We start from the raw sequence: 72089 nt of genomic DNA, 5'->3' as shown, positions 1-72089 counted from the left end.
CATATGTAAGTTGTCAAAGCCCAGTTGTTTTTGAAACCAGTATACAAAGTTTTTGTTACTTGTTTAAGAGAGTCAGTTGTTTGCTGTGTGAGTTAATAAAAGGCAGTTCACGTGCCTTCATTGTTCCCAGATCAATGAAATGAGGGAACCATAAAATTTACATGTAAAGCTCGTGTGAGCAATTAAACCTAGCAAAGGTATTATCAAGGAATCTTTGGGAGTGCCTTTTTTTTCCCCCCAAGATGGACCCAAAAAGGTAGAAAAAGATACGGTTCTTTTGTGCCATCTTATCTGTGAAAGATATTTGTAGTACTATATGAATAAGCTTATTCCTGCACAACCAGTAGCATGTGAAAGTACTTATTTTTGATTATCAAGAATTGGAAATAAAACGATCTGGAGTTTGTGCTAGGAATCGGAGATATTTTGGTACTGCTTTGTGTTTCATGGTACCTAGATTTTGCATGCAATTTAAAGATTCTGATTTCTGGTTCTAGGGCTTCCCTTAGTTAAAGGTTTAAAAAAAAAAAAACTATTAAGCCGGGTGTGGTGGCGCAGGCTTGTAATCCCAGCATTTGGGAGGCTGAGACCTGGAGGATCGCGGTTCGCAGAAAGCCTCAGCTACTTAGTGAGGCCCTCTGCAACTCAGTGAGACCCGGTTTCAAAATAAAGAATAAAAAGTAGGGCAGGGGGTGGAGCTCGGAGGTCAAATGCCCCTGGGTTCCATCCTCTGACCCGCAAAAAAAAAAGAAAACTATTAATTCATCTGTTTTAATCATTAAAACCTGTTTTATTTTTTACTTTGTGCAAGAGTTCTTTGTTACTTTAGTGTAAACCCAGTCTTGTCAAATATATTACTATGTTTTGAAAATTAGAATCAAGGATTTGAAAGAAGTCAGCCACACTTGTTCTGCCTGTGGCTCTTTAACATTTTTCTGGCTTAGTTCAAATTAAGGTTAAGTTGAGGTTCTTTCATTTCTGAGTATAGAATTACAAGTCATCAATACTCAGCCATCCTAACTTCCTAACTGTTTGAACAAATACCTCTATTTCCTGTGCCTCAGCCATGCTAAAAGTCACCTTCAGTCTTTTTTTTTTTTTTTTTTTTTTTGTACTGGGGATGAAACCCAGGGGCATTCTACCTCGGAGCTCCACCCCCAGCCCTATTTTTTGTTCTTTATTTTGACACAGGGTCTCACTAAGTTGTGGGGAGCGCCATTAAGTAGCTGAGGCTGACCTCAAACTTGTGATCCTTCTGTCTCAGCCACTCAAGTACTGGGATTACAAGCCTCCCAAGTACTGGGATTGCTGAGCCACCCCATACCTGGCTCAGCCTTTCATCTTCTCATGAAAATTTATGTGTGTGTGTGTGTGCATGTAAATGTGCAAATTATGCATTTTGAGAATATATCTTTGTGCACTCCCTTATTCAAGCTAGGTACTCAGAATTGGCTTATAGTTAAGATTTCAAAACAAATACTTGTCACTCAATGAAAAGTAGAAAAAAAATTAGCAAACTTCCGCACAGTTATCCTGCCTTGGATCTTCCCAGTTGTTTATATTTTATACAAGGGGTACCCAGGCCAGGGTATCAACTAATACTGATGTTCTTTGGCCTTTTTTCAGTATATTGTTTATTTGGGATTGAACTCTGCATTCTGCCTCCAAGCTATACCCCCAGCTCTTTGTTGTTACATCTTACTTTGAAACAGGGTCTTGCTAAATTGCTGAGGCTGGACTTGAATCCTCCTGTCTCAGCCTCCCAAGTACTAGAATTCTAGTCATGCAACACCATGCCCAGCATGTTCTCAGTATTTTTAAAAACCTAGTGCAAGATGTGTCAAATCTGTTTGTCTCTCTGTCTCTTTGACTAGAATTATATGTTTGGTTGCTTTGGTTCACCTCACTGGGATTTTGGGCCGTGATTATATAACATATTAACATTCTTGAATATGAGTCTGGAATGACAAAACTAACAGCAGTGGAGATATGTATACACACACACACACACACACACACACACACACACACACACACTGTTTATCAAAGCCAATGGTCAGGCATGATGGTTCACTCCTGTAGTCCCAACACTCAAAAACCTGAGGTGGGAGTTCAAGATCAGCTTGGGAAAAATAGTCTCTTCAAAAGTGAGTCTTTAAATGTGAGTTATATTTCCCCAAAAAATTATAAATAGGAGTATGCATAAGGCTCTGGAGAGAAAAATAAAAAGCTAGGAGAAGGAAAAAGTTAAAGAGGAGATGTTTCAGGTGAAAGTGAAGGATGAGTATTAGTGAAGATAATAAATAGTGTCTCAGGCTGGGGAGTTAGGAGAGAACCTGGTAGCAACAGAATGAACTGGTAGCATGAGGACTCAGAAATGTGGAAGGAGGTAAGGCAGCTCTTAAAGGTATTTCAGCAGCTGGGTGTGGTGTCATATGCCTGTAATTACTCCCAATACTTGGAAGTCTGAGACAGAAGGATAGCAGTTATGAGGCCAACCTCAGCAAAACCCTGTTTCAAATTTTAAAAAATTAATAAAGGGGCGGGGGTATAGCTCAGAGACAGAATGCCAGTGGATTCAATCCCAGTACCAAAGAGGGAAAAACCCCCACAGACTGGGAAAGTTGTCCTGCTAAGGAAACTATTGCTGAAGTTTCTATGGTGACATTTTCTTCCTAATTATGCTGTGTGTATTAAAACAGCACAACATGATACAGCTCTGGATTTTCACAACCAACCACCTAATGTAACTAGCCCCTAGCTTAAGAGAATTTTCCTGTTACACCAAATATTTCCCATGGGCCCCGTTTAAGGCATTACACACAGCAAACATCCTGAGGTGCCTCTGTTTTTAAAATCAAGATTAAATGGAGGTCAGTGGAAGGGAAAAGATTTGGCACATAGTTCTGAACTTTCTCAGGTCTCAGAAAGTCACACACGCAGAATTACCATATCAAGTGTTTGTGGTTTCCAGAAGAGCCTCAACAGGCTCTTAAAGTAGAACAGTTAAGAGATGCTGCTGCAGCAGCTAAAGCAGTAGGAATATGAAGAGATAGAACTCAGGGATATTTGTAAAAAAAAAAAAAATGAGATGTGTTGTTAATCAGAAGTGAAAGGTAAAGAAGAGCAGAGATCCAAGTGGTTTTGGGTGGGTGGTGCTTTTGTTCGCTAAGATGAAAGATGGGGAGTATACCTCGTATGGAATGAAGAGATCACTGAAGTTGTCTTGAACTTACTGGTTTGTTTTGAATGATGATTCATTTGTGAGACAGTGAAGATGTCCAGAGCCAATCAGAGAAAAGGATGGGTGTAGTGTTTACAGAAGAAGTCTAAACTGGAAGTTAATTTAGGAGTTCACCAGTGTTTAGACAGAAGTAGATTAAGCTCTAAGGAAAGAATAAAGAAAAGCGCAGAGATGGGAATATCCTCATTTAGTGAGTGAACAAGATACAGAGGAGAATGAGGCAGGAATAGCCCAAAGCATGGAAGACCCAACTCATGGTGATAACTGCTATAGAAGTGACCCGGGAGAGTTCTGCAGAGATCAAGGGAGGGCCCAAGAATGTCATTAATGCATTTCTATAAGAGCAGTTTCTGGAGTCGTAAAGAGCCCATTTTCAGGTGGTTAAATAGTGTCTGGAGAGTATAGATCAGCTCTCAGATACTGCCAGTTCAGAAAAATTCTATTATTGCTACATCCCAGTGATAAAAATAAGAACAATATAGTATCTTCACAAAACTAAATTGACTAAAGGCCATTATTCTGAAATTATGCTCTTTTACAATAAAATCTTTTAATGAAATAATAATGATGGGGTTACATACATTTGTATGTCTTAACTGAAAAAAATAAAAGACAATCCTTCATTGGTTATTTTTTTTGCCCACTTAATTTTACTGGTGTGTAAGATTCTACTTATATGTAGAATGTACATGCATAGAATGTAGAGGTATGTATTCTTTATATTCACAGATAAGTCACTTACCAGTAGATTAATTACAGATTACTTTTCTGTGAATATAGAGAGGTGGGCATCAAGTAGTACTCCATAAAGTATACAATAATTTGTAATTTTAAAATTTAAGTTTAAAAAGAGGGTTGTGGATTAAAGAAAAATAAGTATTGTTCTTTTCAGAAAAGATAGCCAGTTGAAGAAGAGATCGAGGGTAAAGAAGAGCAGAAGAGAATTATGTTACTGGGAGAGCTAAAATGAGTCTCCAGTATTTGGGATCTTCCTCTAATTTGGGAGAAAAGGAGAGAGGACAGATTTAGCGTCTGGCTGGGAAAGATGAAATCAAATTCACCCATGAGAGCCATTTTTTTTTTAAAAAATAAACAAATTCATGCTTGGAGAATCATGCTTGGAAAATCTGAGGGAGTGAATGTGGTTCCTGGTGGAGTTGAGGCCTATCAATGATAAATGTATGCCAGGCATAGTGACACATGCTTGTAATCCCAATACTTGGGAGGCTGAGATAGAAGGATGCAGGTTTAAGGCCAACCTCAGCAACTTTGGCTGTCTGCAACTTAGAGATACCCTGTTTCAAAATAAAATATAAAATAGGATATAAAATAGGTGTAAGAGAGAGAGAATGCTACTTGGGAGGCTCAGACAGGAGAATTGCAGGTTTGCGGCCAGCCTCAGTTACTTAATGCGACCTTCTGCAACTTAGCAAGACCCTGTTTCAAAACAAAAAATAAATAGGGCTGGAGGTGTAACTCAGAGATAGATTGTCCCTGGGTTCAATCCCCAGGATGCAAAAAAGAAAAGAAATGAAGAGAGAGAGAGAGAGAGAGAGAGAGAGAGAGAGAGGGAGAGGGAGAGGGAGAGGGAGAGGGAGAGGGAGAGGGAGAGGGAGAGGGAGAGGGAGAGGGAGAGGGAGGAAAGGGATAAGAATGAGAGAATTCCCCTGGTTCAGTCCCTAGCATCACAAAAAATAAATTAGGGCTGGTTGTATATTTCAGAGGTAGAATGCCCCAGGCTTCAATACCCACTACCACAAATAACAACAACAACAACAAGAAGAAATGTTTGAAGGTGCTGTTGAGGAGACAGGGAAAAAGAAGCAAGCAAAAACTTGGCGAGGACTTGTAGGGTTTTGTTTAGAACCCAAATGAAGTAAAAAACTGTGAACTTGATGAAATTACCCAAATTCCTTCTGGAAATCAACATATGTAACAATTTTGAAAAGAAAGTAGGGTTAAAGTAATTGAAGTGACATTATTGATTTAAATAGGTAAAATGAGTCTGGGGATGGCAAAGAGACTTGAAATCACTATAATGCTCTATTTCTCTTGATGAGTGATACATTTGTCTTCCTAAGGAAGAATGTCTGGCAGATTTAGGATTACACACAGTATACCCAGTTGAGCAAAGTAAATGCTTGCAGAATATATTTCACTCTTGAAAAAATCTAGTCCAGATATTCCAATGTGTATGTGTGAGGGGGGAGGGTACTTTGGGATTGAACCCAGAGGCATTCTACCTCCAAGCTACACCCCCATCCCAATTTTATCTTTTTATTTTGAAACTGGGTCTCACCAAGTTGTGGAGGGCCTCATGAGATTACTGAGACTGACTGCAAACCTGCAATCCTTCTGTATCAGCCTCCTATGTACTAGGATTACAGGTGTATGGCACCAAGCCTGGCTCCAATTGATTTTTTTAAGTTACTGTTCCCAATCAGTATCTTGTACCTATGACATTATTTCTCTTCCAGCTGCTATGTATTTCTATTAATTGCACAGTTGCAATCAACAGCTCTTTATCCTTGGAAGACTTGGGGAAGGGGAAGTAAGCCATATGCAATACATAGAATGAAAGACCGAAAGAAATAAAAATCACCTAGCTTTCCAAAACACTGAGTTCTGACTAACTGTACATTTTATACAAGGGAAACATTGTGCCTGTTTATACCTGTGTTCTCTCCTGTGTAGGAGCCAGGCTTTCAAGGACAGGTTCCCCATGTGAGTCTAACAGCTAAGGAAACCTCCATATCACATGACAGACACTGCTTCCCTAGAACCAAGATGTGCACTTTGAAGTCTTTGGTAAATTCCCCAAGGGTAAAACTAGGGCAGGAGGGAGATGGGAAGAGGGAAATTCCCTAATGTACATGATGTACATTAACAAACATATCAAAGTCAATCACTAAGCCAAACATGAGATGGAGGGAGGGGGAGGGAATGGGTGAGAATTGGGGAAGGGCTAACTGAATTATGTGTGCATGTATGCCTCTACCATCTTGTACTCCATTAAGATATATGACTATAATGTACCATTAAAAAATTAAAAATAGGACTCTGGGCCCCGGGCCGGACTGCGCGTAGCACGCCAGACCCCTGGAGAAACCGGGCCCAGTACCCTGGGTCCCGGGCGGGGGTCGCTTGGGGCACGCCAGTCGGGGCCTGGGTCCTGGGACTCTAGGCCCCAGGTGGAGTAGTGCAGGGCACGCTGGACCCATGGGGAAACTGACTGGGTCACAGTGCTACTGAGTGCCTGATCCCACTACCTCCTCAAACCACATATACTGTCTTCTCTTATTTAAAAAAAAAAAAAAGGAAAAGAAAAAGAAAAAATATCGGAGAGGAGTTAAGAAAGCTGTGGCGGATGCCAGGACACTGGAGATGCAGACAAAACTTATCCAAATGCACTGGAACTTATGGAAAAATTCCCTGTGAAGGAGGACTGCTGTTTTTCTATATTGTTATTAATCTTGGACATCACCTGTAAGGAGAGAGTTTAGCGGAGACCAAGGAGAAAGGCAGTGTTGAAAGCGGTCTCCGTGATGGCGGTGGAGACTTGTATTCAGGAGAAGCAGACATCGGATCCTACCAACCTTATTTTTTTGGAGAAAATACATCAAATGTCGAATGCTACTATCACACATGCATAGGAACACTGGACAACATTCAGAGTGGAAAAAGAGCCTGGGAAGATTTTGAAATGGTGGAGGCAGTGGCAATGGCAGTGGCCAGTACTCAGGGGAGGCAGAGATCTTATGCATTACACCTGGAACCTTTGAAATAATAACCCCAGAGGCAGAATGTTACCACCACACACCCTCGAGAACATAGGACAATTGGTTGGGCGAAGACGGTGCTCAGATTGGAGCCTGCCGAGGGGTGAGGCCGGCAACGGACACAGCAAAGCTGGGATTGGAGAATGACGTGAGGGAAGGCCACTACTGAGGCCTTCAAGGCCAGGATCGGAGCCTACCAAGGGGTTATGCCGGTGCCGGGGCCAGCAAGGCCGACATCGGAGTTTGCCATGAGGCAAGGCCAATGCTGAGGCCTCCAAGGCCAGGATAAGAGCCTGCCGAGGGGTTAGGCTGGTGCCGGGGCCAGTGGCCGGCATTGGAGCCTACCATGAGGCAAGGCTGCTACTGGGGCCTCCAAGGCTGGGATCAGAGCATGCCAAGGGGTTAAGCCAATGCCGGGGCCAGTGGCCAGCAGCGGAGCCTGCCCTGAGACAAGGCCGGTGCAGGGGCCTCCGAGGCTGGGATAAGAGCCTGCCGAGGAGTTAGGCCAGTGCTGGGGCCAATGGCCGGCATCAAAGCCTTCCGTGAGGCAAGGCCACTACTGAGGCCTCTGAGGCCAGGATTGGAGCCTGCCAAGGGGTTAGACTGGTGCTGGGGCCAGCAAGGCCAACATCGGAGCCTGCCGTGAGGCAAGGCTGGTGCTGGGGCCTCCGAGGCCAGGATAAGAGCCTGCTGAGGGGTTAGACCGGTACCGGGGCCAATGGCCGGCATTGGAGCCTGCCGTGAGGCAAGGCCGCTACTGGGGCCTCCGAGGCTGGGATCGGAGCATGCCAAGGGGTTAGGCAGATGCCGGGGCCAGCGGCCAGCATCGGAGCCTGTCGCGAAGCAAGGCTGGTGCTGGGGCCTCCATAGCTGGGATAAGAGCCTGCTGAGAGGTTAGGCCAGTGCCAGGGCCAGAGGCCAGCATCGGAGCCTTCCGTGAGGCAAGGCCACTACTGGGGCCTCCGAGGCTGGGATCAGAGCCAGCTGAGGAGTTAGGCTGGTGTTGGGGCCAGCGTGACCAGAATCCGGGCCTCCCATGAGGCAAGGCCGCTGCTTGAGCCAGCGAGGTCTGGATCAGTCCACTGGGTAGCCAGGCCACTACTGGGGCTGTCAAGAGTGGGATCGGTACTTGCAACGCAGCATGCACAGAGAAATATCGCAGAAAATATAAATCAGATGCTTCCCCTAATCAGCAATAACTAGGAGGAAAGGGGCAACAGGAAGAGGTTGAGCTATAGAAAGGGCACTATAGTGAAGCAACTAAGGTGACCAATCAGAGGGTATGGAATAGGGGAGGATGGAGCCTCTTTAAAATGCAGGAGGTACATAAACAAATGTATCAAAGTTAATCACCAAACAAGCATGGGATCGAGGGAGGGGGAGGGAATGGGATGGGGGCTGGATGAGGGCTAATTGGATGATGTGTGCTTGTATATCCTCTCAAGTCTTGTACTCCAATGTGATTGATATATGACTACAATGCACCAATTTAAAAAGTAAATAAATAAAATTAAAATAAATAAAATAAAATAAAAATAAAATTTCCAATAAGCTATTTAGTATTGACTAGCTCTAAAAGTTTTCAACAGATGCTTAATAAACTTGATACAACATGAATAATAGCATAATGGACACTAGGGGACCCAGAATTTAAATCTTTCACAGAAAAACAAAATTTAGCTGTAATCTTATAGACTAAAAAAAAAAAAAAAAAAAAAAAAAGCTAGGGCAGGACCAAGGAAATGTTGAAAGTGACTGCATAAATATGCCTTGACCTTGAAGATCTTAGGCAGAAACAGAAGATTTCTCTGACACCTGAAACCTCAAGCTACCTCCTGGCCCTGGCTGTTTTGGACTGCCAGAAGAGTTAGGGCTATGTTTAGAATATGCCCTAGTTTTCATGTGCCACAGTATTGAAAGGAATGAATCTGGGCACGTTGGTAGATTTTGTTTGTTTGTTTGCTCAAGGTACTGGGCATTGAACCTGGAGCATTCTACCTCCAAGCTATATCCCCAGCCTGTTTTATTTTTTATTTGGAAACAGGTTCTCTCTAAGTTGATGAGGTTGGGTCTTGAACCTATGATCATCCTATCTTAGGCTTTCAAGTACTGGAATTACCAGTGTATGCCACCACGACTGATAATAAATCTCTTTTTGAAAGCTAAATGAAGAAGAAATTTTAGTTTTCATTTGTCCCAACTGTTTGTTAATTAGGGTGCAGTAAAGGAGAGATAGGGTAGTAAAGAGCTATGCTATATAAAAGGAGGTTTTTACTGTTTTACCCAGTCTAAAGATGCCATGTATAATCACTGCACCACCAAGCCAGACCCTATGCAGGATTATATTGCTATTAAATGCAGTTAGCTGGCTCTCATTTTCCTCCTGATCCTCTACTTTCTAAATAGTAAGTTTCAGCAATATTTGTATCATGTTATTTCTTGTTTAAAAATCATCCATAGTTCCCTCTTTCTCATCACTTCGAGGCAAGATTTACCAAAATACCCCTGGCCCAATTCCCCATCTCAGCCTTGCTGCTACACCTTTCTTCACTGTTCTTGGCTAATATCCAGCAATTCCCTAAACAGGTGTAGCCTGTACTCTACAGGACACAGATAAATCATGTTGGTCTTCACTCAAGTATCTTTATTTTTCAAAAGCTGGTAGACAGAGAAAAATATATTTATTCACTACTTATTGGGCACCATATATAAACAATTGCTATTCCTCAGAAACTAAGGCTCAGAGAGACTATTTGCCAAGATCATATCTCATAATAAACTGCTTGTGGCTTATCATCCTGCCTCCTCTATAAAGTATTTCTTCCCTTTTGAACTCAGCACCTATACTATGTCACTGTCATTTAGCACATTATTGTAAACGATGTTGATTCTTAACCATATCCTTGTCTTCCTCATCAACCTGGTAAGCATATAAGAACCATATAGTATCTTTGGTGCATTGAATATTTGTTAACTGATTTCTGTGCACATTGATGTACTGAGTAATTAGGCTATTTCTAGAGACAGGACAGAATGTTAATGCCAGGAAATTATGATCATTTGAGTAATGGAAAAAAAGCCGTGACTGACTATATTGAGTCTTGTATTACTATTGTCTCTCAATTCATCCTCTCTAGGAAATGGACTTAGGGAATTGGTAACATTGCATGAGTCCTCCAGACTCTCCTGAACATGAACTTATTTGTTTCTATTGAAATGTGGCCTATATTTTACTCAGGACAGATCCACAATTTTTCATCTAAAAGCATTGAGACCATATGTGTTTTGGAAATCAAAATTTTTCAGATTTTAGAGAGTAAATATAATGTTAATGTTATATATTACTTAACTCTGCTGTCTCAGGCAGCACTGACAGTCAAACATGTTAATATCTTCGCATACCCTCAAGTGAAATGATGATGGCAAATAGTCTCAAAGCATATTTTAGCACCAAATAATTTTCTGCAATCTTATGAGAAAATTTGGTTTGGGACATTTCAGGTATTGGGATTGTAAGTAAGAGATTGTGAACCTATTATGGAGATGTATTGACTAATTTATTCTCTCAATGACGTGAAAATATACTTTTCCTCCTTTTTGAGACTAAGAAACTGAGCTACGTTGCCTGTCTAACTCCAGAGCCTGTGTTTTTAACTACCATGAGAACTCCCAAGAGGACTCTGCTAGTCACACTGGTCCAAGTCTCACTGATGGGTTATATGACTTTGGACAACTTCCTTAGCACATTGGACCTCAGACTCGTCCTCTGCCACTATGAGGCATCTAGATGTCAGCTGGAGTCTTCCCCCTAAGAGGCCTAAATTGCGTGGACCTGAAGTCCAATTCTTGCTTTGCCTGAAGCACAACCCAAGACTTATGTGAATATCTAAAGGCTTATAGTTTCACTACCACAGTTAGCTTCTGCTAAATCTATTCATTTTATGAATTGTTACAAATCATCTCAGTACCTTGATTTTGTAAACAATAACATGGACTCATGCCTGAATCTAAGCTCTTCCTCACAACCAAATATCATTAGATTGCTTACTGGCTCCCCCTTTCCTTCAAAGTCCTTCAGTCACTCCCTGTAATATTTTGCCCTAGCTCTTCCTGCCTCATTTGCCTCCTTTCTCATTTCTTCCTCACTCTTCCCTCAGTTCTCTGCCTCTTCTTTCTTTTTTTCTTCCCCTCACTCTTCAGAACAAAAACATATTCCTATTTTTATTCCTCCCAACGTTTAGTCATTTTGTGTGTGCAACCTTGCCTCTTGATAATATTTATGCCCTCAAAGTATCATCTCTTCCAAGTGACTTATCAAAGTGTTTTCTTCTTCAAAGGCTGATCATTTTCTAAAATTCTCCTTTCCATTTGTCGTTCTGTGATGTCTAACTTAAATGCCTTCTCTTTCTTTGTTATACCTAATCATCCTGTTAGACTCCCCCCTAGTTACAGACACCCCCCATCAGTGGTTCTTGTGTGTCTTGCTTCACCATAAAAGCTTGTCTGACATGTAGATTTGATGATCACCCTAAGGATGGAACTTCACTTAAATACCTTCTGTGTCTAGTACCATTTTTTTAGTAGGTGTTCACTCACTATTGGAACAAATCTGACAAAATAATGAAGGCTCGAGAGCCACTAATATATTTGCTCAATTATCACACAGTTAATAGAAATGGAAGTCTGAAGACTCATAACACTTGCTTTTATATTACCCTGAGTACAAGAAATCACCAGAACTAAAATTGCAAAAGCAACTGTCATCCTTTAGTAGAGAAAGTGTATCAGATGGGAGCTAGGAAAAATTCATTATATAAATCTTCATGCCAAGTCTTGACTAAAGATACAAATAACTCAGGATTTAAATATGCATTTATGCTCAACCAATAAATCGAAATCTAAGATGTTTCTTTACAACATAGGTTCAGCAATACTCAAGCTCTGGATAAAAATTTTGGAGCAGAAGAGTTATGTCACACAAGATGTTATCTACTAGCTTTTACGACAGTGTGTCATATGGCAGGAACTCAAGTACTCGCTGATTGGATAAATGCAATAAGAAATATTAAAAACCTATAACAGGCTGGGCGTGGTGGCGCACGCTTGTAATCCCCGCGCTTGGGAGGCGGAGACAGGAGGATCGCGCAGGTTCGAAGCCAGCCGCGCTGGCGTAAGAGACCCTGTTTCAAAAATATACAATAGGTCTGGGAGTGTAGCCCGGAGGTAGAAGGGCTTCCAGGAACCCCAGTACCACCAAAAAAAAAAAAAAAAAAAACCAACCCTATAACACCAGTAGCAGGAGTATTGAACACTGCCTAAAACCATGTACTGACCTTTCTCTGTGGCTAGGTGCCTGTTAAATGAAAAAGAGACCTGAGTCCTAACTACCCAGCTTTCCCAAAGTGTGTGGCTTTGGACAAGCAATTTGGCTGGTCTGGGATTGGTTTTATCATCTGTGAAATGACGGCCTTTGATGAAATTATCTCTAGGGTAGGTTTGAATTGCTTATTTTTTTTGTTTTGGGGTTTTTAAAATAAAAGTAATGAGAAGCATCTGAAAATAAATATTCAAAAAGAAGGTATATAAGGAATAAAAGCCATCACCATTATTGTGCCTTACTCCCAGGTCTTTCTCTTCAGAAAAATCCACTTAAGACTCATTCTGTCTTATTCATCTAGACAGTATATTTATGGTCCTATTAATGTATCTATTCTAACCACTATTATTTATCTTTGTACTATTCAAAACAAGAAATTTAGTTTGCTACCCTCTTCTATATATTATTATAAATTTGTGCATTTTAGTTATTTATATCCATTTTCTTTATATCCATTTTATTTATATCCATTTACTTTAATAGACTTAGAGCACTGATTCTTAACCCATCAATTATACATAGTATTCCAGAGTCCTTTTGCTTTTCTCTATTTCTTCATTCCCTTGTAGTTACCAGTTTCTGTCAGTTAAATCCTTGCTTCTATATTATCCAAAGTTATAATGTTCAATTTTTTGTAACTCTGAACTTCTTAAATGCTTTTTCCATAGGTTGATGCTGAAAATTTGAAAGCCAACACACAATAATTGTGTCAATATTATTTAGTGCAAAACTACGTTCCGTGCTCAACTGAGCAGAGGAAAATGTAGTTCTGTGTCACCGAAGCTGGGCACTTAGATGAGGAATATTTCAAGCCTCAAAGTCGCATAACTTCTCTTACTGCACTCCACAAGTTGCTGGACACCATTGCACATTTTAACCAGCTTCCTATTATGAACAGCATTAATTTTCAAATGTCCTCAAACTTGAAATTTAGTATTTCTCAAACTTGGTCACACATTGGAGTCACCAAAAGAGTATTTAAAAAATCTGTCAATTGGAGGATTCTATATCTAGACTTTCTGACTTACTTGGGCTAAGTGTGACCTGACTACCTGCCATCAATTCCAATGAGTAGCTAAAGCTAAGACCCTTGACCATTAATGCCAGTCATGTCTAGTAGAGTCAAAGATAATGAAATATACTGAATCTTTCAACAACAAGAGCAGAAGAATGAAGTCCAATACCAGCCAAAGGTTTGGAGAACATTTTATTTCTTTTTCAGTTGTAGCTGTCTCTGTCATAATCTACCCACTGCTAAGATTATACTTAAGATGCACTTCTTCTTACTCAACTTTTGAGGTGTTTTACTCTGAAGTTGTTATTTTGATGGAAGTCTGGTTTTCTTGTAAAACCTATTCTTTCCTGGGGTGAATCCTGCAAAGCATGGAGAACTGGAAGCATAAGAAAACTATTACATGAAATTTCATCAAATCCTTGATATTCATACTTGTTTCAATGACTGATTTTTTTCCCTCTGTGTTTAAGATTTGGCATGTATTGTGTGTCCAGCAGTTTTGATCTAATTATGTCTAGTTTCCAGAGTTGACTGGAAGGTGGTTCCCCTTCAGCCCTCCTATCAGAACACCTAGAAGAGCTGGAGCCAGGTTGGTGGGCCTCGGGGCCTAGTAGGTGTAGCATGCCGTGAAGAGCGACTGGGTGGAAGCACCTCCAGAAGAGCCTGTGTGAACGTACTGTCCTTTGGCTGCCTGGCAGTTCGCCTACAAATCAAGCATGAGAGAGGACACCGAGTTAGAGGAGAGGCAGCCCTGGGCTTGACCCTTTCTACTGCTCATGGAAGGCAGCTATGCTGTCATTTGGATTTCTTTCTCCTTAGAGTCCTGCTGCTCAATATTGCTAGTGATACTACCCCTTTCCTTCTAGCATATGCTTTTTTTATTTGGGTGGTTGAGATTGAACCCAAGGGCATTCTGTATCCAAGCTACACCCCCAGCTATTTATTTATTTATTTATTTATTTATTCATTCATTCATTCATTCATTCATTCATTTATGGCACTATGGATTGAACACAGGGGTATTCTAACTCTGAATTATTCCTCCAGTCCTGTTTTATTTTTTATTTGAAACAAGGTCTCACTAAGTTGCTGAGGCACCTCAAAACTGCAATTGTCTTCTCACAGCCTCCCAAGTACTGGGATTACAGCCCTGCCCTGATGCACACCTGGCTATTACACATTACCTTTTTGTCTTAGTTTTCTAATCATTTCTTTGGCAAGCTGAGGTTTGTGTCTATGACTGGGAAAGCCTCTACTCAGTTCCAATCAAAGTGCAACAACAGTACTAGAAATTAAAATTGGGAGACTTCTCACTAGTAATATAGTAATCCATATTAAAATAAGAAAATGCTTATTAAAAATTTTCAGTGTTCTACCTACATTTGCCCACAAGAATATATCATTTTACTTAGTTGTTAGCATACCAATCAAATTCATAATGACACAACTTTTGTAACAGTAGTTGAGAGCCACTCTGCAGTTCCACTACTGCTAGTCACTGTTGCTATCATCTGTTCTCTCCAGAATTCTCCAAGATTTCAATATTTTAGCATCAGTGGTTCTCATAATTTTTCATAAGCCATCAGCTTCACTTGAGAACTTGTAAGAAATGTACCCTCTATGGCTGTACCCCAGACCTACCAGTATGTGGGCCCAGCAGCCTGCACTTTAATGACCACTGTCCTAGGTGATAAACTTCTCTTCTTCTGTGTGGATGGCTCTTCACTGGTACTTCTCACAGTCCCACCATCCTCTGAGACTACCTCCCCATCCCATCAGCCTCATGCCAGCACACCCACTCCCCGCCTTCTACCACCAAGGTAAAGCACTACCTCGAAGATCTTACGCTGCTCTTCTGCCAGCTTCCTTGGGGACTCTTCTTCCTCTTGGGCCTCTTCACCACACTTTTGAATAACTCACTTCCTTGCCTACCTCCTCTATGGTTGACAAGCTAAATTAACCTATCACTAAACTCTAGTTCTTTTCTCTTTAAAACGCTGGCACTCCACTCTTCCCAATTAAACTATTACTCTTTCACCTTGCTATTTCCCATTCAAGTTTAGCTGAATCTCCCTGTAGGCCTCAGAGAGTTCTTAGGGAAATTCAGGAACTAAGCTAACATACCACACACTTGCTCTCCTTTCTGCTCACCTTGCGGGATGCTTGCCTCTGTCTGGCTGTAACATCTGGCCTGTTTCTTAGTAGACCTGTTGGGCAGCTTTTCTAACCTTCCCCACTCTTGGGATCAAAGCCTCCATTTCTTTATCATTCTTAACAACTGTGACCAGTGATCACCTGCTGCATCTCTTCACCTCCACCAAGCAGATTCCAAACCTGTTCTCTTTCTCCTTTTCTGCCTCTTCTCTTCAGTTTATCTCTTTGAAGACCAATGAGGCCACTTATACTGAATATTTAATCTCTTGTCATCCTGTATGCTCTAAGTATATCTATTCCCAATGAGTCTACATTCTCCAGTCTTTACTTTCTCCTCTGGCTCCTTTTGTTTTATACTGAAATGTGCCAACCTCTCTTATCTTTTACCATATTCTAAGCTCCCTGGAAGCAGTTGGCCATGTCTGATTTATTCGTGCCAGTCCTTGGCTCATAGAGGGTATTAAGAAAATAATAGTTGCTAGTTGACTAACCCCTACCCCTTTTTTGTGGGGGATGGTCCTGATTCCTCACTTGATCACCTTTCTCAGTCTTTTCCTTACAAATTTCTTGAATGGGAACCTTTGCCCTTCTCTCTCTCCATCCTGCTTAGGATCAGGATTTGATCCTAAGCAGGAGAGATCACTGATTTGATTCCGATTCCATCACTGATTTGATCCTAAGCTTAGGATCACTGATTTGATCCTAAACATCAACCTCAGAGCTTTTTTCTCAGCCTTTGCTTTGAATCTCTCTATAGCATGTTATTCTTGACCCTTTGAAACTCTTTTCTATTTGTTCCCAGAACGCTTGCTTTATCCTATTATTTAATTGCTGGCTTTCACCTAGGCAAGGTAGCACATGCCTGTGATCCCAGTACTTGGAAGGCTGAGACAAAAGGATCGTAGATTCAAGGCAAGCCTCAGCAACTCAGCAAGACCTCATTTCAAAATAAAAAATAAAATAGGGCTAGGGGTGTGACTCAGAAGGAGAATTCCCCTAGGTTCAATCCACAGCACCCCCTCCCCAAAATGCTGATTTTCTTGGTGGCTTCTCTTGTTCATCTTCCCAAGGTGACTTAATTTCAGTACTTGGTCCTTTTATCTTCTTCCCTTGAACATACTTCTTTGAAATGGTTCTTCAATCTACTGTCATCAATTCTACTACCAGTGTGGATGATTTAAACCTCTGTCTTGCCCCAATCTTCCTACTGAGCTCTCATGCCACAAATACCTAGTAGACATTATCTATAGAGCTGCATGGCCTAAGAACATCAGGGCCCAGGTACCAACTTGGAACAGAAAAGAAGCAGAAGCATCTTACCACGGCCCGCTTCATAAAAGCCTCCTGGGTCGCCTTCTTGTTTGCGGCCTTGCCACCCCAGGCAGCCAGCGCACTGGCCTGCAGGGCACGTCCATACGAGAAACTTAGTTTCCAGGGCTTCGGCAGAGGGCAAAGGTTGATCGCATTGAGGTTGAGAGTAGCGTCCTCTTCACTCATGCCGCCAGACAAAAAGCAGATGCCTGCAAGGAAAGAAGCCAACTGTGCATTAGTCCCAGCCTGTGTGTCCTGCTTGAGAAAGCAGCAACCATCCTAAAAGGAATGCAATGTCTCAGTCTTCTCTCCACTTGATTTGCATGGGACTGGGTCAGGGAAATCAGTTTGTCTTTGCTGAGGCTAGTTGGGCTAAAGAGAAAAGGGCTTTGATAAATAAGGAGGAAATAAAATATTGAGGAAATCAATGGACATAAGCCTTTGGACAGACTCGGGATACTTGGCATCACAGGGTAGAAGGGGAAGTGCTGGCAGCTTGTGAGACTCCAAAGTATATTTCAAGGTGGAAGCAGAGTCCCACTACAAATGCCCGTGGTACTCCTTCAAAGGCTGAGTGCTGAGACCTTGAGTTAGAGAAGAAAGAAGGCTTTACCAGGCACAGCTGCAGGAACAGTACGGTGGAGAGCGGTGACAGTGGCCATAGCCACTTGCTCGGGTGTGTACTTCTTGGTACAGGCGTGTCCAGCGGTCACCATGTTGGGCTTTAGCAGGGTGCCCTCCAGGTAGACATGATGGTCGTTCAGGGCCTTGTAGACAGCAGCCAGAACCTGAAGGACAAGGATATCAAACAGTTGAAACTCAGAGTCAGTCTTAGTCTTCTGACCTTAGCACTTCTACATAGTGCTCAGGATGGAGAAATCCCCCTATGTCACCGAGCCATAGCTTCTGAATCAGCCTTACAGGCCTTATCCAGAAAATGCATTGCAAACTATCGCCACTGAGCACAACCAAGCTGGCTGACCCCCACTGCCCCCACTCTAGCTGCTCCACTGCATGAACTGTTGGCATGGCTCTACTTCCTAGAGTTCCCTCCTCTTTTCCCATTATTGCCTCAGTCAATGTCATTGCCTAACAGAGCTGCCTTGATTGAGCCATTCAAGGACATTTAAATGGGCCTCCCTTCTCTACTCCCATAAAAGCTCAGTGGTCATAAAATAATACATTTTAGAGACAGCAGTTATTTCAAATCCCATTTCAGTTCATATAATTATGCAAGTCGAGAAATTAAGGCCAGGTAACATTATATCTCCCATGCTTTCCCACAGTGGGTGAGAAAAGACTCTCTTTCAGAACTACTGTCAATAATTTAGAGAGTTAATGTGAACAACACATTTCTAATTGTATTTTATCTTGTGAGCCTCAGATCTTATTTTAAAATTTCTTTGTGTGTACATAATACAAATGAGGTCCAGAAGAGATAATACAATTTGCACAAGGTCCCACAACTGGGAAAGTGGGGTCTCAAACCCAAGTCCTGGTGCTGCAGATCCTGTCTCTCTTCCTTAAGAGGGCCACACCATGGGCCAAAAGTAAAAAATTGTTGAGCACCTCCTTACCTTCTCTGTGCTGCACAGTGATTCTGAACTAAGTGATATTTCAAATATAGCCGATGTTATGTTTAAGTAACAGCTGCACTTAAGATTTTTTTTTTTTTTGGTACAAGGAACTGAATCCAGGGCATTCTACCTCTGAGACACACCTTTAACACTATTAAAAAAAAAAAAACAGTCTCACTAAATTTCTGAAGGTCTTGCTAAGTTGCTGAAGCTATCCTCAATCTTGCAATCCTCTTATAATATTCCTGCTCAAATTTATAATCCCAAGTACTGGGATTACAGACATATATCCACACCCGGCTAAAACAAGATTTTTCAACTAGAATTGGGATCATCATATTTAAGACCTACCTTCTCACTAACATACTGGCAGTGCTCCAAGTCATGATCTCCATCAGGGATCACCTCTGGCTCGACAATAGGGACCAGCCCATTCTGAAAAGGAAAATGGTAAGAGAGTAAATCAGTGTTCCCTGTGATCCTTCTTAGCAGATTCAAAAGATGCAACTGGTATCAAGTGAAATCCTTGTGGAGAAAGGTTAAAGGTGGCAAAAAGGAACTGATGGAGTATCCAGTGATCATTTGCAGATTAGCCAAAAAAGAGCAGTGAGGTTAAAGTTTTTCAAAAATGGAGTAAAAAAATAAATACAAGTCCTTATTTTTGTACCTTATTCTAGAAATTATTCTGGCTACCTCCAGACCTAACTGGTGTCCTTTTAGGGCAGACAAGTTTAAATGACCAAGCCAGATCCCTTTTGTATGAGTTAAGTAATTCAAGCAAAGTTTATAATTCTATTTGGGAATTTCCAAGTGCCTGCAACTAACTCCAACAGAGTGCCCATGGTACCAAGTAAAATGAACTTTGACCTAGAGATATTTTAATAAGTTTTGCTTGGAAACTTTAGCATCAAGTCATCCTCCTCCAAGTAATCATGCGGACAGGGACTAGGTCTGAGCTATCGCCCTCTAGCTGGGGTATCTTGGCTATTAGAAAGACAAGCAAGTGTCCTGGCCCCTAGAGCATGATCATTTTAAGGACTTGGCTTTGGCAGAGGCAGCATTTGATGGCATTGGCCTTTGAGCTCCTGGCTTAGTGGGACTCCTATGAGTTGGTGGAAAGGAATCTCTCCTTCCATGCTTGGCTATATTAAAAGCAGTTTAAAAAAATGCCACCATCATATAATAAGTAAGGGAAGAGCAAATTCTTCGCGTGGCTAACGGTGAAAAGACAGTCTCTGCAGAAAACTCTAGCTGCTGTTTGTTAACCCAGGAGGAAGGCAGAGCACCTGCTGACAGATGCTGGCGTAGCGGGCCAGGGCGTTGGCATTTTCTTGGATGGCCAGGCTGGAGGGGCACTGGTCAGCAATCCTCAGCACAGCACGCCACTTCCCGAAGTCAACGCCGTCTTTCTTGTACTGAGCACAGCGCTCCGAGAGGCCATCGAGCCCTGCAAGTCACAAAAGGGAAAAAGGCTTCGTTGTACCCCTCTGCCTGATCTGTGGGCCTCTGATAGAGTCAAGTTCTTGCCCAGGCTTAGCTTTCAATTCACAGAACTTGTATTGAGCTGACAATACTCAAGCAAATAAGCATCAATCACAGTACTGGACCAAAAAATACTAAATTTAGTAAGTATGGTATTCATGTACATACTGGATACTCCATAAGTAGAACAGAGGTGACCAATAGTTAATAGTATACTCAGTTTACAGAATTGAAAACTGAAGCTTGGAGTGGTTAAGTGACTTTGCCATGAAGTCTGAATAGTATCAGAGTGATAGATCTGGGATTCCAATGCTGTTTATGTAACCAATGCTGGGGTGAATAATTACCCTCTTGGAAGTGAAGTACCTTGCCAAATTATCTATGTACCATGATAAAACAAAAAAAGGATACAAGCCACCTATGTGTGATCTCAAAACTTGGGGCCTTTCCTCTTAATTACCATTGTATTTTTCAATAATACCATATTATTTTTCAATAATAGTTTCCATTGCAGAATATCTTCTCTGTGCAAGGTACTGTGGTTAACACTTTGTGTTCAATGTCTAATATAAGCCCCACAACCATTGGTATACCATTTTAAAGAAAATAACTGAGGATGGGACTATTTTGGGGATTGGCTCAGGATCACACAGTTTAAAAAAAAGAAAAAGCTGGTATTGAAAACCAGGCTCTAAAACCAGCATGATATTCACATTCTATTTTCCCTTGCTCCCTTCTTAATCTTTATTTCTAGCCTACCTGGGAATGACTCAATTCCATGGGCTATCCTTACCTTGAATGGTGGTTTCTTTGTTTGTTCCTGCAAGGGGAGCAGCACCTTGGTCTAACTGTGGATACAAATAATTAACAAAGAATTAACAGGTGTCTGAGGTCAGTAAAATACAAAGCCAGGGCTCCTGGTACTGTTCTCATCTTTCACAAGCCAAGGATTGAATTACAAAGGTGTAGTCATCACCTGGGGGTGGAGGGGTGCAGTTCAGTTCACAACAGGAGGGAAGTTCCTTAGAGGGAACAGTGTGAGAGCATCAGTGCTAAAACTGAGCACGGACACCTGCCAGCACTGTTTGGATAGGAAATAAAGAGACTAAAGACACAGCTTCCACTCTCAAAATAGAAGAGGCTAAAGCCAGGAGCTTGAGAGATAGATAGCCAGAGTATGGACAAATTTCAAGACCCCCCACACACCTGGTTCAGTTTTCTCACCTCACCTCTAAAATAAGGATGTACATTAACAAACATATCAATGTCAACCACTAAGCCAAACATGAGAGGAGGGAGTGGGAGGGAAGTGGGTTAGGGCTAACTGGGTGACGTGTGCATGTATGCCTCTACCATCTTGTACCTCATTAAGATGTATGACTACAATGCATCAATAAAAAAATTAAAAAAAAATAAGGATAATACACAAGTCTACTTCCAGAGCTTGTGTAGAGAATTAATGAGAGCTTAGAGTTAAAAAGGTCCAATGAATGCTAGTTTTCACTGGAGAAGTTCCTGCAGCATTGGAAGAACTAGTTAGAAGATGATAGAACAGTAAGCATTTCAATAAAAATAGCAGCTATTAACTAAGTAACTATGTGATGTTTGCTTATTTATTTATGTTTTTATTGTACTGGTAATTGAATCTAGGGATATTCTCCCTCTCTCTCTCTCTCTCGCTCTCTCTCTCTCTCTCTCTCTCTCTCTCTCGTGGTACTGGGGTTCCTGGAAGCCCTTCTACCTCCGGGCTACATTCCCAGACCTATTTTTTTATATTTTTTTAATTTGGGAACAGAGTTCTTAAGCCAGCACAGCTGGCTTTGAACCTGTGTGATCCTCCTGTCTCTGCCTCCCAAGCGCGGGGATTACAAGCGTGCGCCACCACGCTCGGCTAGGGGTATTCTATCTCTGAGCTACACCCCCAGCCCTTTTTAGTTTTTCTTTTGAAATAGGGTCTTGCCAAGTCACCGAGAGTCTCGCTAAGTCTCCCAGGCTGACCTCCAACTTTCAATCCTCCTATCTCAGCCTCCCAAGGACTGACATTATAGGCGTGTACTACCACACCTGGCTGCTATGTGATATACACTGTTTTAAAAACTCATTTCCTTCATATGAGAACTTTATGGGGTTCTAATACTCCCATTTTGAGGAATGAAGAAATCATGATGGAGAGAGATTAAGTACCTTGTAGAAAACTTGGTTGAAAGACCATGGCACTGGAAGAAAAGTCTAGCAAAGGATCTGGTTCTCCATGGGAAGAAGAAAAAGAAGAAAGAGACTGAGAAATTAGATCCTGAGAATGCTGAGTGCTGCCCCCCGCTCAGCCAGTGTATAGGAGCTCCCCAGGAGCAGGCAGGGGTGAGATGTGCATGGCTGTACTCACCTTGATGCCCACCACAATCCCCTTCTCCTTGAGGATGTTTCTGAATAGCTTTCCCTGGCTGTCCTTCTGGTAGAGGGTCTCATGAAAAAGGATCACACCCCCAATACTCTGGTTGATGGAATTGTCCACGGTGAAGAGGATTTCTCGGAACTGCCTACGGTTCTCCTCGGTGTTTTCCACCTTGATTCTCTGCAGGCGGTTTCCCATGGTGCCTGGGGTGGGGGTGGGGGTCAGGGGTGGGGGAATCAAGCATGAGGCAGGAAAAGGAGCCAGCCAGGATTTCCTATAGCCCTTCTCCACACTCAGTGACCTTTACCAGAAAGGAAAGCAAGATCCAACACCCACCGGTGCCTCCCTCCCTCCCTCCCTCCCTCCCTCCCTCCCTCCCTCCCTCCCTTCCTTCCTTTGTCTTTTTTTTTTGTGTGTGTGGTACTGGAGATTAAACCACCCAGGGGCATTGCACATCGGAGGTACATCCCCAGCTCTCTTTCATTCTTTTATTTTGAAACAGGGTCTCCTTATGTTGCTATGTTGATTTATTCTGAAACAGAGTCTCCCTAAATTGCCTTGCTAAGTTGCTGAGGCTGGACTTGAACCTGTGATAGTTCTGTTTCAGTCTTTCAAGTACTAGGATTTACAGGTGTGAACCACCAAACCCGGCCAAGGCTCTCTTTTCTAATTCAGATCTTTAAAGCTCTTACCTGGATTTTTATCTCCTAGGAGATAAGTAAGACTTTGGTTGCTGTCAGGCTGCTAGCCAGGAGTTGTATGGGCTGGGCATGTAGGGATTAGGGTAGAAGCCATCACTGAGTCCAGGTGGATGTTGATGGCCCTGGGGCCTCTCTAGTCCTTCTCTGACCCAGTCCTCAGGCTCATTGGATGTAGACACCATAGGGGAGGATGGAGAAGGCTCTTGACTTTAACCTCTATCCTTTTAGGGTAAACTGTAAAGCTTGCTACAGCAGCCATCTTGGAATTCCCTTAGCTATAAGCCCTGCCCTGGTCCAGATGCAGCTTTTCCCCTGCCCTTCCTGTTTGTGCTGACTTTAGAATGGTTTTTCATGAGTACCAGAAGGTTTCCTATCTGCCCTCACCCTGGTTACTGAGTTCCTAGTCTAGCCATGGGCTACATACAAATGACCCTTAGCAAGAGCCTTAAATGGAAGGCTTGAACCTCTTCCCTGTTTTTTTCCAGAATCTACCTACCTGAACTGACCTACATCAACTACAGGTCTCAAAAGGTCAATGCCCACAGAATCTTCTCCATCTCATGGGTACATAATCCTTTACTTCCTCTCAGAGGAAGGAGAATGATCATCAAGTTGCTCTTACTACACACAGAACAAGAGGAGCTGCTGGGTGACAAGGCTGTTTCCCACACTCACCCACAGATTCATCGGCAGCCAGGATGCCCTTTCCATTGGCCACGATGCGCTGGGCAATGTCCGAGAGCTCCTTCTTCTGTTCTGGGGTGAGGGCTGGAAATCGGTGGGCCATGGTGGAAGGTCTGCAATAGAATTCAAGAGAACCGTGCATAGAAATGTGGGCGGCTCAGATGTATTCATGAACTGGATGGTCAGGGTGTGCAGATGAGCCCTGCAGGGCCCTCTGAAAATTCTGGTTCATTTCCACAGCTGGATGAGCAAATGAGGTCTGCTCCCCCCAACCTTTGCCTAAGTATTTGCAATTGGTTATAATAGGTGAAGGTATATGCCAAATTATCATGGTGATCCTAAATAGAATGCTTTCCAGGAGACCCTGGGAATCATTGATCCTGAGGCTGAACCAGCCAATTAGTAACTCAATCAAACCTGACAAATAGAGGGAACTTAAAGCAATGTACTAGAACTCTCTGTTCTGTGGATTCCTGGTATCACAGTGACCTTTGTACCCAAGTGCAAATGTCCCCTCTCAGTTTAGGTATTTGCACAAATGAGTTGACAGGTACCAAAAATTAAAGATGTTTTCTTGCAGTAGTGGGGACAAAACCTAGGAACATTCTACCTCCGAGCTACACTCCCAGCCCCATTTTTTTGTCTTTTTATGTTTGAAACAGGCTCTCACTGAGCTGCAAAGGGTCTTGCTAAGTAGCCGAGGCTGTCCACATGCCACGATTCTCTAATCTCAGCTTCCCAAATGCTGAGATTACAAGCGTGGGCCACCATGCCTGGCTCTTAAAGACACTTTCTTAATGAAACGAAAGGAATAGATATCCCAATAATAGCAAATCATTATATATTGCTAAATGGCCTGCTAATTGCTTGACATTCACTATTTCCTCTCTTGGTTAATATATTAGAAAAGAATATAAAAGAGTTTAAATGATTTGTTCAAGGAGCAGTACCTCAAAAGGCACAAATAGTTTGGGAGAAAGGGTGGTACCCTCATTTATTCAAGGGGAAAGCTAAACATGGTGAAAAGCATTGGCCTTAGCATGGTCAATGGCCTTGTTGACAACCCCAGGTACTTTAGGCTGTGGGTCATTACACCACGGACATTACCAATTCTTAAACACCTTCACATAGAGATTTGCTGCTAGTAGATCAGACAGACCTGAGTTCAAGGACCAGCTCTCCCTCCCCTAGCTGGAAGCTTGGGCAAGTCAGGTAACTTCTCAGAGTCTTGGTTAGTTATTAATTAAATGGTGGGAATACCTGCTCTGGTTGTCTTATTGCTAAGTGACTCAGTTGACCTCTGAGTGCCCTGCTCACTGTGGTTCTCAAAATATATCTGTTGAAGTGCATAATAAATATAAAGATTCGAGGTAGTACTATTTCTTTTTTAACTTTTTTTTTTTTTTTTTTTGCAGGTCTGGGGATGGAACCCAGGGGCATTAGACCTCTAAGTTATACACCCTGCCCTATTTTTTAATTCTTTATTTTGAAACTGGGTCTCACTGAGTTGCAAAGGGCCTCACTAAGTATCTGAGGTTCTCCTTGAACCGTGAGCCTCCCGTCTCAGCCTCCCAAATGCTGGGATTACAAGAGTGCACCACCACGCCCAGCTCTTTTTTAACTTTTTAATAAAACAATTGCCTAAATGACCTTTATGTTTTTATTTACTACCAAGTTATTTTCTCTATTCTGGGTACGCTGACTCAACCAGTTCCACAGAGAAAAGTCAAGTCAAACTCAGACTGTTTACAGGGAGTTAAACTTCCACAGAGGGATTAAAGGTCTGTACCACATCAGCACAAATGTTGCCCCTCTGTTAATCATAAAACAGGGCCACAGGCCAATGTTCACTGCTGGGAGACAGGAGGCCAGCCTGAAATGGATAACGATAGATAATGATTTCTGTACGCCTGAACCTCTGATCCCTGAAGTCTCAGGAACAACTGTTCCTTAAAAGTGTGATGAAAAGTTCACATCGTGTTATTAAGTGGGAAAAAAGCAAATCTCAGAAAATAAGCATGTATATCATCACTTGCCTTTTTTTAAATTAAGAAAAGTATACTCACATACTGTTTGTAGGTCTATATAAGCAAATAGTAACCACTCTGTGGTCCTCTGTGGTGAATGAGATTGGGGACACCCTCACATTTCATTTTATATGTTCATTATAATGTTTGATTTTTTTGGTTAGAAGTTACACACACAAACACATGGTAATATATATGTATATATACATATATATATATGGATATCTGGGGGAAGATTGTGGATATTAATGTATATGAATAGACAATAATTACCCAAAAAAGCCTTAGAAAGATATTTGTATCAATCCCACTACTTTAGAGATAAGAAAACTGAAGCCCTGTGAAAAGATGGTAACCACATAAATACAAATCTTAGAGAATCCTACCACTTTAGAGATGAGGAAACTCAAGCCCAGGGAGACTATGTCTGATGCCCCTTGTAAGTTGTGATGTTCTGGGATTGCAAGTCATATCATCCTACTGACTTATAGACTCCCTTTTCTAGTCCTTCTTCAGCCAAAGAGCCAATGAAATCTTCCAGTGTGGTTCATTCTGCCTTTCTTAAAAAGGGTCTGTGAAAAGATAGTCATTTGCAAAATATGGATGTTTAACTCAGCGAGAGTCTATTTGCTTCTCCATGTTTTCAAGAAGACAACACAGGGATACGTAACTCACTGAAAGCCCATGGCAACTGGGCACTGTTGTGCATGGATGTATGAAGATGTCCATGGCATTATAACTCACCCCAGGGCCACAGAGACAAGCACAGTAAGATGGTCCAGGGCAGCCCTGGGCAGCCTGATCCCTGGTGCCTTTGCACACACAGAGCCCTGAGTCACTTCCCATGAAACTGGCACCTAATCTAAGAAACTTAGATTTTCAGCAACTATACCCCGTTCCCTGCCCAAGCAGCTCCAACTGTAACCTTTTGCCCTGGCTAGCTTGATGAATACCACAGCAGCAGAACTTCAGCCCTGCTGCATCCAAACTGGCTGATGGAGCCCTAGGTAACTGTTGAAAGAGAAATCAATGGAAAAGGCAACATATTCTCATAACATGCCTGTTTTTTTTTTCAGCTAGAGAGCAAATGTACCAAAATAAATCAGCAGTTTTTTATGGGGGGGGGGAGTTTACTGGAGATTGAGCCCAGAATCCAGAAGCATTCAACCTCAAAGTTACACCTCCAACCCTATTTTATTTTATTTTTTTAAATTTTGAAACAGGATCTCACTGCTTTTTTGAGACTAGCCTCAAACCTGCAATCCTCCTGTCCCAGCCTTCCAAGTACTGGGATTACAGGCATGCACCGCCATGCCCTGCTCTTTTGATTCTTAACATCATAAACAACAAGGGCCTTCACGGTGTCTGGTACCAATGAGAAATATTATACAAGGCATCAAACAAGTTTGAAGTTTAAACATTTGTAATCACAGGGTGACTGTGCTCTGTGAGGTTTTCAACCCTATTCCATTTTCTCAATGAACGAGCAGCGGGTAGGTGAAAGCACTGGAGGGCTCATCAGTGAGTGCAGGAAGAGAATGTAGAAAATGACATAAGGCAATAAATATGTAACTAAATCACTGCTTTAAAAAAAAGTAGCTGTTATAAAAACAGAGGAAAATTGACCAGGAATCTCAAAAAACTGACTAGATTCTAATAAAATAGAAGCATTCAAGTTATTTTTTTCCCTGAACACAGATGGAGATGCATCTCATACATGTAACGGAGCTGGCAATTAACCTGGCAAAGCTGTGCATGAGAATTTGGGCCTAGAGAGAGAAACTAACCATTTCATCAGATCCCTCAAGTTTTCAGGCACCACCAAGTTTTTTTTTCTCCCCCAAACAAAGGCAAGCACATCTTCCTCTCTGCGGGCTACTCTTAGCCTTTATCCCTTATTCACTGATGCGGCCCAGGTATCCAAAGGGAGTTCTTTTACTCACAGTTTAATAGAGAAGAGTCTTCTCAGATATCAGAAGCTGTGGGTGAGGCAGCTGCCTTCGAGTAGGACAGATTGTTGGGAACACACAGTTTTTATAGACGTCTCATCAGTCTTTTTTTTTTTAACTTTTGCCCTCCGCCCCTTACCTTACCTTGAAAGGGAGGTGTTTATTCTATAACTCTGATTGGCTCATAAACAACCAATCCTTTTAATCATGCTTACACACTCCTTATGCTCATGGGACATTAAAGCTACAAGGGCTGTGTTTAGAGTATGTAGTTCCTAATCAAGGCCTTATATTTTACAGATGACAAAATGGAGGCACAGTGGGATAGGAGATCATCCTAAATCATGCAGCTAGTGAATGACTGAGCTCTAGGGTCCATCAAAGGACACTGGAAGAATGTCAGCTTAGCTCTAGTACTTATGAAAAACATGACCTTGGTTGAGGTCTTTTATTTATTTGTTTTGCTACTCTGAGTCTTAAGTTCCTCTGTAAAATCGAATCTTACTTTCACTGGAGCATTGAGTCTATAAAGTGTCTGTATCATTATTTCCAAACTATGCAAGCAATGCCAGATTTTCATTATTTATCTTCAATGCCTCACTTAATATCCAGTCCTGACAATTTAATCTATTGGGTTAAATTTGAATGATCTTGTAAGCAAAAGAAATTGATTCTGAATTCTTAAATTTCCTATGTGTAAATTTTGTTTTGATGGGAAATAAAACTCAAAATCCTATGGGAAAAGAATAATTGTTTTCACCATCATTTCCAATCCCTAAAAATTAAGCTAGGCCCCCTGATATTGTCATGCCAGAAAACACTATCTTTTACACTACCCTCATTCTCTCTCAACATTTATATCTTCATTTTCAAAATTGGTAAAAATTAGAAGTCAAAGTGATTTATCTAAGCCATCAGTCTTCCTAACATGATATTAAGTGTGGGTTTACTTTACAGGGTTTTCTTCCTGAGCATGAAACTAAAATCTAATTCTAGTTGAATATTTATAAACATATTAAATGCTTCCCAAGACAGATAATAAATGAGGCAAACGAAAGGGGGAAATATAAAAATAATGAATCGACCATGATTGCAGGAAAATATAAGTTCCCTAGAACATGTTCCTTTGGAATAATTCATAAAATGGAAAACCAAACCAAACCAAATGCTTGATGGTACAGAGCTTAACATTAGGATCTACTGGAGAAAAAGTAAAATATCAATAAAATGAAGGGAAAGAAAGCAGAAAATTAGGGGTTGTAATACAGATAAAAGCTGGGTGTGGTGGCACATGCCTGCAATCATCCACATGATCAAGAGGCTAAGGTTTGTGGCCAGCCTCAACAACCTAACAAGGCTCTCTGCAACATAGTGAGGCCTTGTTTTAAAAATAAAAATAAAACAGATAGAGCTGGGACTGTAGCTCAGAGGCAAAAAATACAAATGACTGGTTGAAAGAATGGAGACTGAGAGCCAGGCATGGTGGCGCACGCTTGTAATCCCAGCATTCCGGAGGCTGAGGCCCGAGGATTGTGGTTTGCGGACAGCCTCGGCTACTTAATGAGGCCCTTTGCAGCTCAGTGAGACCCTGTTTCAAAATAAAGAATAAAAAAATTGGGCTGGGAGTGTAGTTCGGAGGTCGAATGCCCCTAGGCTCCATCCCCAGACCCCCCCCCCCACACACACACACAAAAAAAATGGAGAATGAATGTAGCTATTGAGGGGAGGAGGGGTCAAAGCCAAGTGTTAAGAACCATGACTAAAATAATGTGCCTGATTAGAGATGCTACAGCACTAATTATTCTTTTTATAACAATCATATTATTATTATTACTATTATTGTTGTTAGCAGCAGCAGCAGCAGCATAGCTTTCTTTTCTTTTTAAAGGGTCTAATGACGCACTCAGTTCTTTTTATACGTAATCTTCAATCTCGGCACCTGAGGAAAGGTTTATTACCCTTACTTTATGCACAAAGAAATTCTGGATCATAGGGGGCAAGTAGTTTGTCTGGAGTCACAGGACAGTACATGGAGACTGTGCTTACTCCAGGTCAGTGGTCTAGAGCAGACCAGATTACATTTTGGTGATCATGGACAGCACAGATTAGTTCTTTTCCTGTGCCCCTCTCGGTAGTTTATGGCCTTGGACGTTAAACTGCATTAATCAGAGAGAAATGGCTTGCGTCGGCAAACCTAGTTGTCCCTGGTGAGGCCAGGAATGGTTTCACGTGAACAGCAGACCAGCCGGGCATGTCCGAGGAGCATGAGTACACCTGCCCCTGAGCAGGACTATCTGCTGCGGCGCCTGTGGCATCAGCATTTGCCCACTTCCTGAGCTTCATGGGCAAATGAAACTCAAAGTTCAGGAAAACAAAGCTAAGGGTTTTTTGGACCTTGGAGAAACAACTCCTGAGCATAACAGACTGCTCGTGAGGTGTCATTTGTCTTGTGTTTTTGGCTGGGGTGGGGAGTTGTTCTATGAAAAGTCTCCTAACCCTGAAAATGTTCAAAAGTGAGATATCATGATATGTAGAAAGAGCATGAGACTTGGAAGCTGTAAAACACTGGGAAATTCCCTGAGCCTCTTTTTGTTTTCCTTCAGTGCTGGGTATTGACTCCAGGCCCTCAACAGGCTAGGCAAGCGTTCATTCACTGAGCTACATCCCCAGCTCAAGTCCCAAACTTTTTGGCGCACAGTTTCAGAATATGTGAAATGGGCTAGTCATGTCTCCACCAGAAACTGATTATGAAGCACAAATAAAATAACATGATTGGGGGCTAGCATAGAATAGATTTTCATGAATGCATAACTCAGAGGTTTCTGATTATCGATTATTTTAAGAGGCAGTGTGATACCTTTTATGATCATTACTGTCAATATCTCCAACAACTGCCCCTTTATGCTTTAAGGACTTCTAGTTTGAATACGATCTGTAAGTCGATTAACAGGCCACGGAGCCACATGTATTCATGCTCAGCATGAGATGTGAGACTATAAACAAACTTGTACTTGCAAGTAAATCTCAGTATCCTGAGTTATACTGAACAAAGAATTGATAATAGTACGAGAGAGAGTTATCATAAAAAAGGAGTCCCAGATACCAAAATATATTATAATATAAGGAAATATCTGTATTGGAGATTTGGAAAAATATTTTAAAATTTCAGCCATGAGCAGGGTGGTCCATCTTAGTACTTGGGAGGCTGAGACAGAAGAATCAAAGGTTTGTGATCAGCCTTAGCAACTTAATAAGACCCTGTTTCAAAAAGAAAAGAGATAAAATAGGGCTGGAGGTGTACCTCAGAGGCAGAATTCCCTTGGGTTCAAACCCTAGTATCCCCCCACAAAATGAATAAATAAATAGATTCCAGCCATGATTCTACTTGGAAGGGTTTCAAGACTCTGAAGTTTTCTGTCAGTATTTTGGTCATGGAAGTAGAGCTCGTGTTGTCTCAACAGAGCTCACAAAACCTTTATTGGGCTTCTGCATCTTAGGCTTTTTGTTAGCCATGAAGACTTTTTATAGAGGATATATTTTTGTTGAGAATGTAAAATGAGTAAGATTGGCCTGATCTTAAGACACTCACAGCCTCAGAGGTGGAAGGAGAGGGTTGAGATGAAGAATCAAATCACATCAGACCAAGTAAGAACATAAAAGGGACTAGAAGATTGTTGTTGGTGGTTGTAGTTATCATTATTGATGTGTTCATGGGGGGCTCTATAAAGTAACATGAAAGAAGAAACATAAGAAAAGTCTAAATATTCTGGATTTTTATACGTAACTAATTCATGCTTTATAGCAATGGAGTCAGCTCATCTGTAAGACCTCTGAGGGTGGGCATAGCACTGCATCACCACTGTCTCCCCAGCTTCCAGTCCCAGGTCTCAAGTATCATGAGCACCCAATCAATTGTTGTTGAATAAATGAATTAATAAATATATTAATGCATTAATATCAATCTAAAAAATTCCCAAATAACTGAGTTATAATCGTGACCCCTGCAATCTTTGAAATAGTTAGCAAGTAGAATATGACCATGACTTTCTTGCAAAGCTATACGTTTCGAAGGCTCTTCTATCATTGTTCATTTGGAATTTCACAGGAATCCAGGCTATGGCTCCCCTGAAATGTTATACAAGAACCAGTTTAGTCCCCCACTTCTAAAAAATATTGTGGTAAAATACACATAACAAAATGTACCGTTTTAATAATTTTAAGTGTCCAGCTTAGTATCATTAAGTATATGCACATTGTTATGCAATTAATCTGCAGAACTTGTGCATAACTGCAACTCCATACCTATGAATCAACTCTCTCTTCCACTGTGACCCCAGATCCTGGCCACCAAAGTACTCCTTTCTCTATGAACCTGACTACTCAATGTTCTTCATACAAGTGTAATCACTTTTTTGTTGTGTTTTTGTAACTGGTTTAGTTTACTTAGCATAGTGTCCTCAAATTTTATTCAGTTGCATGTGTCAGAATTTCCTTCCCTCTGAAGACTGAATAGCATTCCATTGTGTGTATATATGCTACATCCATTCATCGGTTTATCTGTCATTGGCTCCTTGGATTGCTTCCATCTTTGGGGTTTTGTCAATAATGCTGCTATGACATGAATGAACACAATCTCTTTTTTAAAAACCTGCTTTCTTATGATATGTGCATGTAAAAACACACAACAATGAATCCCGCTATTTTGTATAATTATAATGTACCAATAAAAAAGACAAAAAAAAACAGAAAAGAAACCTGTTTTCAAGTATTTTATGGCCCTGTTATTCATTGTTAATATATCGGCTTTTTTGAGATAGGATCACAACATACCATTCAATTCACCTGTGTGTGTGTGTGTGTGTGTGTGTGTGTGTGTGTGTGTGTGTGATTGGGGATTGAACTCAGGGACATTCTACCTCTGAGCTACACCCTTTTTTTTTAATTTTGAAGCAGAGTCTCACTAAGTTGCTGTGGGCCTCCCTAAGTAACTGAGGCTGGCCTCAGACCTTCAGTCCTTCTGTTTCAGCCTCCCAAGTACTGGGATTACAGGCAGTACTGGGATTATTTTTTTAAAACTTAAAACTGAAGGGTGTGAATACTGTTGAAAACACCATACTGAAGTGTAGGAACAGTTTTCACCTTCTATTTTCTCACAGTAAATTTTTAGACACTCCTCACTGCTAAGAAAAATGAACTGTGTGCATCTTAAGAAGACTAAAGTGCTGGTGTGAATCCAAGTTTCCATAGTCTAGGGCACAGAAGTGCCATCTCTCTTGATATTAGAGAGAGTAGAACTAAAGTTTGAAATGGAAAAAATAAACTTTCGTGAGAAGGGGCCACATCTCTGCAATGCATCTGGAAGAGGCAGGGCTGGGACTTAAAGGTGTCTCTTTCAATCTGCGATCCAGGCATTTCCTTGCGAGTTAGAAGCGGCTCTGGTGGCTGGGATGGTCTCAACGCTCTGAAATCAGGAGTCGTTCTTCATCGAGGATCTGAGGCTTTCCTTTATCAAGAGTCCAATCATCTCACATTCAGGCCTTCCTTATCTGAGCCAATGTGTAAGTGTTAAAGAAAGAAAGTGGATAGGAAACAATTTCAGAATCACTGAGGGGCCAGTATTTATCCAACAGGAAGAGTTGCATTGTGGCCATCTGTGACCATCAATCCCACGTCCGTCCCCCACAGCCCCTGGTGTTGGGTTATTTACCACCTTCTCAATGTTTTCTCTTTGCCTTTTGCTCAACCATCTCAAAGTCCAATTTCCCCCACACTATCTAATTAGGTCGTTGGTTACTTATGTCATTTATGATCCCAACCTAAGATTTCTTTCACTGTTCCTTATCTCTTTGGTAAAACTGTCGGCCTTTAAGTGGGGAGGTACTGTGTGCTAGAGGAAAAACCCCTCCAAAGAGGAAACTCTAGGTCTGGGGACTGGGTCTGGTTCTGCTCCTGTGCAGTTCTGGAGAAATCACCTGCTCTTAGCCACCCTTCCCTGATGCAGAAAGTGGGCCTAATGATACCAACGCGACTGTGCTGCTGTACTCGAGAGCTCTGAAAACTGTAAAGCGAGACATGTTTTAAACCGTGTTACTTCATAGAAGCAGACACTGCCTTACGTCTGCGGTGCATACACACACACACACACACACACACACACACACACACACACATTTGAGAATTAGATACCAAGATGATTCTGGCCCTTAATTCTGGGAGGGCATTACAATTTTACCTACTCACGTGACTCCTCTGACCACTTCCTCTAGAATATATCATTTACTCTCTATATATCAGCAGGGTTGACATAACCTTGGATAGGAGGAAAATGATCTAGTAGCGAAGTCACGTCATCAGTAAGCTCAGGGCAGGAAATGTAAGAAGGTCTGTGACTCTAAGGCCTTCCCCCAAACTTTGAGCTCCTCTTCTGTGTGAAGGAAGGATCCCTTCTTGCTATGATATTCTATAGTATTCCCCTCCAAAACTGCGTGGTCTTGAGATGCCTTTGTCCTGGAGCAAAGGAAGTGATTTAAGACTATACTAGAAACTTAGACCATAAAATATATTGTTTTGGAAAGTTTTGATGGATTATATACTGACTCTTTCCCCAAGATCTTCAAAATGCTGGCTTGTAAGCATCCAAACAGCATGGTTCTAACCTGTTGCCTCTTTCCCCTTTTGGGGGTGGGGTGGGTTAGTGCTGGGAATGAAACCAAGGGGCATTCTGTCTCTGAACCCTTTTTCTTTTTTATGCTAGAACAAAGTCTCACTAAGCTGTTGAGGCTGCGATCCTCCTGTCTCAGCCTCCCTACTGGGATTCTATCTGGAGTAGCCTATCTGGAATCCCTACTGGGATTCCAGATGTGCAACACCATGCCACTTCCTCTTGACTCTTTAGATTTGCTTCATTCCACCTCAGCACACTTTAGAAATGAAGAATACCAATGGGACCATATCTGGGACTACACTGTCCTGGAGGGCTGGATAGAGTCTGAGCCTGGTGAGGACAAACAGATGTCAGGCCAACCACTGCCCAGTGGCCACCTCCATGCCACCATCCCACCCACAAGGTGAAGAATCGGACTACTCAGACTCCATGGTAACTCAGTCATCTGCAAATATAACTCTCTGTTTTTCTAAAGGCCCAGTCATAAATTTCCTTAGTGAGTCAATATAATTTAGTCATTCGGAATTTGAACTTTGAAGTCAGCTGAAACAGAGAACTTGTTTCAAATTCCAGCTCAAAACTTTCTGGATGTGTTACTATCAGAAAATTCTTTAGGTGGGTTTTTTTTTTTTTTTTTTAGCAAAAGGATAATAGTAAAAATTACCCTACAATGTTGTTGAAGGATGGGGATGAATAATGGGTCAAAGGGTTAAGCATACTGCCTGGCAAAAGGTGAGAGCTGTATAATTAGCAGGTTTTATTTCTAGTCATCATCCCTCTCTCCCTTCCTCATTCTCTAAATCCCACTCTCCCTTTTTGTCACCAAAGCCGAATAAAAGAGGAATCAATTCAAAATGTTCACACTCACAGTACCCAATCTCATCATCTCCTACATCCTTCATCAATAATCCTTTTATCTCAGTTCTACCTCTAAACCCTTTCTCTGTCTAATATGTAGAAAAATCAGGCTGGATCCCAAGTCCATTCCAAAGTTACATACTTGCCCCCTTGAAGAGGTAGTATCCCCCACCTGGGAGCCGGTGGGAGGGTCTGTAAAGAAGGAGAGACTTTCCCTCTGCCTGTGAGGTGAACCAACTTAGACACAGAAGGAGAAAGCCAGAGGCAGAGGCAGGTTTGAGGAGAATGCAGAAAATGGCCTTATTATTTGTGAAAAGCATCAAAGGGAGTGCAGGAGGGGTGATGAAGGCCGTGGTGAGGCCAGGCACCCACGCTCCACGCTGGAGTCAGAGGCTGGGTGAGTGGCAAGGAAGGCCGACCTGTCGGGCAGGCAGACCAGTTGACTTCATTTGCCCTGTGCCACATCATTCAAGGTGCACGGCTGGCCTGCGTGGTAGCAGCCTGACCTCTCAGCACGGGGACTCCCAGCCTGCTAGCATCCCCCCACCAGGCTGTCAGCTGCAGGTGTAACAAGCTGTCTCGTTGGCAGGTAGCCCAGGAGGTTTGTGTCCAGTTACAGGCCCTGCAGCATGCAGAAAACTCCTGACCAAGCAGCCCAGGCCCTGGCAGCCCAGGCCCTGGCTGGCAAGAAGGGTGGATTCTCCCTCTTTCAATGGTTCCTACCCCAGGCCTGCTCTCTTCTGCTACTCCTTCCATGGATCTTCTTTGAGTTATTTGCCAAGGGAGAATAGAGTTCCTCTGACTCCAGAAAGAAAGGTAAGAGTAGTCCCTGTAAAACGGGAGAAGAAGGCTGGGTGTGGAGGCATTTGCCCGAAATCCCAGCCACTCAGGAAACTGAGACAGGAGTATCCCAAGTTCAAGGCCAGCCTCTTCAACTTAGCAAAATCCTGTCTCGAAATTAATAATAATAATAATAATAATAATAATAATAATAACAATAATAATAATAACAAGAGCTGTAGACTTAGTTCAGTAGTCAAGCACTACTAGGTTCAATCTTTAGTACCTCAAATAAAACAAAAACAAAAACAAACAACCCCAAACCAGGAAGAATACAGAGAGAGGCAATCACTTAGTAAAAGATAAATATATTCTGGAAGGTCAGAGTCAGGGAAAACAAACAGCTTTTCGGGGAAGGGGTGCTCCAGATGGAACCTGGGACCATTCTACCTCCGAGGTACATCTTTAGCCTATTTTATTTTTTATTTGAAAACAGGGTCTTGCTAAGTTGCTGAGAGCTCCTCTGAGTTGCTGAGACTGGCTTTGAACCTGCTATCTTCCTGGCGACGTGCACCACCATGGCCGGCTAAAACAGTCTTCTCTCATAGAGCCCTTACTCTGTGTGTGCAGGCAAATTTGCCTGTCACTTTGCCGGTCCCACTCCTGTCTCTGAGATTTCTTCCTCATCTTCTCGCCCTACAATGGCTCTGCCCAACTGTCCCCACTGGCTGAGGTGTGGAAGGGAAAAGAAGGCAGGATCACAAATAGGTCCACATCTCAGTGCTCAGCCAGACTCTCCTTGCCTTTTTAGATCCAGATACGATTGGTTTCAATTTCCATTCTAGAATCCACAGAAAGTCCAATACCATCTCCCATTATGGGAGAAATGTCCAATGTATGGGGGGAAGGAGGGAATCTGTTGAAATCACATTAGCTCAGACAGTCTTACTTCACCAGTCAGTTTAGTTGAGGCCATGGGTCACCACAGAGCCACAGCATACCAGTCCTGTCCTGGCCTGGATGGAAAACTTGCCTCTTAGCAGGGCGTGATGGCGTACACTTGCGATCCCAGCATTTTAGAGGCTGAGATAGAAGGAGCATGGTTCGAGGACAGCCTCAGGTACTTAGGCTCTCTGCAATTCAGTGAGACTATTTCAAAATAAATAATAAAAATAGGGCTGGGGATGTAGCTCAGAGGTAGAATGCCACTGGGTTCCATCCCCAGTACTGCACAAAAAAAAAAAAAAAAAGGAAAGAAAAAAGAAAAGAAAACTAGCCTCCTTCATTTGATTTCCATAAAAAAGCAAGAAGAAATGTACTTTCATTTGCACAAAGCCTTCGAGTAGACATAGATAAAGGCATTCAGAGAGCAGAGAATTCTACATATTCCCAATAAAGCAATTTAAATTTGAGTCAGGTGACATAGACAGTGTAATTCTAGTACTTGGGAAGCTGCGACAGAAGGATCTCAGGTTCAAAGCCAGCCTCAAAAATTTAGGGAGACCCTGCTTAAAAAAATAATAATATAGGACTGGAGGTGGAGCTCAGAGGTAGAATGTCCCTGAGTTAAATCTCAGGCACTACAAAAATAAATAATAAATAGATAAATAAATAAATAATAAAATTGTGCATTAGTAATCCCTATTCCTAAAAGTCCTCTGTCTATGTACTTCTGCCAACCCCACTTCTCTCTTCTCCCATGTCTCCTCCTTACCCCTCCCCTTGCAGGTTTCCCTTGCAGATTTGGATTGCTTTTTCTTTTTTTTTTTTTTTTAGAAGGATTACCTCATCTTATTTAATAAAGAGAAATAAGAAATTACGCAAGCCAGAAATTGCCGGCTTCAAAACGAGAACTTCTAAGATTATTCCAAAAGAATTTCTTCAAGTTCTAATAATTATCAAATATAACATAATACACATAGATTTCAAATCCAATTTTAAGCAGGTTGAAAGAGACAGTATACATCCTGAATTTATTTACAATAAAACTTTTTAAAAAATATAACATACCCTTTTTTTGTATTGCTCATAATTTATTTACTAGTAATTCCTCTTGGTATGAAACTGCTTAAGAAGTATTGCCAATGAATATGGAAATACAGTGGAAGTTCTTTGCTTCAGATAAAACCACCTTCATCCAAATACCTACTGTATTGGGACCTTTTGTAATGTTTAGTGATTATACCACACCATAGTGAAAGATCACCCCATCTCTCCTCTAAACCTTGCGTCTCCAAACAAGTCACCTTACTGGGCTATCAGCAGAGTCACAGGCTCTTCCAGCAGCAAGCTACTCACAGAAACCCAGAGGCTTCCCTCAACCTGTTCTACCACCCTTAAAAGGCATTTTGGGATTACATCACAATTTTGGTTGCTCTTTCAAATCTCTTCCAAGGTTGTGTGGCGAGGTCCACAGGAGAGGCAAGGGAGAGCTTTGTGAGTGCAGAGGAAAGGTCGTCTCTGAGACGGCCTGGAAGAATCAAAGTGAGGAACTGGAGTTGGGAGCATGCTGAGTGTTTCCTGCTCTGAGCTAGAACTTGCAGATGTGCGTGTAAGCGTGTGTGCACATGTGCGCACGAGAGTGGAAGAGTCTTTCCATAAAGCTGTTCCTCATCCCCTTTGCTCTGTGACTGTGGGTGGAACAGAACCAGAAACACCAAAGAGGAATTAATAAGGGACAGACATTCCTTAACATTCAAATGATGTAATTCAATTTTTTCTGAGCTAGACATGACCAGAAGCCATGTGCTGAAAACAGCAGCGAAAGAACTACATTATTTGTGGGGCCAGTACAGTGAAAATGTAGGTCCTTGTTCAAGGAGGGGGAGAGCGCCATTAATGGCAGTAAGATATAAAGTTTCTCTTCCATACTCTCTCTTTTGATTTCTCATGGTACTTTTTTTAAAAAATTGCTTTTGTTTAATTTTCTAAGAAAGCTTAAGATCTGAGTTATTAGCAAGAATTTTACCAGTCTTTATTATACTGTGTCTGTTTTATTTTATTTATTTTTTAAAATTTTTTATTGTTGCATTATATTCATACATCATATTGGGGTAAAAAATGTGTGTGTACATACATGTTCACATCACTGATTTAACCCCTACCCAATTCCCACCCCATTCCCTCCCCATCCCTCCTTCCCTTGCTTGGCTTAGTGTTGACTTCAATATGTTTAACAACATTGTGTGTTTTAGAGATTTTCCTCTTCCCCCCTCCTTTCTCCTCCTTTAGGTTGTCTTGTTTGCTCCTCTATAGGGTTTCCTTTTTCATCTAGAGTTCCTCCTATGACCTATTTCTCCCTAGCTCTTCTACGTCTGTTTTAAATGCAAATATAAATTATTATCCTGTGTGTGGAATAACAAATTTTAGACAATTTTTATTATTTGTAGCTCAAACATTTGCATTTAATTCTTACCAGGAAAGTAGAAATGGTAACAAAATTAACTATTTTTCCCAGGGCTGTTCTACCTTCAAGCCACATACCCAGGCCTTTTAATTTTTTTTAAATTTTGAAACAGATTCTCACTAAGTTGCTGAGTCTACCCTCAAGCTTGCAATCCTCCTGCCTTAGCCTTTCGAGTACTGGGAGTTATTTCAATTCTTGCCAACACATGTTCTATCAACACTCTACTTCTAACTTGATGATTGCTAAGGAAGAGGAGAAGGAACTATGGACTGCCCTTTCTCTTTTATCCTATGTCATCATTTTCAGGTTAAGTGTCTGGCTAATACAGGGAAGTGACCCAAGGAAGCAAGGATGTGATAGAATTTTTTGGTTGGTCATATTTCTTACAATGCTGTCACTTGCTTGCAGCAAAAGAAGCAAGTTCTAATTTGAATGGAAAGCTTAGTTTTTCCAAACTGTCAGTATCTTCCCCCAACTCCTTACTTAATACTCCTTTTGATTAGCAAAACCCTGATTCAAGCCGGGCATGGTGGCGCACGCTTGTAATCCCCGCGCTTGGGAGGCGGAGACAGGAGGATTGCGCTGGTTCAGAGCCAGCCTTGCTGGCTTGAGACCCTGTTTCCACATAAAAAAGTAAAAAATAGGTCTGGGAGTGTAGCCCGTGGGAGTGTAGCCCGGAGGTAGAAGGGCTTCCAGGAGCCCCAGTACCACCAAAAAAAAAAATAAAAAAAAAATCCCTGATTCAAAATAAAAAATAAAAAGGGCTTGGAATGAAGGTCAGTGGAGAACCTCCTGGGTTTCAATCCCCATTAACACACACACACACACACACACACACACACACACACACACACACACACACACTACTCTCCCTACACTTCCATGAATCATTAAGTTACTGGAAATCCGTGCTCCTAGAGCAATGCCAATACTATATACAAATGCACACACTCACTTAGGTGCATGTTCAATTAGAAAGCATGGTTACTTAGAAAGCATAGGTCCAGGCCGGGCGTGGTGGTGCACGCTTGTAATCCCCGTGCTTGGGAGGCAGAGACAGGAGGATTGCGCAGGTTCAAAGCCAGCCGCCTGCACTGGCTTAGGAGACCCTGTTTCCAAATAAAAATGTAAAAATAGGTCTGGGAGTGTAGCCCGGAGGTTGAAGGGCTTCCAGGAACCCCAGTACCACCAAGAAAAAAAAAAAAAAGAAAAGAAAAGAAAAGAAAGAAAGCACGGGTCCAAATATAAAATTACCATAACTTCCAGGACAGCAACAGCAAAGCATCTTTGGGCTTTTCTGAGTGTGAGGCCCAGTGTAAATGTATAGGTCACACACCACAACGCCAGCCCTGGAGAACAGAGCCCTACCCTGCCTGCCTACTGGATGGCTCATGACCTTGAAATGTACTTCTACCTAGTGTAAGCTTGTATTTTAGGACCTCTGTGATAGTTTTCTGACCAAGGCAAAAACGTTTGGTTCTCAAAACATATTGCCAGGTCGCATGAACAAGGAAGGGTACCTGTCTATCTAGTTAAAGCTGTACTGGCTGGGTATAACCACAAACACTTGAATCTGCTCTTGCTATTGTCTTTATTTTGATATTTCACCAGTACCTCAAACTTTAAATGCCCCAAACTCATTTCCTCTCCTCTACCAAATGTAGACACAAACAACTAACATCAATTTAACTTTAAACCTATGCCAAGCATCTTATAGTCTTCTTTCATTTAGTAGTTATCATTATCATCGCGATTTTCCAGATAAAGAAATAAAAGTTTAGCGACCTTATCTCACTTGCTCAAGGTCAATGAGCTGAAATATGATTAAAGTATTTATGCCCCCGAAGCCTGTGTGCTTAACTGCTTCTCTGTACTCAGTGTGTCTACAATTTTAAGATAATTCTTAAAACAATGGGAAGTGGTACGATTGGGAGGAGAAATGTCTTCCTTTGATCTTGAAGCAATTCAATGTCTATAATAAATGGTGTCCTATTAGATCACTTTAATGCTCTGATCGCTGCTGTTGCCAACAAGCACCCTGAAAACCAGTGTCATCAGCCCAGAAATTGCTCCAACAGCGGCCTTTTATCCCTTAGTGACCCCTTGTGGCAAAGGAACTACCTGCTGGGACCCTCCCTCCAGAAGAAACTCAGCATACTCCTGTATGCCCAACTGTGGGCCACAGAAAGGAGGCTGCTGGGGAATAGGGTTAGAGGATGGGACATCACCTGGTCTCATACACACCGACATACTTGGAAACCAGCATAGAAAATGTCATCATGCATCATTCCAATGTCCAAAGTAAGCCAAGGAAATATATAAGAGCACCGGGTTTTCTGTTTCTTGGATTTGTCTTTTGTGTCTCCCCCCCCTCTTTGCTCTTTTTTACTTAAGTGAGGAGAGAATGTTATAATGAGCCATAAGCAAGATCGGAGAAATAATCCTGTAATAAACCCTCGGGCATAATAGTGTGTACAAGGGTGTTGACTACAGTGATTTTAGCAAAATAATTTTTTAATATAAATATCAGCCGTGAATGGTGGAACATGCCTATAAGTCCAACACTTGGGAGGCTGAGACAGAAGGATCACAGGTTCAAAGCCAGCCTCAGCTACTTAGTGAGGTTTTCTGCAACCTAGTGAGAAGACAGTATTGCCAAATAAAAAATAATAATAGGGCTGGGGATTAGTTCAGAGGTAGAATGCCCCTAGTTTGATTCCCAGTGCCAAAATAAATAAATTAATATCAGTGAAGATAAGATTTTATTTTATTTTATTTTTTGGTGGTACTGGGGTTCCTGGAAACCCTTCTACCTCCGGGCTACACTCTTAGACCTATTTTTATATTTTTATTTGGAAACAGGGTCTCTTAAGCCAGCGAGGCTGGCTTTGAACCTGCGCGATCCTCCTGTCTCCACCTCCTAAGCGCAGGGATTACAAGCGTGTGCCACCATGCCCAGCTCAGTGAAGATTTTAAATGAATGTAATAATATTTATACAAAGGAGTATATAAAGACATGAAAATGTATTGTGGAAGTAAGGAGGTTGGAAGTAAACCAAATTATAAAATAATTTGTATTATATTCTGTTTCTGTAACATTTGGGTAAGTTTCCATATAGAGGGGAAACTCACTAAAATATATCAAACCCTTGAGTGGTGGTATTACATAGTTAACTTTTTTTCTATATTTTTCTACATTGTACTATTTCTCAAGTTACGCAGGACATTGAAAGTCTATTAACTAGCTGAGCACACCCTAAACCAATTAAGATAATTGCCCCGGGTAAGGTTCAGATGCTAGTAATTTTTTTTTTAATTCTCCCAGATGATTATAAAGTACAATCAGGTTTGCTCACTAGGGTTTTGTGTGTGTGAGTGGGGGGTACTGGGTGTGGAACCCAGGGGCTTTTCTACTCCGGGCTATACTCTCAGACCTATTTTATACTTTATTTGGAAACAGGGTCTCACTAAGTTGCTGAGAGCCTCACTAAGTAGCTGGCTTCGAACTTGCGGGATCCTCCTGTCTCAGCCTTCCAAGCGTTAGGATTACAAGCGTGCGCCACCACGCCCAGCTTGTGTTTGGTTTTAAAGTCAGTGACCATTTCTATAAAACAGGAAGACAGAGAAAGTTATTTTTATTTTGTCAATTTATGTGCAATGTGTGTGTATACATAAGCTCTTGCAGACAAACCAAAGCTAACGGTAGCAAAAATGCAAAGGGAAGTGGTTAAGTGGCTTAACTGTGAAATCCAGTCAGGACACCCTGGCAGCTTTGTGTCATCGTCCTAATAGCCCCTCGTGTGACCCTGAGCAGCTCACTTCAGCTGCGTTTAAATGTTAGTTTCTCCTCCAGTAAAAAGCTGGCACATGTGTTGGTCCCCGTAGAGTTGTGAGAATTAGGTACGGCATGTGAAAGCTATGTAAGTTCTTAGTTATAATAAGGATATAAGGGGAAATAGAAAAGAAGAAAGAATAAATGAGCATCGCAATAAAAATATGTCCATTCCAAACCAGGTGTGGTGGCCTGCCTCAGCAACTTAGTGAAACTCCTAGAAACTTATCAAGACCCTCTTTCCTAGTAAAAACTAAAAAGGGCTGGGGGTGTAACTTAGAGGTAGAATGATCCTGGGTTCAATCCCCTAGAATATAAGAATATGTGTGTGTGTGTGTGTGTGTGTGTGTGTGTGCGCGCGCGCCTTATATAGCCTTTCACATGCAGCACCATATGTATATATGTATGTGTGTATGTATATAATTATATGTGTGTAATTATATGTGGAATTACACATGTATAATTCCAGCAGTGTTAGTGTTCCCTGTTTCTCACGAATGCTTTTACTTCTCTAACACTATCGAGGGCCGACTGTGTCCCAGGCGCCATTGTAATGGCAGGAGGAGGAAGGAGGACAAGACCCAAGGATAGTCTCGTTACCCTCAGGAGGTTCACTCGTGTAAGGGAATGGTGGGCTGAAGCAAACTGCACAGTGTGGTAAGCCGGTAAGAGTGGTGAGCCGGCGGCAGGAAGGAGGCTTCATCAGTCCTTCTCTGGAGAAAGGCTTAATGCACCTGTTAAACACCTGGGCTGACGACTAGGGAAGTGCTACAGTGCATTCTGTCCTCCAGGGGGCGCTCAAGCCGTTCTCCTCTGATCTCTGAATCTACTTCCAGAGAGAAGGGTAAAGATACTATAAAGAGAAGGGTATATTAAGCAGTGCTGTGGCAATGTGAGCTTGGAATCCCAATACTTGGGAGACTGAGACAGAAGAATGCCAGGTTCAAGGCCAGCTTCATCAACCTTGCAAGAGCCTGTTTCAAAAAAAAAAAAAAAGAAAGAAAGAAATAGGACTGGAGTGTAGCTTACAGGTAGAATGCCCCTGGGTTCAATCCTCAGTAACACACACACACACACACACACACACACACACACACACACACACACACACGATACCGATGCCATTAGATAGAACTGGCTTAGGATCAATGTTTTGATACCTCCTTGGCTTGGGGATCTCTTTTTTTAGTTGTTTTCTCTTGAATTGTTTCTCTCTTTTCCTTACACGTAGCTTGTTGGTAGGAGGACTCTGGGTCTCCCTCCCACTTGAAACAACTTCTCTCTCCACTTAGAAGACTAACAAAAACTAGAGTTAAGTCTGTGGCCAAAAAAGGACACGTCTAATATGCAGGTTCTACCTAGCCTACCCCACAAAGATAGATGACATCATGGTTTGAATGGTTGCTGCAAGTTGTCATCTGTGCATGTACTCTGAGTGGTGATTGTTGCCAAGGTATTGAAAGGTGGCCAACTATCGCAATCACTATGGAGGTTCCTCAAAAAAATCAGTTATACCACTTTTTTTGGTGTTTATCCAGAAGAATTAAAGTCATCATCCTTTCTGAATGTAGGAGATAATGGTGATTGAACCCAGAGGTACTCTTCCTCTGAGCTACACAGATACACACATACCCTTATTTTCTCTTTATTTTGAAACAGGGTCTTGCTAAATTGCTGAGCTTTGAACCTATGATCCTCTTCTCTCTGCCTGCCAAGTACTGGGATTACAGGCATGTGCTACCATGCCTGACCAGCATACTTTAGAGATACATACATACCCATGTTCATTGCAGCACAATCCACAATAGGCAGGTTATGGAATCAGCCTGGGGGTTCGTAGACAGGTGAATGGACAAAGAAAATGTAGTCTATATATACAATAAAGTTTTATTCAGTCATAAAGAAGAACAAAGCTGTATCATTTGCAGAAAAGTGAATGGAACTGGAGATCATTGTGTTAAGCAAAGTAAGCCAGACAGAAAGAGAAGTGTCATGTGTCTTCTCTCGTATGGAAGTTAGTGTATGTGTGTGGGGGTGGGTGGGGATATGAATGTAGAAGGGAGACCAATAGGGTCGAAGAAGGGGAGCAGGAGGATGGAAGAATGGGAGGTAAGCAGTGGTATTGGGAAGTGAAATTGATCAAAACATGTTCTATACATGTACCAACATAACACAATGAGACCAATCTGCATAACTAATATATACCAATAAAAATCATAGAAAAGAGCACAGATAGCCGGACGTGGTGGCGCACGCTTGTAATCCCCGCAATTGGGAGGCGGAGACAGAAGGATCGCGCAGATTCGAAGCCAGCCGCGCTGGCTCAAGAAGAGATCCTGTTTCCAAAAATAAAATAGGTCTGGGAGTGTAGCCCGGAGGTAGAAGGGCTTCCAGGAACCCCAGTACCACCAAAAAAGAAAGAAAGAAAGAAAGAAAGAAAGAAAGAAAGAAAGAAAGAAAGAAAGAAAGAAAACAAAAGGGGCACAGATAAAATACTTCTTGAGTGCCTGAAAAACAAAGGTCATTCTCATAAACAAGGTGGACATAATAATTCTTGTAAGTAGGGCAGTGAACGTAATTTTCTCCTTTTATTTTGAAACAGTGTCTCACTAAGTTGCGGAGGGCCTCACTAAGTAGCTGAGGCTGTCCCAGAACAGCAGTCCTCCTGTGTCAGCCTCCCTAATGCTGGGATTACAAGTGTGCGCCCTCATGCCCGGTTTGATTTTTTTGGCAGAGTAGAATGAAGAGGTAGTAGGAGGTGGAAAACAGTTAAGGGAGACTTATGCAGTAGTGAATATTAGGATGTGCCAGATATTTTGTGTAATCTGTATGGTATCACACTTGAATCATCACAATAGATTCTATTTTTTCCCCCAAGATCTCCAATTTCATTGATAGAAACTAGTCTACTTCACAGTTCTTACCATCGGATAGTACTTGTGAAGCCACTGCCTGTAAGGGTTTATCCCTGCCCCAAATGGAATCTGTTGTTGTCAACCTGTATGTAAACGAGTCTGTTTGCCTTTGTGATATTCATCATTTATTGCCAGGGGCCAACCCTAGCAGGAGTCAGGGGTCTGCGAGCGGTGGGGTGAGGAGTCTGCGAGGTTCGGCGGAGAAACAGCCACAGACTCAATGGAGAGCGAAGCTGCTCTCTTTACTTTTCATTCTTGCTCTCTCTACTTTCGGTTTTGGCAAGCATTTTATACTTTCTTTTTTGGCTACATTCTACTCTTACAATTTTTTTCAGAATTAATACATCAGTAAGTATACGAAGAATTAATACATCAAGGCAAGGTGATAGATGGCCAGTTTCTTTTTTAAGGGAACATTTCCTCTTATAAGCAACCATGGAAAAGATCAGAAGTTTATTATAAACTACTAATATAATATCAAAATAATATCCTATACTAAGCATTAAATTGTCTGATTAATATACATCATTGTTTTTTAATCAATAGGCACTACTGAGGAAAGGAACGTTTCATACTTTCCCATGTCCCAAGGCTGTGCCTGGTACCCAACTATTCTGCTGCTGTCCACGTACCCACTGTACAACCAAGGGGCTAGGGTTACTGGGGGTCAGTAGCCACTCTACCATAGCCTACCTCTGATTAAATGTGCTGGCCTTTTAGAATTCATAACGGTAGGAACAACTTGTCTTGGCTCTGTTTTAGGTTTATTATTAATATTTGTTTGGAAAAAGCCTGGGGAGTATCAGTTGCCTTTAAGGCTTACTCTGCTTATTACTGAGTCTTTATAGAATTCTTGTTAGATTGGTCATTTGGAAATTTCAGTGCAACCCATACATAAATGTTAAAGCTTCATGGAGTAAAAATTAATAATATAAGTCTCAAGTATTTTTTGGTAACAAGGCCAATTTTAAAAAATCCCCAAATCCCCATGCCTAATACTATTCCCCAGAAGGAGATGTCGCGCACCCATTTCAGGGAATGTCTGCCGTGCAGCATCCCTGCTAAAACGAGCCTTGTTCAATTTTAGACTGGGAAGAAGGTGTGGCAATTTGTCAATCTCTCACCTCCAAATCAAGTGTGTGTAAAAAGAAAGGAACTGGATTTGTGTGGTCTGGAAATTCAATCTGTGGTTAATCTTTTTGTATGTCATTTACTTGTTTCTAAATCAGTGATTAAAAATATATTCATTTATTGCATAAAAATAGAAAGAAGGACGCCGGGTGTGGTGGCACACGCTTGTAATCCCCGCGCTTGGGAGGCGGAGACAGGAGGATCGCGCTGGTTCAGAGCCAGCCTCGCTGGCTTAAGAGACCCTGTTTCCAAATTTAAAAAAATATAAAATAGGTCTGGAAGTGTAGCCCAGAGGGAGAAGGGCTTCCAGGAGCCCCCGTACCACCAAAAAAAAAAAAAAAAAAAAAAAAAAAGTAGAAAGAAGGTAGCAGGGCAGAGTTAAAAAAATTAAGTGCCCAGATTTATCAAACTCTCCCCACCAATAAATAGGTTAGATTTATTTGACATTAATGTTTCATGATTTTGTGCTGTAAGTTTGAAGTTTCAAGATCCTCTTGAATCTTGCAAAAAAAAAAAAAAACACCTCTATTTAGGAACTTTCTGCAATGTCTTGTCATAGCAACTATATTTCATTGGACGACATTTCACGAATTCCTAGATTCATTCTCTTCTTTTTCCTCTCTTGTTTAATCATCTATACATGTTTCCATTTATACACTCTTACAGAAAGGGACCTACAATAGTTTTTGATTGTCTCTTATGGAAAGTTAAGATGGAGCTTCACAGTTTGTGTGATGTCCAAGTGAAGGGACATATGACATACTTTTTATTTTAATATAGTTTTCCTTTGCCAGCTTAGACATCAAACTGTGTGATAGTATTAAAAGAACCAGGCCCAAAGGCATCTGTGACTAGGAAATTCATTTGTATTCAATTTTTTGTTTGCTGTATAATCAGAAGTAGCTTGAAGGCCCATAGTTTTATTATTTGTATGAAAAGATTGATCTTGTTAGATATTAGTATTTCAAAACAACCAGTCATATAAGAATGGACTTCAAGGTTCTGTGAGATTGAGGAAAAGAGGAAGACAAACCCAGTATTGCACAGAGTTTATTTGGGACTTAATGACAGAAATGTGTTCCTGGGCAGTGGCAAGACAAGTTGGATCCCTGCAATTTGAAACAGAAGGAGAAGCATATTTATTAAAGTGCTTCATCCTAGACAGACTTTACCTGGCTTGTCTTAGTTAATATCAAAGAGTCAGGCATATTTCTGATGCCAGAATCCACATAAAACTCAAATGGTTTTGTCTATTTTTAATCTGTTGTGCAACTGTGCAGGAAAATTTGACTGGGGCTATCATGGTAGTTACAGCTTGAAATGGCTGCAGTCATGCGATGCCTGAATATTTGCCAAATGTATTTATATCCTTGTAAAAGGCATGCTGATATTAAGTGGCACTGGAAGAACCTGCTTGGTGTGACCTCCAGTATGAGGTACACTGTCAGATATAGTACCAGACCATCTCTTGACCCATTTTTAACCTCCAAAGAAATGGATGAGTTATGTTGGGCTCCAGGCCTCTTCTAGTTCCTTCTTATGACTGAGTTGTAATAGGTAGGAATGACCATTTCTTCAAATTCAGCCCATCAGTGTTGTATTTTGCAGAAGAATCCCTCTAGCTAGTGACTTTCCCCTGTCCCTTGATTTCTAGCACAAATGCAGTTTTCTCTCTACTTTTATGTTCTGTGGTTGTGACCGAGGGGACCTGGGTGTTTGCAGTAGGGGAGGTTGGGTAAGAATACTGATGTCAACCTTGTGCTCAGATGGGTTTTTTCTAGGTCTCAGTGGCAGGTTTAGAAACTTCCTTATAGTTTCCCATCACACTTAGCATAAAACTCTAGCTCCTTGCTGTGGCCTAAGAGCTTCCCCCACCCACCTGTCCCTCATCACTTTCCCTTTCTCACTGTCCTCCAGCCATACTGGCCTTATGCTCCTTCCACAGGTCAGTCTGTCTCCTCTCGGGCCCTTTGGCCACTTGCTGTACCTTTTGCCTGGGAGACCAGGCTCCAGATTTTGACATAATTTATTCATATCATTCATGGCCCTGCTTTTTAGAAACTATTTTATTTTTCATAATAGAAACAAAAAAAATATCTAAAACTGAAACTTCTGGAAGAACCATTTGTTCTTGCCTGTCTGGTACCTAGGCCTCTTCAAACCCAGGCCTCCCGTTGTGACTTATATTTAAGAACAGGATAAAACTGAGTACCTTGTGGGCATGAGACTCTTGTCATTATAACCCTTCACCAAAGATTTGATCTTTGATCTCTTGGCGGCTTTCTTTTTGTCTGTGATGGCTGTCTCTGTGTGGGCACAGCGGGCAATTCCAGCCACCAGAGCATGGCTGCACCAATGTTCTTCATGATGACGGCTTTGCAGCTGGACTAGCATCTGGCCAGGACCAGCACCGCCTTCCTGGGTTTCATGAACTTGCTCATTTCTGACAATTCTGTCATGAATGGTGGCAGATTTGGAAAACCCTGTCCAAAACTACTCACAGACCCATTCATGGTCATGCTCAAATGTCACTTCAAAGATGCCTTCACTGTAGCTTATCAGAAGTAACTCTCACACCCGCTACACCTTTGTATTTATTCATTCATTCATTCATTCATTCATTCATTTTTGTGGTACTGGGGATGGAACCCAGGGACATTCTACCTCCAAGCTACACTCCTAGCCTTATTTTTTTAATTCTTTATTTTGAAACAGGGTCTCACTAAGTTGCAAAGAGTCTCACTAAGTAGCTGAGGCAGGCCATGAGCCTGTGATTCTCCTGTCACAGCCTCTCAAATGCTGAGATTACAAGAGTGTACCACCATGCCCAGCTAAATTAAAAAACAAACAAACAAAAAAGGTATTGCTAAGTTGATGAGGCTAGCCTCAAACCTGCAATCCTCCTGTCTCAGCCTTCCAAGTACTGGGAGTACTACCATGGTTGTACCACCATGCCTAGCTTTTAATGTACTTTTAATATATTTATTCCCCCCACTAAAAAAAGCTGTTAAGAAAAGCTTGGAATATGGTAGGTCTCTTAGAACTGAGGGTAGTTTAAATTAAAAAAATATATATATATTTATAAAATTTCCCATTATTTCAATTATATTTGAAATCTAATTTATGTAGTTAAAATCTCATTAATTCAGTTATATGTATTAAATTTCTATTAATAGAATCTTAAACACATAAAATGTAATAACTAGTTGTCATTAAATGTTAAATGATACAATAGGTTTATAAAGCCTTTTTCATTTCATTTTTTTAATTAAACCTGGTCTTTTTGGAAAGAAATCTTTAGATAAACTGTGAACAAATCAACAGATAAAGGACAGTAAGGTGATACTCCTATCTTATCTCTCCTCTCTGCTAACCTGAACCTTTAGGAGTGCTTCCAGAGAATAATTTAAAACTTAAAGAAAAATACAAGCCATTTTTTCCATCATTAGCTGGTGCAAAACCCACTATATATAAGTCTCACTAAATAATTTTGTGAAATACAGTTGATTAATTAGGGACTGTATATATGTATAAAATATAATTTTTTTCCTGGGATTGAACCCAGGGGCATTCTACCTCTGAGCTACACCCCAAGCTCTATTTTATTATTTTTTTCAATTTGGGAACAGGGTCTCATTAAGTTCCTGAGAGTCTCGCAAAATACTGAGGCTGGCCTTAAACCTGCAATCCTCCTATCTCAGCGTCTCAAGTACTGAGATTGCAAGTGTTTACCACCATGCTCGGCATCTAAGGTGCCTTTGAAACCTGTGTAACCTGCCTCATCCTGCCCATCCTCATCTCCAGACTTTATCTTGTCACTCTAGTAATCACTTTGGATTTTCCAGAATTTTACATAGATGACATGATACAATACATACTTTAAATATCTGTCTTATCTCAGCATAATTGTTTTGAAATTATGCATACTGTTGCCTAGATCAGTACTCCATCCTTTGTATGGCCAGTCCTCGTCTGTTTGTTTACTTGCTGTTGATGGTCACGTGAGCGGTTTCCAGTTTGGGGTTATTACAAATCAAGTTTTCTTAAATAGCCTCCTTTATGTGGACAAATATTTTCATTTTTCTTGGGTAAATACCTAGAAGAAGTTGGGTGGCTAGATCTGATCAAAAGAGATGTAGATTTATGTTTTCAAGAAACTGCGTGTTGTGACTGTACCATGCTCGATTCCCAGCAGTAGCCGCAGTGGCTCAGCAGCACTCAGGGTGGGCAATTTGTAAGGACATTAGCCTTGCTAGTAGTGTGTGGCTGCATCTCATTGTGCTTTTAATTTACATTTCTCTAACGACTACGGATGATGCCCAGGGTCTTTTTGAGTAGTTACTTGCTATCTTCTGTGGTGAAGTGTATATGTAACCACAACGTGTGTTTCTCAGGTGCCTCGGTTTTATTTTCTCATAATGATTGCCCACGGATGAGAATGTTTTGAGGCATCATGTACTCTGTCTATTCTAAAATACTGCTGACAGAGCTATCAGATAAACAGCACTAGTAGCTGGAAATGAAGATCTAGATTAATCCAGCGGGGAACTACCTCAATCAACTGATGCTTATGGCACAGACAGAGCCTGATCACACTTCCTTAGGATTACAGAAGTGACAGTGAATGGGGTAAATTATGGTGACAGAGGGAGGAGCTGAGAGAGGCCAGGAAGGGAAATACTGATTTTGCTTCATCCAAAGTCTCTCTTTCAGCAGAGCGTGGTGGCACACGCCTGCAATCCCAGTACTTGGGAGGCTGAGACAGGAGGATCACAGGTTGATGACCAGTATCAGCTACTTAGTGAAGTTCTACACAACTTAGTGAGACCCTGTTTAAAAATAAAAAATAAAGTAAGGCTGGGAGTATAGCTCAGAGGTAGAACACTTCTGAGTTCAATCTCCAGTACCCAAACAAAGTCTCCCTCCTCCCTCCTCCCTCTTCCCTCCTCCCTCCTCCCTCCTCTCTCCTCCCTCCTCTCTCCTCTCTCCTCTCTCCTCTCTCCTCTCTCCTCTCTCCTCTCTCCTCTCTCTCTCTCTCTCTCTGTTTTGGTACTGAGGATTGAACCTAGAAGGACTCCACCTCCAACCTACACCTCCAGCCCTTTTTATTTTTTGTTTTGAAAAATGTCTCACTATGTTGCAAAGGCTGTTCTTAACCTTTGACCTCCTGTCTCAGTCTCCCACATACTCGAATTACACATGCGTGCCACTGCACCTGGCTCAAAGTCTCTCTTTCCACACCATCTATATCATGACCTACACTTCACAGCCTCCCTCTGCCAAAGTTTTACTATTAAGAATATTTTTTGTTGTTTTATAGTAACATATATAAATATAGAACATATTCCTCAGTTCTGAATCCCTGAGGAACTATGAGTGGTACAATTTCAGCCCTTAAACTGAAACCCTGGGCTGGGGATGCAAGAATACTTGCCTAGGCTATGTAGGGTGCCAGGTTTCATATCTAGTACTGCAAAAACAAGAGAAAACACAGATGATCCCATAAGTCATCCTAAACAATATTTTTACCCCAAAAGAGCCCTAAAAGAAGAGCCAAAAATTAGATAGAAAGACTGCAAGTAGGGTCAAGGTGACAAAAGTTCACAGAGTACATAGAAAATAGAACTAGGCACCTTTGTAGTATCTGTGGGTAGCTATCATTCAGCATTTTCTCCTATCATAATACTATGCTGAAGCAACTATAGGGACAGAAATTAAGCTGAGCATTATGGTGCATGCCTATATCCCAATACAGGTGTATTTGGGAGGCAGAGACAGAAGTATTATAGATTGAAGGCCAGCCTCAGCAACTTAGTGAAACCCTAAAAGTTTTCAAATAAAAAACTTAAAATAGGGCTGAGGGTATAGCTTGGAGGTAAACTATCCCTGGACTCAATTTCCAGCACTACCACCAAAAAAAAAAAAGACAGAAATTATAACTGAACAACAGAGCTCACTCATGACAAATCTGTGGGACTCTGGTTTAAATAGTAGTAATATGAGGATCAGATCACAAAACAATGCAAAAGTAAGAAAAAGGTCACTGTTTTCACATGTTACTAGAGCTCAGAAATAACTTATAAAGTTGATATTTCTAATATTTGCCAAAATCTGTTTTCCCCTTTTGTGTACAAGGAAGCTCTCTATGCACTCTTTGACCCTCTTGCAGTTTAAGTAGGACCGTGATGATTAGTTCTGACCATTTGCAGTCTGAAGCAAAAAGTTGGTGGGTAAACATTGAGCTATCTGTAAAAGCCTTCCGTGGTTGACCAGGGAGGCTTCAGCTATAGGAATCTATACTACCTTTACTATACAGTGGAATCTCCCTCAGCCTAAATTGCTGAATTGTACATGGAAAACAGTAGCCCTAGAGAGTTATCTAGATCTCTATTAAATTTGGGACAGTGAGAAATAAACCCTACCATGGTAAGCCAATAACATGTTGGCATCCAGTCCTGCTGCGTCTTAGTCTATCGTACCCTGAAGAAGAGGCCTTTTGGAAAGCATTGAAAAACAACCCCCTGGACACAGGCACGAGTATTCTTAAAAGAACTTCCATAAGTAGGGCCAAGAGAGAGGCCCTTTAGAGTTACTTGGCAAGCAGTGTGGAACCAGAACAGAAGATGAGAGATAAGGGAGGTGCTACGTTACAACAGAAGCTAGCAAGCTTCTTTATGAGGATTCAGATGCAAGGGACCTTTTTGTAGACACCCAAAAATATTTAAGTGGGACTTTGGGAGTTTGTGTGCTGCCAACAAGGTAATTCATCTCTGAACAAGTAAAGTTCTTTGAGAGTCAACTGTTTTTGAACGCATGAATATTTCTATCATAACTGTTTGTTAGTAGGAGATTTTTTTCCTTCTTCATGTTATCCTCAGCAAAAGAGTTTGTAGAGGAGTTGAAGAAATTGGGGTAACTTAAAATGTTGGTGCTTCATGGCAATATATAGACAGATTTTGTGACCCTGAAATGCCTGAGTTTAACCTAGTAAATATGTCCCTGTGGACACCAAGGTTCCGAAGGAGGAAAGCATGTCTTAGTCATGCACCATTGTGTCTCCACTGCACAGCACAATTCCTGTCATGCTGTAGGCTCTCAATAAACCTAAATGAATACAGAAGACATGACATTTGGTACCTTTAATAGAACAAAATTTAATTTGTCTTAAAGAATTCCTGAGGTGAAATTCTGAATTTTAATGTGTGTCTGCCTTGGTGCAGGCATTAATGTTTTAAGTGTGACAAGAAGGAGTTAATTTGGCTCAAACAATCTTTCACTCCTGTGATGTTATCTGGTAAAATGAAATAATGTGATTCTAATCTCTTCAAAGCCTTTTCCAGTTCAAACATGGATGTGTGTTTCTGCAGATTAGGGCATTTCAACCAGCAGTATGGCTAGATTAAAAGAGAAAAAAGCTTGAGTCACTTGAAGGAATGTTGCTAATGGAATTTAAGCTTCCATTAAGATGGAGATAAGATGCCAAATTTAAATTACTTGTAATTAATTCATCTGATGAATTTCCTTGCAGAACAATGCATGCGCTATAATTTTATAATTTTAATGTAACGCAGACACACAGTTTCATATATATACTTTAAGATGTTTTTATGGTTTGGCTCAAAGCTTCATGTGTTAAAGGTTAGGTCACCAGCCTGTGGCACTATTCAGTGGAAGTTGAACTCTTAGAAGATGAGGCCTAATAGGAAAAAGTTGGGTCCTGGGGTTTGCCCTTGAAAGGAAAGGAATACTGGGGCTCTGAGTCCCTTTCTCTCCTCTCTCTCCCCTCTCTCCTCTCCTCTCCTCTCCTCTCCTCTCCTCTCCTCTCCTCTCCTCTCTCTCTCCTCTCCTCTCCTCTCCTCTCCTTTCTTCTTCTTCTTCTTCTTCTTCTTCTTCTTCTTCTTCTTCTTCTTCTTCTTCTTCTTCTCTCTCTCTCTCTCTCTCTCTCTCTCTCTCTCTCTCTCTCTCTTCCCCCCCCCACCCCCGGCCACCATGAGGTATTCTCCTCTGTGAGCATGTTCTTGCCACAAGAAATTGCACAGCCCTGTTACTACAAAGAAACCTACATAGACTGGTGGATGTGAAAATTGGCATATCACCAATATCTTGCTCTGCTTAGTATAAAATTATCAAAAGGGAATCTCCCCTCTGTGAGTAACATGCCTAAAAGAAAAACCTTTAAAACCCTGATTCTGTATATCTTTTTTTCAGGGGAATTCAAAAAGTAGCTGAAGTTTACAGGGAAAAAAAAAACACACAATGGGAAATCAGATACGCTGTTTACTTAAAAATCCATACCTGATTTCCCTGTCTCATAATTAGAAATATCTAAATCCTGCATTCTTATTTATGTATTTATTTATTTATTTATTTATTTATTTATTTATTTATTTTTGGTGGTACTGGGGTTCCTGGAAGCCCTTCTACCTCCGGGCTACACTCCCAGACCTATATTATACTTTTTATTTTTGGAAACAGGGTCTCTTAAGCCAACGCGGCTGGCTTCGAACCTGCACGATCCTCCTGTCTCTGCCTCCCAAGCGCGGGGATAACAAGCATGCGCCAACACGCCGGGCACCTGCATTCTTTTTATTGTTACTTTAAAAAAAAATGGTGAGAGCCTAGCGTCGTGGCACACGCTTGTAATCCCAGCTTTTGGGAGGCTGAGACAGGAGGATTGTGGTTCACGGCCAGCCTCAACTATTTAGTGAGGCCCTCTGCAACTTACTAGTACCCTGTTTTAAAATAAAGTATAAAAAATAGGGCAGTGGGTGTAGCTTGGAGGTTGAATGCCCCTGGGTTCCATCCCCAGATTCGAAAAAAAAAAAAAAAGAAAGAAAAAGAAAAAACAGAAAAAAAGAAAAGAAAAGGAAAAAAATGCTGAGAATACTATAGTACAATCAAGAAAATACAAATTTACCTGGGTGTGGTGGCACAACCTTGTAATCCCAGCATTTGAGAGGATAATGATTCGCAGACAGCTTCAGCTACTTAGGCCTCTGCAAGTTAGTGAGACCCTGTTTCAAAATAAAAAGAATTTTAAAAAATAGGGCTGGAGTTCTATTAAAAAAAAAAAATGCCCCTGGAGCTGGGCATGGTGGCGCACGCTTGTAATCCCCGCGCTTGGCAGGCCGAGACAGGAGGATCGCGGAGGTTCGAAGTCAGCCGCGCGTGCTGGCTTAGGAGACCCTGTTTCCAAATAAAAATGTAAAAATAGGTCTGGGAGTGTAGCCCGGAGGTAGAAGGGCTTCCAGGAACCCCAGTACCACACACACAAAAAATAAAATGTCTCTGGGGTCCATCTTCAGTACGCAAAAAAGAAGAAGAAGAAGAAGAAGAAGGAGAAGGAGGAGAATACAAATTTGACAACATTAATCTAATTTACCTTAGGTATGCTACTCATTTGAGAGAATTTATTTATTTATTTATTTATTTATTTATTTATTTATTTATTTATTTATTGGTGGTACTGGGGTTCCTGGAAGCCCTTCTACCTCCGGGCTATACTCCCAGACCTATTTTTACATTTTTATTTGGAAACAGGGTCTCCTAAACCAGCGCGCGGCTGGCTTCGAACCTGCACGATCCTCCTGTCTCTGCCTCCCAAGCGCGGGGATAACAAGCGTGCGCCACCACGCCCGGCAAGAGAGAATTTATTTAATTAGTAACCTAATCTGGGTAAAGAGCCATTTTAATTGGAATTTCTTACTGTGGAATTTTTATATGTGAGTTACAGTATTTTATAAAATCAAGTAATTTTATGTTATATAAATCATTTGTATTTTTTTATCCCAACTGTCTCCGCCTCCCAAGCGGGGGGGGGGAATCACAAGCGTGCGCCAAGAAATACTTATTAATTGGTATCATTAATTGGTATCATATGCTTATTAATTGCCGAGAAATGCTTATTAATTGGTATCATTTTCTAGGTTGTATATTATTGGAAAACCTTTGGGGCTATATCAACAATGTTTGGAAATTTAATAGAACTAAAAGTAAAAAGAAGAAAAGCACTTGATGTATTAGGACTGCAAAGATCACGTGTTGTGGCTTGCCTGTCACCTGGGAAACTGAACTGCAGCATTGTCATGAATCTTCATTCTGCAAGGAGGGCTAATTTTTGGTTTAAATGTTAACAGATCTTCTTGGTCTTTTTCCTAACAACCTAAAGGAAAATGGGGAAGAATAAACTTATTCCCCCTGAAATCACCTATGATAACAATCTGAGGATTTAAAAACTCAAAAGCAACTGATGAATTTGTCAAAAAGGTCCAAGGAAGAGATGGCAGAAGTCTATGATGAACTGGGTAGCATTAAGATGGTGGAAAAATAGGAAGAAGAGAACAGAGATGTTTAGGGAGACGGACCCTACATCTGCCACCTGTTCTTGTGTAGCCTACACTTTCTCATGTTGTAAGTCTCTTATAGGCCCCACTAAAATAAAATCATTATTGAATCAGTCTATGGAGAGGTTGATGCTCTGGAAGAATAATCCATCGATTTGCTAGAACCTGACTTCCCCCTTTAATTTAGAATATAATTTAAACATGTCTATCAGCTCCCTGGCTTGATGTGATCTGACCCCTGCAAACTCTGAGTTCATGTCTTACCACCCCATCCGCATACTCAAGTTTTAGCCACACTGCCCTCTTTTCAGTTCCCTGGACATTCTAGGCTGGTTCTACTGTGAGGCCTTTGTACTTACCTGGGATGTCGTTCCCTTGGCTGAATCCTGCCATGTAATTCATGTCTGAGCTCAGTTTTAATAGGCTTCCCACCCTATCTGAAGTAGCCTGTCCCCTCTTCCCATCACATTACCCATTTCCTTCAAAGCTCTTATCATACCTGAGATGCTTGGTATTTTGATTATTTTCTCTCTCCATCTCTCCCCATAGAACATAAGCTCTGTGGTGCCAGGGGTCTTCTGTCTCATTCATGGCTCTTGTCTCCAACACCGAGATCAGCACCGCAGGCCCAGTAAGCAATGGATGAATTAAGGATGAATAGCAAAGGAGCCTACAATGAAAATGCCTAGAAAAAAGGAATCCTGGACAAAGATATCGGACAAGAGAAGAAAGTTGTAAAGAAAAAAGAGCAAGGCCTAGGTAGTAAGAGGTGGTTCCAGAATCCATTTCTGAAAGTTGATTTCACAGGCATTCCGGGCAGAGGAAATGGGATGCACAGAGGACTTTCATAGCACTGCACGAGGCTGCTCTTCGCTGTGTTGTTATGGCTTTGCTTTCAGTGTGTGTGTTGGGGCAGGTCCCTGTGCGTTTCTCTCAGGGAAGGCTGGGTTTTCTCTGTGGGGCTGCAGGTAGTGTTGCATTGTCCTGGTTGTTGCCAGTGGGAATTATCTAAACACAAAACCCACCACTAAACAGCTGACCTAGAACTTGGAGCAGGAAAAAGAGCGATCACCATGCTGTAAGAAATTTATTTTGGTGAAGGGCCCTCATGATCCCCCAAATTTGTTTTTATGAAGGAAAAAAAGCCAGCCCTGGTATTGCTGTGGCATGTATCATATTTACTTGTAGTCAACAGCCTGTTTTGTTTGTGGGTTTTTTTGTTTGTTTGTTTTGTGGTAGAGGAGGGTGAACATAGGGATGTTCTATCTCTGAGCTATACCCCCAGCCCTATCTAATTTTTTATTTTAAAACAAGGTTTCACTAAGTTGCTGAAGCCTTTGCTAAATTACTGAGGCTGGCCTTGATTTGAACCTGAGATCCTTCTGTCTTGGCCTCCCAAGTACCAAGGTTGCAAGCATGTGCCACCACACCAGGCATCAGCCTGTACTCTTGAATGGCTACCGGAGGACTGTGTGTGTGTGTGTGTGTGTGTGTGTGTGTGTGTGTGTGTTAGGGAGGGTGCATACTATTTCCCACATCAGGAAAATCCATCTATAGAAAAAAGAATGACAGAAGTCTTCCCAGGAAGCTGAAGTGGAAGGGGCACTTGTGTTTTGAGTGGCATGTCTATGCACATACACTCCATCACAGGAGGGATCTTCTCCCGCCTGGCTATCATTTAAACTCTGAAAGGTCAGCAAGATTGTGAGAGACCTCCACCCTCCTGGTAAACTATGACTCTTGGTATTGGAAAGGAATCTGTTTTCCTCTAGTCTCTTGCTCCAGACTAAATGAAACTTTAGCTTTAGTGTAAAGCTTTCATCGGCCTGAATAAAAAAATTAGACTCTAGGAATGAGGGACAAAATGGAAGAGGATCTAGTAGTGGGTAGGGATAAAAGGGCAGAACTGATCCTGTCTCTGCAGAAAATGTCCAAGGAGAGAAGACCTTTGTTAAGATTAAGTAGGTGGAGAAAATGGACAAGGGAGAATGTCTTGAGCCACCCAGAGTGGAACAACCAGAATGGGAGGGGATATTTGCATGCAGTGGACAACGGGATTAGAAAGAGCAGAAAATGTAAACCATCAGCGACTCCCACCTTGGGCCTGGCTAGCTTAATGTGGCTCTCTTCCATCCGTCAAAAACCTTTCTGGAGGAGATACAATCATTAATATAATTAAGAGGTGGTTCTGTTTTAAAACTTGAACCAATTACTAAGGGAAGAGGAATGAAATTACTGGAATCTGGGAAGGCTAGTAGCTCTGATCACTTCGGGCACTGCTGGGGGTACAAAAGAGCTCACTATAACAACACTTGTTTTTTTCCCCATGACTAACCTAACAGTGGGTTTCTACCCTCTTGACTTTCAGCCATTATTTAGCCTGGGTTACAATCAGATTTTACAAAAGACTGACCACATAAAATAGAAGTGATTAAGAAGAAAGCATAGGGGCTGGCAATCAGAGCTATGTTTCCATCCTGGCTCTACTGTTGTCCTGTTGTGTGAACCTGTTTTATCATCTCTGGATCTCAATTTGCTCATCTCTAGAGTGTGGATGGTGGATCCCTCCATTCTTCCTCTGTGTTCTCCAGTGGTTCTCAAGACAGAAGCTCCATGTGGAAATTTAAAAGCAAGAAGGCTAAAAGCATGGTGGTGCACACCTGTAACCCCAGTACTTGGGAGGCTACAACAAGAGGAATGCAGGTTAGAGGCCAGCCTCAGCAATTTAGCTAGGCCCTCCCCCCCACAACTTAAGTGAAACCCTGTTTCAAAAAAAAAAAATTAAATAGGACTGGGGGTGTAGCTCCGAGGTAGAATGCCCCTGCCCCTGGGTTCAATCCTCAGTACCACAAAAGAAAGGAAAAAAATGCAAAGGGAGGACCCAGCATTAAAACAAACTGGACAACGGCTTGAACTCTCCAATATTATTGTCTATAGTCATAGTAGGACTTGCTGGCCACTAGTTTAATAAATACTGCCAGGAGATATTTGTTTATAACTTTTGAGAGAAGTGGTTTTCAGATTCTAGTCTTGGAATACATTCAACAGGCATCTCAGCTCATTTCCAGTCTGAATGAACAGTTCTTGTGTTCTGGGCTTGGTTGGAGATGGGGATAGATGAAAAAGCTAAACTGCAGCTTCAAGGAAAAGTCAGCCTCCATTCAAACAGTGTTTGATCTGGACCAGTTGCTGTATAGGTGCCAGCCCCATGCCCCAGGTCACACTCTAAATAACATCATTAATATCTTCATCCAAAATATACTTGAATTTTATTTGCTTATTGTGAGAGAGAAAAGAACATGTTTAGTGTCTTCTATGAGCCAAATAGTTCCTAGATACCTCGTACCCAACTTTTTATTTAATCCCCAAGGATGCTACTTTATTTATTTATTTATTTATTTATTTATTTATCATTTTTTGTGGTACTGGAGATTGAACCCAGGGGCATTCTACCTCTGAGCTGCACCCCTGCCCTTTTCCCCATTTTAAAATGTGAAACAAGGTCTCCCTAAGTTGCCAAGGGCCTCATTAAGTTGCTGAGGCTGACCTTGTACCTATGATCTTCCTGTCTCAGCCTCTCAAGTATTAGGCCAAATACTGGGATCAAAAGCATGTGCCACCATGCTCAGCTAAGAAAGCTACTTTAAAAGTTTAGGTACTACTGTTCTCATGTGTCTCCAGTAAAGGAAAAGAGACCCAGGTTATATGACTCTGTTACATTAAGTCACTATTGAACATAAGGAATTGGACTTTGATGAATCAGAAAATTCTAGCTGGGCGTGGTGGCACACACTTGTAATTCCAGCATTTGGGAGGCTGAGACAGGAGGATTGCAGTTCAAGGACAGCCTCAGCTACTTAGTGAGGCCCTTTGCAACTCAGTGAGACTTGTTTTAAAATAAAGAATAAAAAAGGGGGGGCTGGGGGTGTAGCTCATAGGTAGAATGTCCCTAGGTTCCATCCCTAGTACTGCTTTTAAAAAATAAAAAAGAAAGAAAAGAAAAGAAAACAGAAAGCTCTTCAGCTCTTGCTGTGCCTCAGAGTTCCCACTAACCATGTTGACTATTAGTGTTCTACATCTACATGGGCAAAGAAGATGCTAGGTCACCTGTCTCCAAGATGCCAGGCGCTACATGGCTTTTATCAGTTTTTATTAGACCAGGTCAAGGAAACAAATGGATATGCCAACATGGCCCTGCCTCTCTTGGTATATATTCTAAACATACATCCATTCTCCTACCCATTGAGAAAGAAATCTATTCAGAAGGATCTCACTTTTCACCAATTCTACCCTTATGATCACACATCACTGTGCACAGATTTTTGGCAGTTACAAGCTCTATCACAAGGCAGAGCTTACAAACGACTGGAGAACAGAACCGGTACTGAAATGCACCCTTAATGGGTGGGACAGACTGCATGAGGCAGTGCGGCTGTGTGGACGGGGAGAGGCCGGGGCCTGTGGCCACCTGCTGCCCCCACCTGGGTGGCACCACCGTCAAGGCCCTCGACTTCGATGTGTTCCTCAGCTGTCCCCGTGCCTTCACTCCTAGAGACATTAAACAATGAAACATCTGCAAGCAACCACGTCTACATAAAGAACTCAATCTTTGAATCTTCAGGATGTGGCCAATTCCAGAAAAGCATTTCTTGGCACCTTAGAGCAGACTGGGATGGAAGTTGTACCGAAGGCTGGAGAAGAGCCCGATGTGTTTCACCAAGTTGGGCTCCACCACATAGGCCCGCTCTCCCTTGGCCCTCAGCAGCGAGTACAGCGCCATGTCCTTGCCAAAGCCCTTGTGACAGTACACCTGGGACAGGTAGGTGAGGGTCCGGCGGGCCGCGGGGGCAGGGAAGAGCATGGCTGGGGTGCAGCACTGAGAAGCAGGAACCACATTGTACAAAGAAGGACTCAGGCGCCGCAGTTCCAGGAAATAGTGGCGACCCACCAGCTCAACCAGCCCCATGCTGTAGAGTGAGAAGAAAAGCAAGACGGGCCAGCTGAACCCCGGACGGCTGGCAAACCTCATGTACATCCAGGTGAGCAAGGGCCCCAGCAGCATGCCCACGCCGACCCACTCCAGGATCCGCATGGGCTCCGGGTTGATGTAGTGCTGCAGCCTCTCGGGGTGATAGAGCTTTAGATACAGGGCATCTTGGAGGTGCGGCTCGGAGAAGCGAGCCCGCAGCAGGTGCTCCAAGACTGGGAAGATCTGCTCCTCCGGAACAGCATCATCTTCCACCATCAGCACGTAGTCTGGGTTGTAAGTCTGCAGAGAGGACTCCAGGCAGTAGACATAGTCCTGCTTCTCCTTCTCAAATGAGTTGGTCGAGGGGTCATCGCCGTAGTCATCCTCAGTGCCCTCGTAGCGGTTGGCCACGGGGACGTACTTGGAGAGCAGCTTGGCATCGAAGTGGCTCACGCTGCGCTCCACGTTGCACAGGAAGAGCTGGTGGCCCTCGCACTGGGGGCCGCACTGCTGCAGAAGCCGGTGGAACTGGGACACCACCTGCAGGACGTAGTGGAAGCCCGGCTGCCTGTCCACGGTGATGATGGTGATCACCAGCCAGGGCCGGGGTGTGGCCTGCCAGACGATGGGCACAGAGCCATTGGCAGAGGGCAGCTCCTCGAAGTAGTGGAGGGCGGCCTCACCTTCCTTGAGGCTTTGCTGCAGGAACTCTTGGCTCATTTGGTTCAGGTGCCAGTTGCGCAGATAGAAGTAAGAGTGCAGCAGCCGGTGGCAGGCCAGAGGGGCCAGCAGGCCGAACGTCACCACCGTGAGGAGGAAGAGCTGGACGGCGGTGCTGCCCCAGGAGAGCCGCCGCAGCCTCCGGAGGAGCATGGCGGCTGGAGAGGTGGACACGCTCATGGGGTCAACTTGTGGTCAGGTCTGATCCCAGGCACGAAGCATCCTAAAACTCAGGTCAGAGTCAGAGCAAGTCAGACCTACGGAGAAGAAGGAGAGAAAGGTAGAGACAGCTGTGAAAAAAATTCCAAGGATGAAATCCAGCACATACCAAACCTGAAATTCTAGTTGCGAGGCTACAGAGTTCCAAGAGACTTTAAAGTATCTTCTGTAAATGAATTGTCTGTAGTTGGCTCTGCTAGTGATGTCTGCCATCTTCTCATTTCTTTCTCTTTTAAATTTTGTTTTAGGTGTGTGTGTGTGTGTGTGTGTGTGTGTGTGTGTGTGTGTGTTACTGGGGATTGAACTCAGGGGCATTCTACTAAACTATGCTCCTGATCCTTTTTTTTTACATTGCAAAACAGGGTCTCACTAAGTTGCTGAGGGTCCTGCTGAGCTGCTGAGGCTGTTCTTCAACCTAAGATCCTTCTGTCTCAGCCTTCCAAGTACTGGAATTACTGGTGTATGCCACCATGCCTGGCTCTTAGCACATCTAACTAAGTCTCCATGCCCAGAGATGCTTAATTAAGTTTACAGAGCCAGAAAGACTTCACCAGCTAGACTGGAAAGGTCATTATTATTCTATTATTCTATTCACCCGCTACATAAATGTGAGTTCTTAAAACAGACACCTACTTAAAAAAAATAAGGCTTGGCATCGAAGAAATACACATATTTAGGGAACAAGAATACAGTAAGAACTTGTTGGCCAACTGCATGGTAATTTCTGAACACACTTGTCTTTTCTGCACATCCCAAACAGGCCTGGCCCAGAAAGGAATGTCATGAGAAGGGATGACTCAGAGCACAGGCCTGCTACTCAGCTGGCGGGGAGCCACTTCACCTCCACATCTCGGATTCTGCAGCTCTAAAATGGAAATAATCATACCATCTCAGGGATGGACTGTGAATACTAACTATGTTAAGGAAGCAAAATAATGTACAGTAAAAATGTCATGAGACTATGCCCTATATTCAAATCCAAGTAATATTTTAGGAGTAAGTGGGTCTAACGATCTGATGGAAAAGAGATTTGCACAAACCAACAGACATAAAAGGACAAAGCAGTATGAAATCAGTGGGGTCCACACAGACCTAAATGGTGTTTACAGTATGCACTTCAGAAGCAGGGTAAGGCCTTACATCCGTGGTACGTATGTACAACTTGTGAGTTATTGTGCAGGAAAGGTTGTCCGGGCCCCCGTTGAGTTGCTATGGTGCACTCTGCCAGTCCTACCATACCCAAGTTCTCCCCTTCTTACATACACAGAGACCTCATTTTCTAGCCTACCTCGATCCAAGTGGAGTCATGTGAGTAGGATTTGCCAGTTGAGTGTAAACAACATTACAAGTGTGACACCTGAACCTGAGGCAAAGTAATTGAAAGATGTATACTCTCGACTTTATCAATTCCAATTGGCCAGCCAAATGGGAGCAGGAAGGGGAGGCAGAGGGTGGAGCCACAGACAGCAGGAGTCTGGGTCCTCCAATGACTACATAAACCTGAGGTCCCTCCCACGGCTCACCTCCCAATCTCCAGTGGTCTGTGTTGTGAGCAGTACATAAACTATCGTGTCCAGACACAAATGGGTTTTATTTTAGACCTATTATTATTACAACAGTTAGCCTCCCCAGCCCTCTACAGTTGTGTAGAAAACCAAACCTCTCTCTAGTTAGATGGCAAAATAATTCAAGGAAGTCAAGGTAAGTCTGGCTTCAGTGACAGAAGCAAATTATACTGGAGGACCTTAGAGGTGAGACACACTATCCCAGTTCTACAGGTGGTACACATCTACAATCTCAGAACTTGGGAGGCTGAGACAGCAGAATCTTGGATTGGAAACCAGTCTTCACAACTTAGCAAAACCCTCAGCAACTTAGCAAGACCTTGTTTCAAAATAAAAAAATAATATGTTTTTTTTAAATGGGCTAAAGTACTTGGGAGGCTAAGATAGGAGACTCAGGTTCAAGGACAGCCTCAGCGATGAAGTGAGCATCTCAGCAACCTAGTGAGACTGTTTCAAAAATAAATAAATACAATTTTTAGGTAGGGCTGGGGGTGTAGCTTGGACGTAGAAAGCTCTTAGGTTCAACCTGCAGCACCTCCAAAAAAAAAAGGGAGGAGGAATAGTGTAGTTCAGAAGTAGAATGCCCCTGGGCTCGATCCTCTGTACCAAACAAATGACAACAACAAAAGAAACAGAGAAGGAGGGGAATTTCCAAGATGGCGACCGAGAAAAGCGGGGCTTAAGAGTCCCGCTAACAACCAATCTCCATTACCACAAAAAGAGCGCCTTTCATAGCCAGAAAACACCATCACCAGAAAAACAAAAAACCCACCAGGCTCCAGAGAGAAAGCGGACTGAGAACAGAGCTCAGGGCCACAGAGGAGACACACGCGCCCGAGGACGCGGCAGCAGCGCCATACTGCCGGCGGCAGCGGCGAACTCAGCGGACGGCTACAGCAAGCCGAGGTGAGCTGATGCGGAACAGCCAGGCGGGATCTTTCGGCGCAGACAGCATTTAAAGCTCCCAGTGGCTGAGCTCAGCACACGCTGCAGGGATTCAGAGTGGAAATCAAAACCAGAGAAGAAAAAATACGCCAGCCTCATGGCCGAGGGCGTGGCAGAGGCGCCATATTGCCACCGGCGGCGGCAGCAGCAGTGAAATCACCAAGTCCAGTACAGCTACATCTACGTACTCAAGAACAGTGAGTCAAATTGCGGGCCACAGAGGAGAAATCCCAGTACTGTACTCCCTGGGACTTGACCCAGTGGGGGAGTGGCGGTGGCAGAGATATCACACCATAGGAGAATGTGCAACCTGGCACCCCCCCATAGTTTAAAGCAGCCTCTATCGACTCCCTGGGTCGGAGACTCTGTGATACAACCCAGTAAAGGAGTAGTAGGGTCTGAGATAATACAGACTCGAGATCCAGAGCACCTTAAGTGAAGCCATAGTGACCCAAGGGAAGAACCCAGAGAAGGCACAAACCTCCGAAATCATGGGAAAGAGGAATAACACTGAAGTAATGAATGTGCACAACCCCACAACATCAGAACCTGATAAAACAGAAAATCAGAGATTTCTAGAAGATCAAATCAGGAAAATAACTGTAGAAATAATAGAGGTGCTTCGAAAAGAACTCAGAGAGAGCCAAAAAGAGATAAAGGATGCAATTAATGAAGTAAAGGCCTCAATTCAAAGCACAAACAACCGATTAGACCACATGGAGAACAGAATCTCGCTCTTAGAAGATGAGCAATCCAAAAATGAATGCATAGTTTCTAATCTAGAAAAAGATATCCAACAGCAGGAATCTGACATTGAAGAAATATGGGCCCATCTTAAGAGAGCTAACCTAAGAATAATTGGAATAGAGGAGGGAAAAGAAAGTGATACCAAAGGGATCAACAATCTCTTCAAGGAAGTAATAGCAGAAAATTTTCCAAATATAGAGCAAGAGGTTGATACACAGATCCAGGAAACTTACAGAACTCCCTTTAGACAGGATCCGAGAAGAGGATCCCCACGCCATATAATTGTCAAAATGACCAATGTGGAAGCCAAGCAGAGAATCTTAAAGGCAACAAAAACAAAGGGCCAAGTGACATTCAGAGGCAAACCAATTAGAATCACTCCAGACTTCCCAAACCAAGTCATGAGAGCCAGAAGGGCTTGGAGTAACATATTCCAAACTCTGAAAGAAAACAACTTCCAGCCAAAAATTTCCTATCCAGCAAAACTTTCTATCAAATTAGATGGAGAAATAAGAAGCTTCCATGACAAACAGAAACTGAAGGAATTTATGTCTTCAAAACCAGCGCTAGAGAAAATACTCAAAGAGATTAACTACAAAGAAGAAATAGGTAACACTCACCAGAACCAGAGAAACAAGAGTTTCTATCCAACAGACAACTAAGATTGGTTATCTGTGGAGATTCATTATTTATGTTAGTCTTTTACCTATCTCTAAATTGTATTGTTTGCCTTTATTGTTGTTAATTTTTAGGATTTCTAGTTGGAATATTAATATACCTTCAGATATAGCATTTGGAAATATTTTATCCAATTCTATTAGTAACTTTTAACTCTGTTTACATTGTCTTTGGATATACAATATTTTCTTTTATTTTTTAGGGAGTTTGTATATTCTTCTGTTGCCTGTGCCATTGAAATCATATCCAAGAAATCACTGCCAATTTCAATGTTGTGAGGTTTTATGACCCAGATTTTCTCCTAAAAGTTTATAGTCTTAAGATTTATATTTAGGTCTTTTATCTATTTTGAGTTAATACTTGTATGTGGGATTAGGTAAGGGTCCAATTTTATTCTTTTCCATGTAATTATTATTTTTCAACAATATTTAGTTAAAAGATTATTATTTCCACCACCAAATGTTCGTGGAAACCTTGTCAAAAATAACTTGACAATATAGGGAAGAAGTTAGCTCTAGGCTTGTATTTAACTCCAATGGTCTATATATCTGCCTTTAGAACAGTACTACACTGTTTCAATTATTGTAGCTTTATATGGTTTGAAATCAGAAAATATACATCTTCTAGCTTTGTTTTTGCTTCGAGATTGTTTTGGGTATCTAGAGTCCATATTCCATATCAGGATAGATTTTTTTCTGAAAAATAAATATATGATAGTTTCACCTAAAAAAAAGAAAAAAATATTCTCTGGTAAGAAAGAAAGCAAAAAGAAATATTGAAATGTTATCTTTAAGACATCAAAAGCTTGGTATCAGACAAATGAAACTGTTATGTGAAATTATCATTTTTAATTTTGGATAAATTGCTATAATACTAGATGTCAACCACTAAGCCAAGCATGGGAGGGAGGGATGAGGAGAGAATGGGGTGGGGATCGGGTGGGGGCTGACTGGGCGATGTGTGCATGTATGTCTACAAAAGTTTGTATCCCACTATGATGTATGAATACAGTGCACCAATAAAATAAAATTAAAAAAAAAAAAAACAAAAGAAACAGAGAAAAAAAGATACACACCCATACACTATATATATACATATATATGTATATACACACACATATATATACACTGATTTTATATATATATATATATATATATATATATATATATATATATATATCACTCAAAGAGGGAAATAAGCCAGGAGAAGTTTGAGTATTATGTAAGCCCAGGCTGGTTGGTATCTGTAGTTCCAGGGTCCTGAAGGCTGGTTGTTTTTCCCTCTGCTCTGATTAGGTCCTTGGCATTAATAAATTACATGGTTACACATCCTGTAGCTACCTTGACTAGTTCCACATCACAACTAGTGGATGCCAAATACCAGAGTAAGGCTGAGCTCAAGCTCCTGGTATAATGGCCCGGGGAACAGGAGCATTCAGGGGGCTTCCTGCCCACCCTGTACTTCCTGTCCTTGATATTACTCAAGGGGAACTTGACCTATAAGGAAGAGGGAACTAAAGAGAAATTCAACAAGATAAAGCAGGCAGCTTGAGAAATGCCAGGCGCGCGCGCGCACACACACACACACACACACACACACACACACACACACACACTGCTATCATTTTCTATGACATGGCGGGACAGGAGTGGAAGCACCTAGAACTGACAGAGAGTGAACTTTTAATCCCAGGTGATTTTTCTTACTGTGGTAATAAAATCATATCTCACAAAGTCCTGTCCTTAAAAAATACAGCCGGGCGTGGTGGTGCATGCTTGTAATCCCCGCGCTTGGGAGGTGGAGACAGGAGGATCGCGCAGGTTCGAAGCCAGCCTTGCTGGCTTAAGAGACCCTGTTTCCAAATAAAAAGTATAAAATAGGTCTGGGAGTGTAATCCAGAGGTAGAAGGGTTTCCAGGAACCCCAGTTTAAAAAAAAAAAAAATACAGCTGTGAGCCTGCTGTTCTACAGATGACCAGGGCAGGAGAGGGATTCCATGCAGAGGACCGCAGTCCCAGCTTGCAGTGATCAGCTCTTCCCAAGTGATAAGAGGCTCAAATCTCTGCAATCACACCATGCATTTCTTACACTCAGGTCTGTGGATAGTTGTGGCCCTACTGGATTCAGGTCCAGAATGCAGGTCAGAAGCAGATCATTGGCTGTGCCTCTCCTTCCAGATCAGCCCCAGAGGAAACAGCCAGCTGGGGCATGCTCTAGTGTTGGGTAGAAGCCACACAAAAAGCTTGAGTCAGAACACACAGTTACATTGACAACCTTGAGCAAGTATATCACTAATCCTGCTTTGGACAGGGAAATAGAAACAGAGCAGGAGAAGTCAATAGAAAAAGAAAAAGCTAGAAGCCAGTTGCTAGGCCCTCTGGAGAAAAGAACGAATCTAGCAATCTGTTCAGGAAAATTTTTAGAATGTACACATGGAATAAGACCCAGCCCCACCCTTCATTGTGTACTGTCTGAGTCAGGACAGACACTAGTAAGATTTCCAAATCTCAGTTTATGAGCACTAAGGTTTTTGTTTTTAAATGTGTGCCAAGAACAAACAGTTCAGGTACATATGACTACAAGTAAGAAGTAATAAATATTTTTTATTCCAAAAATGCTACTGAAGATGGCGTGGTGGTGCACACCTGCAATCCTAGTATTTGAAAGGCTGCGACAGGAGGATCAAAGCGGAGATCACATCACATCTCAAGGCCAGCTTTAGAACTTAGCAAGACCCTGTTTCCAAATGAAAAAAAAAAAAAAAACAAAAAACATAAGAAGTGCTGGGAATTTAGCTCAAAGGTAAAATGAACCTAGGTTGGACCTAGGTTCAAACTCCATTACCAATACATTAATTAACTAATTAATGCAAAGAAATCCTGTGATAATACACATCAATAGCTTCATATATTGTTAATTTTTAAATAAAGATTCCAATCCAGGAGCATTCTTTAATTAGAGTGTTTTTTATTCACAAAAAATAAATGAAAGAACAGCACCCATTTTGGAAGCAAACTGTCTAACAAATAGATATTTGCTCATATTGATGTAAAAATAAAGGGAAAAGAAAAAGAAAAAAAATCTATTTTTCAGTTCCTACCACTCCCACACAGTATATTGATCCTTCTCCCTCTTCCTCCTGTTCATTCTATTCCCCCCCCCGTCTCTCTCTCTCTCTCTCTCTCTCTCTCTCTCTCTCTCTCTCTCTCTCTCTCTCTCTCTCTCTCTCAACTACAGTTTAGTTCTTGTCCCTCCAGAGCCCAGGCAGGTGGACCTTGCCCTATTCTTAAACATTGTTTTGTCGTAAAAAGAGAGAGTGAATCACAAGCTGGTTCAAAGCTACTGCTCAAAAGTGACACATGGCATTTCAACTCACATTTCACTCACCAGATCAATTAAATAATAACTCTCCGGTTCAGCAGAGCAGGGATATGGAATTTTCCTGCAGGAAAAGAGTACCAAAAAGCCAGAAGTCAATGACTGAGGAGATACACATCTTCCCAGTTAGAGGCAAAAAAAAAATTTTTTTGAACAACCATATAATCTAGCACACCCACCTTGAGCCACAGGAGCTGGGATCATATCTCTCATTCAATCGCTATACAACCAGTTTGGCAAAAATCCAGTTATACTGAGTTATGCAGGCATTTATGAGTATATTGTTGTTTGCCTTTTAAAACCTCTTTCTCTCTTTCTTTCTTTCTTTCTTTCTTTCTTTCTTTCTTTCTTTCTTTCTTTCTTGTGTGTGGTACATTATATTGAGTTATGCAGGCATTTGTGAGTATATTGTTGTTTGCCCTTTTAAAATACCTCTTTCCTCCCTCCCTCCCTCCCTCCCTCCCTCCCTCCCTCCCTTCTTTCTCTTTCTTTCCCTTCCTTTCTTTTTCTTCCTCCCTCCCTTTCTTTCTTCCTCCCTCCCTTTCTTTCTTCTTTCTTTCTTTCTTTCTTTCTTTCTTTCTTTCTTTCTTTCTTTCTTTCCTTCTTTCTTTTCTTTTCTTTCTTTCTTGTGTATGGTACTGGGGATTGAACCCAGGAGCATTCTACTTCCAAGCTACACCATCAGCCCTATTTTATTTTTATTATTTTGAAACAAGGTTTTGCTAGGTTGATGAGAGGCTCATTACTTCCTGAGGCTGTCCTCAAACCTGAGATCCTCTGTCTCAGTGTCCCAAGTACTAGGATTGTGGGCATGTACCATCATGCCCAGCTTAGAATATTGTCTTAAAGGATTGCTGCATAGAGTAGAGGGTGTCCATCACCACCCATAATTTATTTCACTTTACTGACCTAGTTTTAAGACAACTGGTCTCAGGGAAACAGACCTAAAACATGGGAGTTTTTCACTGATAGTTTGTGGGAAAAGAGATCTTTACTCCCAGTCCATCATGGGAGTGGGACAGAATGAAGTCTGGGTCCACATGATCACTCTGATGCCTTTTCCCAGAATTCTGCAGTCACCCATGACGCCACCTGCTTGGGTCTACACTCCACCAAGACTTGTGAACTAACTGGTTATCTGTTAGTTGGCCTGCTAACAACTATACCATCACATCTTCAATTGTATGGGATAATGTTTCCTGAGTTCTTATCTGAGCTTTGCAAAAGCACCTTGAGACCCAGACATTC

The 72089-nt window shown here is 41.9% G+C and overlaps 2 protein-coding genes across 2 annotated transcripts; both read right to left on the bottom strand.

Annotated features, from left to right (window-relative positions):
- Nucleotides 1-14022: 14022 nt before the first annotated feature.
- On the bottom strand, nt 14023-23819 carry ALDOB (aldolase, fructose-bisphosphate B; the record flags this gene model as incomplete). Its single annotated transcript, XM_080709640.1, has 8 exons — nt 14023-14118; nt 16890-17089; nt 17494-17668; nt 18809-18892; nt 19744-19904; nt 20733-20787; nt 22323-22534; nt 23708-23819. 8 exons carry the CDS (start codon nt 23817-23819, stop codon nt 14023-14025), a joined length of 1095 nt encoding a protein of 364 aa, XP_080565766.1.
- Nucleotides 23820-62278: 38459 nt separating this feature from the next.
- Nucleotides 62279-63490, bottom strand: PGAP4 (post-GPI attachment to proteins GalNAc transferase 4; the record flags this gene model as incomplete). Its single annotated transcript, XM_080708717.1, has 1 exon — nt 62279-63490. One exon carries the CDS (start codon nt 63488-63490, stop codon nt 62279-62281), a length of 1212 nt encoding a protein of 403 aa, XP_080564843.1.
- Nucleotides 63491-72089: the final 8599 nt, after the last annotated feature.

The sequence above is a fragment of the Muscardinus avellanarius genome (assembly GCF_963383645.1).
Source record: "Muscardinus avellanarius genome assembly, chromosome: 13".
Classification (NCBI taxonomy): domain Eukaryota; kingdom Metazoa; phylum Chordata; class Mammalia; order Rodentia; family Gliridae; genus Muscardinus; species Muscardinus avellanarius.
Note: the sequence above shows the minus strand (reverse complement) of the source record. Positions and strands in the feature narration are given on the sequence as shown.